Source organism: Medicago truncatula, chromosome 2, assembly GCF_003473485.1.
Source record: "Medicago truncatula cultivar Jemalong A17 chromosome 2, MtrunA17r5.0-ANR, whole genome shotgun sequence".
NCBI classification, from domain to species: domain Eukaryota; kingdom Viridiplantae; phylum Streptophyta; class Magnoliopsida; order Fabales; family Fabaceae; genus Medicago; species Medicago truncatula.
Window position 1 is genome coordinate 3,972,978 of NC_053043.1, and position 72,089 is coordinate 4,045,066.

The 72,089-nt window shown below is 33.7% G+C and overlaps 8 protein-coding genes and 1 long non-coding RNA gene across 9 annotated transcripts in view; 5 read left to right on the forward strand and 4 right to left on the reverse strand.

Annotated features, from left to right (window-relative positions):
* Window positions 1–10,392: 10,392 nt before the first annotated feature.
* LOC11438830 (squamosa promoter-binding protein 1) lies at window positions 10,393–13,341 on the forward strand. Its single transcript, XM_003593569.3, has 2 exons — window positions 10,393–10,895; window positions 12,848–13,341. The coding sequence occupies exons 1-2, from the start codon at window positions 10,567–10,569 to the stop codon at window positions 12,948–12,950; spliced, it is 432 nt and encodes a 143-aa protein (XP_003593617.1). The 5' UTR covers window positions 10,393–10,566; the 3' UTR covers window positions 12,951–13,341.
* A 2,615-nt stretch (window positions 13,342–15,956) lies between these two features.
* On the reverse strand, window positions 15,957–25,237 carry LOC11441265 (glyoxysomal processing protease, glyoxysomal). The gene is made up of 13 exons (XM_003593570.4): window positions 25,050–25,237; window positions 24,927–24,973; window positions 24,654–24,828; window positions 24,113–24,223; window positions 23,600–23,743; window positions 20,398–20,490; window positions 20,147–20,250; window positions 19,761–19,849; window positions 19,586–19,680; window positions 18,498–19,251; window positions 17,372–17,576; window positions 16,949–17,040; window positions 15,957–16,484 (listed from the first exon to the last, which is right to left on the reverse strand). Exons 1-13 carry the CDS (start codon window positions 25,113–25,115, stop codon window positions 16,222–16,224), a joined length of 2,238 nt encoding a protein of 745 aa, XP_003593618.2. The 5' UTR covers window positions 25,116–25,237; the 3' UTR covers window positions 15,957–16,221.
* Window positions 25,238–25,635: 398 nt separating this feature from the next.
* Window positions 25,636–26,770, forward strand: LOC11441811 (60S ribosomal protein L15-1). The gene is made up of 3 exons (NM_001377988.1): window positions 25,636–25,692; window positions 25,787–25,953; window positions 26,108–26,770. The coding sequence occupies exons 1-3, from the start codon at window positions 25,689–25,691 to the stop codon at window positions 26,549–26,551; spliced, it is 615 nt and encodes a 204-aa protein (NP_001364917.1). The 5' UTR covers window positions 25,636–25,688; the 3' UTR covers window positions 26,552–26,770.
* Window positions 26,771–27,560: 790 nt separating this feature from the next.
* Window positions 27,561–28,448, reverse strand: LOC112419251 (uncharacterized). Its single transcript, XM_024776452.1, has one exon. It carries the CDS (start codon window positions 28,446–28,448, stop codon window positions 27,561–27,563), a length of 888 nt encoding a protein of 295 aa, XP_024632220.1.
* A 1,537-nt stretch (window positions 28,449–29,985) lies between these two features.
* Window positions 29,986–30,741, forward strand: LOC25485941 (uncharacterized). The gene is made up of 2 exons (XR_003009656.2): window positions 29,986–30,235; window positions 30,400–30,741. It is a non-coding gene; the product is annotated as an uncharacterized lncRNA (long non-coding RNA).
* A 1,978-nt stretch (window positions 30,742–32,719) lies between these two features.
* LOC11445594 (dormancy-associated protein 1) lies at window positions 32,720–34,219 on the reverse strand. Its single transcript, XM_003593572.4, has 3 exons — window positions 34,052–34,219; window positions 33,737–33,944; window positions 32,720–33,000 (listed from the first exon to the last, which is right to left on the reverse strand). The coding sequence occupies exons 1-3, from the start codon at window positions 34,143–34,145 to the stop codon at window positions 32,964–32,966; spliced, it is 339 nt and encodes a 112-aa protein (XP_003593620.1). The 5' UTR covers window positions 34,146–34,219; the 3' UTR covers window positions 32,720–32,963.
* Window positions 34,220–41,236: 7,017 nt separating this feature from the next.
* Window positions 41,237–42,699, forward strand: LOC11443823 (uncharacterized). Its single transcript, XM_003593574.4, has one exon. It carries the CDS (start codon window positions 41,510–41,512, stop codon window positions 42,122–42,124), a length of 615 nt encoding a protein of 204 aa, XP_003593622.1. The 5' UTR covers window positions 41,237–41,509; the 3' UTR covers window positions 42,125–42,699.
* A 1,791-nt stretch (window positions 42,700–44,490) lies between these two features.
* LOC11446813 (uncharacterized protein DDB_G0290301) lies at window positions 44,491–51,792 on the reverse strand. Its single transcript, XM_003593575.4, has 7 exons — window positions 51,132–51,792; window positions 49,859–50,098; window positions 48,554–48,700; window positions 46,927–47,452; window positions 46,551–46,756; window positions 45,325–46,469; window positions 44,491–45,209 (listed from the first exon to the last, which is right to left on the reverse strand). The coding sequence occupies exons 1-7, from the start codon at window positions 51,511–51,513 to the stop codon at window positions 45,180–45,182; spliced, it is 2,676 nt and encodes an 891-aa protein (XP_003593623.2). The 5' UTR covers window positions 51,514–51,792; the 3' UTR covers window positions 44,491–45,179.
* A 19,860-nt stretch (window positions 51,793–71,652) lies between these two features.
* Window positions 71,653–72,089, forward strand: part of LOC11443831 (receptor-like protein 4) — a 6,226-nt gene continuing 5,789 nt past the window's right edge. Inside the window, exon 1 of the mRNA XM_003593577.4 lies at window positions 71,653–71,908. Coding sequence (XP_003593625.1) covers window positions 71,836–71,908 — 73 coding nt within the window. The 5' untranslated portion in view covers window positions 71,653–71,835. The remainder of the gene's footprint in view (window positions 71,909–72,089) is intronic.

A 72,089-nucleotide genomic window follows, 5' to 3' on the forward strand; every position in this document is an offset into this window, starting at 1 on the left:
ATTTTTAAGTTTTTTTTTTTCTTCTAATTCCTTAATCAGTGCCCCGGAACACTGGTTAACATTTTCCAATTTTTTATAAGCTCCTCTCACTCACAACTCAAAAATCTCTTACCTTTATCGAATTGTAACTCTCGGATAATTTTTTTTAAGAAATAGTACAATCCAAGCAGTATCCAAACTGACACACACAGGCACACGTTGGCAATACCACTGCCGATATTTGTGCTCTAACTCCCAACAAATTATTACAAATGTTAAACAATTTGAGAAGTTTATAAAACAGGGGTCTTGTTAAAGATTTTAAAATAGAAATAATTAATAACTTTCATGTGTAAAAAATTACTTTTTAATATTTCAATGAGTTGAATTCACAAATCCTAAGATAAAATTTCTATTTTAAATTTTTTATCAAGAACCCTAGAAACACTTATTAACATTCTCCATAAAACAATTGCTGCATAATTGCTGGTATCAAGTTCGGGACAATTTTAGAGATTGGCTTCTCAATCATCCACCAACTTTTGTATTTAATATGCACGATTGTTGACAATTGTTCCGTCACGATAATGATAGTGAACATGTTTTTTGTTTTCATTCGTATTCTAATGAGGAAACCTAGTTGCCCTATTGAAATCCCACTTGATAGTTAGCAGGTAGCGTCCCACAATTTGAAAAATAGGGCAAACAGCAAAATGACATTTCTACGACAAATAAAATAAGCAATGCTCAAGAGGTTGGGAAGATCAAGGAACTAATTTCTCTGCTTGGCTTTTTTGGAGATGTGAGAGAAGTAAATTTTTCTACGCACGTTAAAGGAAACATTTTAATGTTTATATTTAGGTCACAAGTTTGTATCATCAAGCTCCGCATGTGAGAAGTAATGTTGGACAATTAATATATGAGCTGTTGTTGTACTTTTTTTTTTTTTTTGTCAAGTAACCTAATAGATAGAAATTCAACTTTAATGTGAATAAAGTGGGATGATCGGGGGTTCGACCCCCGACCTTTGTAAATATTATGCATTGTCTCTATCAATTTAGTTAAACTCACGGGGACGCTGTATTATTTTATTTATTGGTAGCTACTTATTGCAAACAAAAATAAAATATAGGACACACGCATATTAAACTAGAGGGCCATTAATCAATTGGTTTGAGGTAAGATAAAAGAGTTGGAAGGTTCAAATCTTGACAAGGAGGAAAAAACTAGCATAGTCATTAAAAAAAGAGCCAGTTTTCAATCAAACCGTAGCTCTATTTCATAATATTTTATGAGTGGATCATTATTATTTTTAGTCAATTGAATTACAAAATTTACATTAAAAAACAAAATTAGTGTCCCTCTTTAAGTCCTATATGGGGGATCCATATTAGATAAACTTATATTTTATATTGTCATACTTGTAACTTGCAAGTAAGAAGGATCAAGATTCTCTCCATTTTTCAAAGAAATTGAGAACTCTGTTTATGAAAGAAATATACGTTAAAGGTCAGGTGAATCCACAAAACAAAAGTATAAGTTTCACTAAACATGGAACCCTTTAATTTGGGTTTCTCTTTCATAAATTGAGCCCTTTATTTTTTTTTCAACGAACAATGGTGAAGAATTTGATCCAAGAATCCCTTGATCAAACATATCCTACCTCGTAGAAAAGTCGGAGACTCGAGAAGGAATGAAATAAATATATGTCTATGGTACCACAAGAATGATGGTAGTTTTTTTTTTTTTTAAAGAAAAGAATGATGGTAGTTAAAATTAAAAGTCATGTCCCCGTGAGTTTATTTCAGTTGGCAAGGACAATACATTGTTACATGTAGAGGCCGGAATTCGAACTCCGGATATCCCACTTATTCACTGGTGAATTCTATTCACCAGGCTACTTAACAAAAAACAAGAAAAAAAAAAGTCATAAAAAATCCAACATGTTATATGTCTCTTTCTCTATTTATATCTGTCGGCCTTGACATCAGCATTTTGGGGATAGTTGATGAGGTTGTGGCTGCGACAAGTTTAAATTAAAAGAATTTGTTTCCACCCTAAGAGGTATTGCAGAAGTTCAAAAACTCGCCAAACCCCTCCACTATTTTAATTTTAGAATAAAAAAAAGGGTGTGCGAAAAGGTCGGAGGGTGGGAAAAGATGCATTGTGGTCTTTTCAAAATTTGCATTTGAGCCAAGAGAAAGTCACCAGGCTAGGCCCAAATAAGCCCAAAGAAGCATTTAAGAGAAGAATTTTGTTTTCTTTTCCAAAAACGATTCGGTTTGTAACCCGATTTTTGTGTCTTTATAATTCACTCGAGAGATATATCCCTAACGGCACTTGTTACTGTTTCCCAAAAATTAAATCATCCTCGAGCAAAATAGGAGAGGAACTGCATGACTAGTCAGTGGCGGAGCCAGGATTATTGTAAAGCCCGGGCAAAAAAAAATTGCAACACATTTATAGAGGTTTACATTTGAAATTGCAAGCAAATAATAAAAAATTTTAAAGAAATTGTCCAATTTACAGGGGTTTATATAATAAATTCATAGGGATTTACATAAAAAATTGAAAATTTTTTGGGCCGGAGCCCGGGCGAGTGCCCGGGGTCACCGGGCCATAGAACCGCCCATGTGACTAGTATTCCCTTCCACAATCGACACCAAGAGAACCATCGTTACTATGTCTTCGATAATGTGAGCCATCACAGTCCAGGATTGTTGCACTTTCAAAAGATTGCAGGGGCTTCCGTACTCAAATAGACTTATCGCCCGAATCCAATGGAAGATTGAATGTGAAAAGTGAATTTTGTAGGAGATACTGCCCAACAACAATCTTATTCAAATGTTGCACTATGAACTCAATTTGACTTGTAAGTTGATACATAATATGATGCTCAATAGAGAAAACATACAGACCGATAGATAATCTAATCTTGTAGCTAAGTGTTAGATACACCAAATTTGATGCCAATTTATCATCAACCCATAAATCCCCAAATATAAAATGTATAACTCGTAATATACGATGTTACAAATGCTGGCAAAAATGAAAATGGACTCTAACCCATGTTTGTCCACGACCCCATTCTAGTCCATATATCCAGCTCTATTCACAGGTCAAGGGAAATAGCTACGTGCAAATTTAATGGAGGGAAATCACGTGGTTTCTACTTTCAATTTACTCTCGTATAATACATGCATGATGAACAAATACACATTCCACTGGTTTGTGAATCCGTATTATCTTTGGTGAGGACCATATTCCATGTCAATTTCATTGATCATCCAGCAAAACAGACAAAGAAAAATGTGAATCGTAAAATGGTTCTTGCTTGGCACACTTCTCAAGAGGTCGAGTTTTGCTCTTCAACCTTGAGGAACTCGGTTTTTGACTTGGACACCGACAAAAAAAATATTTCGCGAGATAGACACAATTTTTACAACAACAGATTCACATTCATTTATCATATATTCAGTTTCGTCAAGTATGAAAAGAGAAACTACTATATTTTTTCGTATCAAAATTTAACCTCGCTGCCTAACTATTATACCAATAAATTTAATAATGGAATTAATAATGGGAGAGCACCGTAGTCATAACTATTAGAGCTGTCAAAATGGGCGGGGTTAATGGACCGGGCCTAAAAGACTACTCCAAAAATGCATTCAGGCTTTTTTGGCCCATACAAAAGTGGGGTCGGGGCTGGGCTGGCCCATCAGGCTTTGTGCCGGCCCATTAGCCCATATTTCATTTGATTAATATGGTCCTTAAAGTGACTATCAATGTTACGAACATGCTTAAAATTTATGCTAATATAGTTCGGATTATATAATTTGAACTATTTTTTCTATAACTAAGGATGTTTATGGGTGTTCGATTCTATAATCCGAAAAAAAAAAACAAGGAACACGCCCTACTTTTTGGGGTGTTCGAATTATAAAATTTTAATTGGTGAAAAACTCATTTTTCCACTCCAAAACCTCAATTCGAATTATAAAATCTAAAAATCACATAGACGTTTTCATAATAAAAAAATAAAAAAAAAGGGAGAGGAGGGAGGGGTCGCACGAGAAATTGATAGGATAGAAAAAGTAATGGTTAAAAATAATGAGTGGCTGATTTTATAGCCATATTTATTCAAACAAGCCCAACTGAAAGTTTGGGCTTAACTTAGTTTTTTTTACTTAAACAAATATGGTTATTACTTTTTCCACCCTACCCATTTCTCGCTCGTACTGTAAATTTTACAAAAATGCTCATGAGGAATTCGGATTTTAAAATCCGAAATAATTTTTCACTAATTCGGATTTTATAATCTGAAATGTGCTTATATATTTTAGCAATCAAAATCTCTCTCATTTCAGCAGTTTTGAATTTTCCTTTTAAAAACAACCAAAAATCAAAGTAAAAAAAATGCTAAAAACCTATCAAATAACATCGTAAAATATAAAAATACCACAAAATTCTAAAAATCAAATAAAATAAATGCAATTTTTTCGAATTTTTCTGAGAATATGAAAAAAAAAAAAAAAAAAAGGTCTAAACAATGGAATTTTGGATTTTGATGAGCCGAGTCCCATAATTCAACTATATCAAATTTAAATTTAAGGTTAATGAAGTTAAATTGACGATTAATGATTTTTTTTTTTTACGACTATCATACTATGGATAGATAGGATGTTTCATTCTAAAAAAATATGAGTAATGCTATTTAACGGGAGAGATAACATCCCGAATTTATCCTGACACATCACTAACCAATTAAAAGTCTTCCTGTGCGGCAAAAAAGGAGGTGGTGGGGTATGATTTTTGGAATATATTAAGTGAAAAGTAATTCAGGAACCTCTCGGGATGACATCCATTAGAACGTTTAGGAATTTCCAAAAAATATATACGAAATTTTTACCATCTTTTAACAATGATTAATTTTTATCAAAAAATATGTTTGACTCATAAAGGTAAGTTCTCTTTCTCTATACTAAATGTAATTAATCTCATATTTGAAGTGCATTAATCATTTAAAAACTTGTCAGCAAGTTTTCAAATTTTACCATGAGTATAATAAAAGAACACAACCAAGTAAGTAATGGGCAAAGTATGAAGATCTAAATGAATTAAATTTGCTGCAAAACAGTGTTAGTATTATATTTCAACATCCATTAATTTGCATATAGAAGTAACCTTGATGAGTAGGAGATCATGACAAAAGCTACTTTAGAGAGCTTTTCGAAACAACGGAATTAAAAGCTGCTCAGATTTTGCATATCATATCTCTGCTTTCAGTCCAATCTACACTAGCTCTATAGGGTATACAATTTTGGTGTTCAAAATCTAAATAGTTAACTACTCCACTCCAAGTCCACTGTATGAACTTTGAAAATTCAAAAACTCATTGGCATTGAATTGAATCAAACAAAATTAACTCACTTTTCAAATAGTGTTTCCCTCGTACAACTGGGGACCAATACAAATAAAACACGATAATCTTGAATAAAAGTGGTCCACTCCAATCCATCGCGTAGTACTCAGATCAGAAGAGTGTTTTGGATCTATTCTTGTTATTTGATTCAGATATAAGTTTGTGTAATGTACACAAGTAATATTGCCCCACGTATAAATTTGTTTCATATCATTTAATCAATAAGCGACATTTTGTTTTATGATAAATGATATTTCTACAATAGTTTTTGATAATTTGTGTGATAACTTTCTATCATATTTACATTACACTTCTACTTTCTCTTTATTTTTTTGATTTTTATGTTAATATACAGAGAAATGATATTTGTACAACCTTTTTTTGACAACTTTTACACAATTTTCTCTCTCATACTCACATTATATTCTTATTTTCTCTCTCTTCCTTTTTCTCTCTCCATTGTTTTTGATCAATGAAAAGAGAGAAAAATGAAATTGTCATAAAAGTTGTTCGCAAATGGTTGTTCAAATATCATTGCTGTAATATATACTTTTCTTTTAAAATGTATGGTTGTCTTATAAATTGTTATGTAAATGTTCAAATAACACACTTCTTATCATATACTCAATACTAATATAAAATGTGAGTATGAGAGAGAAAGTTGTGTAAAATAAAAAGAGAAAGTAGAAGTGTAATGTAAATATGATAGAAAGTTATCACACAAATTATCAAAAACTATTGTAGAAATATCATTTATCATAAAACAAAATGTCGCTTATTGATTAAATGATATGAAACAAATTTATACGTGGGGCAATATTACTTGTGTACATTACACAAATTTATATCTGAATTAAATAACAAGAATAGATCCAAAACTATAGTAATGGACATTGTCATTTAAATGGAGTATAATCTAATAATAAAATAGATTGATCCAGTAAAGTATTTTTTTGACAAATAAAAAAAACTAACTAATATAAAATGTAAGATTTACCTCAATACTTTTTACACCATAGAACTAGCATCACATATAACCTTTGTCCACAACGATGTTATAATTATGACGTATCAAATAGAAAGAAACAACATTGCTATTTGTCATGAAGTCATTATTTATGAACATCACCAAGTACGAAACCACAAAATAATTGGCCTACATAACCTTAGAGACCGTATATTTGTTGAAAAGTCAAACCAATTAGATGAAAACGAGTTGAAATCCTCTCTATTTCCTACAATAAATGATAAAGTCCAACATTACTATATTTTTGGTGTATAAATATTCAATTAATGTCACATATTATAGAAATGTGTGCATTTATATCATGTATTTACCACAAAACTATAGTAATGGACATTATCATTTATCGTAGAAAATGGAGAGGATCTCAATTCGATGAGAACATGTAGTTTCGTGATAACCGATAAGGTATATCATGACATTTAAAAGAATTCAAAATGATTCCATCAACAAAAAAAAAAATATCAAAATGAAATTTGGATCATCTGTCAGCGTGGTAAAATGGAAAGAATAGGATGGATTAAAATAATGTTGAGAATCATGGAATCGAAGGGAGAAAACTGATAGATCTAAGCAAGACAAAGAACATATGTGTATTTATGATAATAATACTCAAAAAATCATAGTTGAATGGATAAACTAATAAAAGAATGAGAAATGAGTACATATATGGTCTTATTTATAGACCTCAATTATACTAACTAATGTGATTAATTAAACTAGCTTGAGTAACTAACTCTAACCATCTTAACTAACAAAAATTTAGGTATCAAGAATTAATCTTGTTTTTTAATATACTAAGGAAAGACATGTTGGTGAATCAGTTTCTATTCCATATTTTGTGGATTTCTCCATCATTTGACGTTGAGTTTTTCTTCCCACTGCTTTATAACCTCAATCTAACATTTGTCAACCACGGTATTTAATAGCTCGGTAATAGAGTGCACAATATAACAGATACAAAGGATCTAAAACACAATGAATGTGGTCCAATATAGCAAATAATGGATTGAAGGAATGGAGCTAGCTGGCTACTTTGCTGGATTGAATTTGGCTCTACATCAAAATGCATATAATAACAACATGCAATAGTAGATATTCGATCGTACGTAAACAGATATGCCAAAACTTGTTAAATCAACATTTCACCGTATCTTTCTCTTTTTCTATCAATAATTCAACATGAGAAGCCACGCTAGCTACCTTTGGTTGAACATCAAGAATCGTCCCCCACACCCTCATACCCCTTAATGAAAAGGACTATCATGCATCTAATGTTGCAGTTGAAAGAGAAAGAGAGAAAGAAGAGGGGGCTCCACTTTCTTTCCACAAAAATTTCATCACAGATTTATGTTGCTTTCTAATTATTACCATTGCTTTGTAGCTATATGACAAAATTGTCGACAAATACGACAAAGATGCTTAAACCATACCTTGATATATGTGCTTTTATTATTTTTATATTGTGTTTTGTTTTATGTGTTGAACGTGATTGGTAAATTCTTACACAACTTGATTGGTTTATCCTTTACCAAACAAAAAACGTGATTGGTTAATCTATCTAATGTTGAGATACTTTCTTCTTTGAGTGTTTTTCCAAATCGAATATTTGCGGCAAGAGCCGCCATAAATGGAAATTTACTAAGTCTTTAAACTCGTAATAAAAATATGGTGAGGGGTAAAAACAAAAGTAATCTACATAGTGGAACACAATTTGCAGATATCGAATCTTTTATGTAAGTGGGTATTTTGCGTATAGAAGATCAATATGTTGAAATATGTTAGTTATTTATGTTTGTCTAAATATAAAAATTTATATTAAGGATACTTCAACTAGGGTTAAGTATCAGACGGTTTTGAGCAAAAAATTTCAATCAAATGAAAAATGTGAACACTAAATCTAAGTCTTATTCTGATCGTTTGTGTCTTCGGGTTTTTTCGGGTGATTGGTAGAATTGTGGGTTGTTGCGGGTTAGAGCTTGAAGCTTGTTACATCCAAAATTTCAATAATCTAGACATTTTCTCATTCTAAAACAATGTAACCTCGTAAAATTATACATAGCACTAATGAGTTGAAGAAATAAATTAACAATAGATTTAATTAAAAAAACTCAACAAGTGATATACGTCATGTAACTAGTTAATAAAACATAACATTGATACACTTCTAAAAAAACTCCACAATACTTTTTTTATTGCTAAATTGATATATAGATAAACGAGGAAAGGGGTATTCCAACTCAATACACAAAAGACCAGTTGTGACGAAGAAAGTCTCAACAAGATGCAAAACAAAAGTCCGTAGACAAAAAACAAGATGAAAGAAACAAGAAAAATACACCAAAGCAAAATAACATAAGAGGAACAAGAGCAATAAGTATAACAAAGAGAAGCAACACCCCAATGAAAACAGCAGCCAAAATACGTGGTTTTAGATTATTTTTTGAATTCAAATCACCTACGTGTATCTTTTACCTCTTTTAATTTAAGGTTTAAATGTGTCATTGGTCCCTGCATTTTCATCAAATTTTGACATTGGTCCCTGCACTTTTTTTTGTTTGGCATTGGTCCCTGCACTTTGTAAAAATATTGGTATTGGTCCCTCTGCTAACTTTCTCTTAAAAAAAAAACACAAAACTAACGGAGTGCCACGTGGCCCAATCATTTCACGCCACGTGGCATCAATATCAATATTTTTACAAAGTGCAGGGATCAATACCAATAGTTTTGTGTTTTTTTTTAACAGAAGGTTAACAGAGGGATCAATACCAATATTTTTACAAAGTGCAGGGACCAATTCCAAACAAAAAAAAGTGTAGGGACCAATGCCAAAATCTGATGAAAGTGCAGGGACTAAAGACATATTTAAGCCTTAATTTAAATAGGTGATCTTTAAATAAATTAAGTCCCTTTTTAATGTCTTTTCTAGGATTTCTTCATCGTAGTGCGGTGTTGTTATTTTCTTTGTCTTATGTGGGTCTTTGTTTTTTTTTTTTTATCTTGCTGCGGTGTTCATTTTGTTCTGACGAACCAACTTCAATCAATTACTAATTTAACTAATTACTTGGTCATCCAACGTTGCATATCCAAAAACATGAAAATTTCAATCAATTTGAATTTATCACGTACTTGTAAGTATTTTGTCATTCTATTCTATTAATTTGGATGTTGTCGGTTTCTTTGCATATTCACTGTTCTTCCTTTTTAGCAATATTAAATTTGTGTTTGTGTTGTATCCGATATACTATACCAATTTGAATCAATGAATATATTTTTCTAGTAAAAAAAAATGTCTATGCTAAACAAAACCTTAATTAAAAAACTCTATTTTGTTTTGTTCTTTCAAGTTTTTGGTATCTTAAATTGTGTTGTAATAAATTGCAAGCCTGACATGGAAAGGAAACTCTTTTTTTTTTTTTTTTTGAAATAATGGAAAGGAAAATCTGTAAAGCAATTCCTTCCAAATTAATGCTTGGCTCGTAGCCTCCGATTGTTAAGAGCCACTAAATATGGAAACATATTTTTACCAAATTAAAAGGAATCAGGGTGATATATATACTCTCTAATCTTTTTTTCTTTTTTGAGCATATACTCTCTAATCTATAGCTTTTTTATTTATATAAACGTGTATGATTGTAAGCATTTATATAAACTTGTATGATTGTAAGAAATGTTTTCAACTTACAATAAATTTTTGGTTTAAATTCAGCTATGAGAATACAATACTATTAAATATATTGAGAGTTTTGTCACTTACTGCGGAGACATTAATCTCTACAATTACGTGCGGAAAATATCCAATTTACTCCCAAAAGAAATGATGCAAGCCAACTTAGGTTAGCCTACTTGTTAGTGCTCTTTGAGACGGTCTTTGCTAGGTCTTCTTGTACTGTTCATAAACATTGGCGCTATAGCTAGTGCTCTATATAGTTTGCAACCTATCACTGTTACCCTCAAGTTGGCAACCAATAAATGAGCACCCTTTTGTGGTCCACACCCTCTTTTTCCATTCTATATATTTACCCTTCCTTATGTTTTTTCTATTTCTATACCAAGGTTGTTGTGGTCTTCCCCTTGACTTCACCATAGCCTTCTCCTAAATCATTAATAATCTCTTATATTTCATTCTTTACCTTAACTTATGGATGGAAGTTGGGGTGAAGGAAAGAGAATCTATGAGTACAGAGAAGAAAATGAGTATGAAGTAGAAGTAGAAATAGAAGAAGAGGAAGATGTGAGTTATGGAGATGATGAGAAAAGGAAAAGGGTGGTGACTGATCATCTTTACAACAAGAAAGGGTCAAAAGCTGGAGGATCAGTGACACCTTCTTGCCAAGTTGATAACTGTAATGCTGATCTAAGTGCTGCTAAGCAGTACCATAAGCGCCATAAGGTTTGTGAAAACCATTCTAAGGCTCATTCCGTACTCATTTCAGAGCTTCAACAAAGGTTTTGCCAGCAATGTAGCAGGTTGACAAACCCTAATTTCACCTCTTTTTTTCCTTGAATATCTTAATATTAGTATTCGCATGTCCTTATATTGAACCTCAATATTTGATGTGAAATGGCTGAGGGAAGATTAAGATCAGTTTTGATTTGATTTGTACGTCATTTTCAATTTTTTATAGATAAATACCTTGCTCTTTCTAATAACTAAGCCCTAGCAAGAGACAACTCATGGGATGATCTTGATTGAAGTGTTTTTTTTCTTCTATCAACTAACGACCTCTAAAAGATGTTCAAAAGTGAACACTTACCATTTCTAGTAAATATTAATATTACATCTTTTTCTCTTTGTGCATTATTATAAAATGGGTCATGCTAACAATTGTTAAGGATTTAAAAAAGAAAACAATTGCTAAATTTTATGTAGAAAAAATTGTTTTTTAATATTCCAGGTTGATTACAATTTTGAAGGTAAATTTTTTACTTTAAGTTTCTTAACAAATGTCATAAGGGTTAGGGCACTTATTATCATTTCCCTTGTAAAAATCTACCATTTTACTAAAAATAGCAAGGGTCTACCTTTGTCTCCTTTTTTAGAAGTCCATATTAGACAAGTTTTTTTTAATATGGACTTAAAAAAATGTTCAAATGTGGACCATTACCTCTTTTAGTAAAATATGGTGAATTTTGTAAAAATAAAATTAAGAGTAAAATATGGTGAATTTTGTAAAATAAAATAAAGGGAGTTCATATTAGATGCACTTTTTTTGGATAGGAAAATGTCTGTAAGTTACTGGTTTAAGTGTTTTTTTTACTCATTTGATTTGAAGTGTGTATCAGAAAATGAGAGATGTGTCTAAATTTGTACATTGTTTACAATTTTTGTTTTTTTTCACTTTTTAATTTTCACTCCTACAAAGGATATAGTTAGCTAGCTATACAGTGCTAAACTTTTCTACTAATAGTGAATAATTATATTGTTTTAGTTCTTGAAAGATTTAGCAACTTGCCCAATTGGAAAAATTTGTTGGTACAGGATTCTTGACACTATATTCCCTGAATATGTATTGATGTTCATTGTTCATCGATTTATACAACTCACAATCACAGGGTACTTAATTATTCTAAAAAACTGATAAATTTAATCCTTTTAATTACCCCAACATGCTAAGATAGGGACATACTCATATGTGCCCTCAACTTCAAGATCATATATATAGCATAGAGTTACAGTGATTGGTATTTATTCATACGCCAGCATTTCCACTTTAGTCATCACTTAATTTTGGAGTCATGTTTTTAATCCCCACGAAGTTGACAACACAAAAGGTGTTATCGGTTCCATTTTTTAAAGGATACTTCATGGAGGCAAGACAGGGAAAAAAAAAATAGGGCAACATATTACTACAAAATTTTCATTGAAAAAAGTTAAAAAATTTGAGAAAAAAATATATAAAATCTATCTAAAAAAAGGTCCACATAGTAAATTTTGTTTGCTAGCATATTGTCATAATTTTTAATTTTGTTTTTGTTATTAAGACAAAAAAAAGTAAAAAAATACTATGTTGAAATGTTAATATATAACTTCTTTTTGAAGGAGAGATGTTAATATGTTATAGCGAGTAAAATTCAAGGGGTCCATTAGTAGACATTTTTAAGTGCATATTAGAGGCGTCCCCTAATCTGTTCCATATCAAAACCTAACTCTCTAAAATTTTGAAGCCATAATTGGTGAATCTATGATCATCATTAACTTTACATCTAATAATTTCAATTTTTTTCTTCAGGTGAAAGGTAGATTTAGATTTAAACGTTGGATAAACCAAATCAGTTTTCACCTGTGTTCTTGTGCATACTAAATTAACCAAAACACATATGCAATGTTCTTCATATATAGGAGCAATAGTCAAGAGTACATTCCCATGATTTACAACTAATTAATTAACTTATAGCTTTGGAATATGGTTTTTCTATAGGTTTCATGAGGTATCAGAATTTGATGACTTAAAAAGGAGTTGTAGAAGGCGTTTAGCTGGACATAACGAGAGGCGTCGCAAAAGTGCATCCGAATATCACTGAGAAGGAATTCATTGATGATGATCAAACATATTGAGCAGCATATATAGTTGAAATAAAGACACCATCCTTGAGTTCTTCATATTCAAATTGATGTTATTTGTGGAAGCTCTCTCTCTTCTGTCATCAAACTTTATCTCCCTCTTTATGCTAAGTTTGCTGCTCCATTAGATCGAGTATAATTTTAGCTGAAAACTAAAAATAACTTGCTTGACTTCATGCCTTTGCAATTGTATTGTATGTGTTTCTTTCATGTCCTCATACCATTAATTTATTATCATGGCTTTCTCACCAATAATATATTTGAGGGATATATGCTTTGAAGAGTAGTGATCAAATGTCCCAAAATTAGTACTAACTTTTTTGTCCATGAAAGATGTCACATTTCAAATTAGCATGTTGCGTCACCATCAATTCATTTTTCTTCATTTTTTTTTTTATTTTTTTTTTATAGACGAAGCATCAAACCCCACTATAAACTCATACACATAAAGTAAAAGACGTCAAATTCAAACTCAGGACGACACAAAAGATATTCAACATAACAATGTCAATATTACTTATTATGTTAATATATTAAAAGAAAATGAGTCGAACATAATTTTAAACGGTAGTTGCATCGACTACATTTTTTAGTAATATATATCAAGGAACATACTATAAAATTAGCAACGAAGCTTTAGGAACGGAGGAAAACATTAAACTCCTCATTATAATTAGCAATGAAAAATTAGTGATCGATTTAATTTTTTTATTTCTCTAAATTTAGTCCCTAATTTTATTTTATTTTTCTATTAGTGATGCAACCGTAACTATAACTTCAATTTTGAACCAGATATATATTGATCTCTCCTTGTTTTACCTTCACTGTATCAAAAAAGGGGAAAATTATAATGTGGCCTACATTGATCACTTGGGAAATAATTCTCATAGCAAGTTTTTGGTGGTATCTTTCATATCCATGGCTGAAGTTCTGAATTATACTCTCATTTTCACACTAGGGACCACGTTTCCATTCTGGCACCTTCCATTCTAGTTTAATCCAATACTGTCTTGCTCACACACTTGTTCTTTAAGTTTGAGTATCCACCATAAGTAAAAAGCATAATTGGAGGAATAAATTAAGCTCGTGGGTGAGTGATGCATATAAAACAAGATTGCCAATGTCACCAGAAACATCTGTTAATTATTCCATGTTAACTTTTTTTTCATCTCAATATCCCATGTTTGGGTAAAGCTCGTTTTCAAGAGTTAGAGAATCAATTAGGACGGTTTTTTTTTTTACTATGGGGCAGGTGGCCTTCAAGGCCGCTTCAAGCAAAGTGGTCAAATATGAGAAAACATGTTTTGACAATCAATATGCTTTTATACAATTTGCGTTTGACATTTTTGACTTCATAGTATCTGAGTTTGTTAACCTTCTATAAAAAGTTCAAAGGATCACGCATAACAATGTTGAGTCACCTAGATCTATGATTTTGGAATTAAAAGGATTGATTTTGTCATTCAAAAAGGATTAGCAGCAGCTCAACCCAAAATTTGAATCTTACCAATTATGAGTTTGTATGTTGTTTAGCGCCAACACCTTTAATCACATGAAATTATATTCATTTTTTTTATCATGTATATGTTGATGCTTCATAGTTTGTACGAGACTATTTAAAAATACAAATTATTAAAAAAATCAAATCATCACCAAGGTAGAAATACTTCTAACATGCATTATTTTTATCAATTCTTCCCTAAACAATGATTGATGACTCATTAGCAACCAAAAAAAAATATTGATAACTCAAGTGTTTTTGCCATTTCACTATGAACATGAGGGTAGGCTCCAGTCTGAAAAAACGTGTCACGGTAAAAATAGAACATATATAAATGTCGTTGAGGCCGACATAAGGTGGAAAATGAAAATGCAATGTCATTGAGCCAGATATAATATATAGCCGAAATTCAAGTAACTTTCTTTCTCCATCACACATGCATTATAGTAGACTGACTCAGTCCTTACCTGAGTTAAAAGTATATATATATATATATATGCAGAGGTCATAAAAGTGGGGTTTTCAGAATTAGCAGTAGTACTTCCAATATACATTGAATTACTGGTTATGGAGTTCATCTTATGACAATTGCTAATGGTTATGATTTATGACATTTATTTTATAGCAATTGTTTGGGTGGAGAAGTGTCTAACATATACGGTCTACAATTGATCGATATTTGAAAACCATTTAAAATTTGGACAAAGATTGATGTCACCATTTTTAAGTAGAAATTTAGGGTTTGTTCTAAAAAGTAGAAATTTAGGGTCTTCCATTGGCTCAAACGCTGACATGACCAATGTTGATTCTAGTACAAACACGAGAAAACGACCATAAGTTGAATTTTTGATAAACTTTTCTTGCTTTTTGATAAACTATTATCTCAATCGCAAAGACGAGTAATTGTACTACGAGCTACTACTTATGAGTGACATCAATTGTTGTTGGAATTTTAAATGATTTTCAAACATTAATCCACCGTAAATCATGAGACACTTCTCTACCCTAGGTGTCGCATATTTTGTACAAACTACCTAAAGTTATTTTACGTGGATAAGGCTAGACTTTAGAAAAAGTTCATTCTGTGCTTGTGGGGATATTTTTTTCCTTATAAAAGGATAACAGCCCCACCTTAAAAAAGAAAAAAGGTTTTGTCATATCTTAACAGCATCCTTCTCTTTATTCAGTTTTAATCTAGTTCGAAACATTGGAATGATGTAACCATGCTTGAGTTTTGGTGCTGTATTATCTCCAACAAGAATTTTCAGGATACTATGCATGCATATATATATATATATGAAATACTACAGCAAACACCATTTGATGAGTACTGATCATGATAAAATTCATCACATCGCAGTTGAAAGAAATTAGACACCAACCTCAGCCAAGCTTAATGCCTAAGATGAAGTAACATATAATATAAAATAATGCAAAAATAAATTATTTCAATTATACATATTAGTTATTTATTTGAATGTAATCTAAAAATGCAATCAAGTCAGATATACAAAAATTGTGTAAAATCGGTTGAGTTTTAGCAAGGTACAGACAATCATTTAGAGATTTACAAAAATTTATTTCCTGGATTTTCTTTTCACTATTAATAATAATCCAGAACAGAATATTCAAGTCCAAGAAATATAGATCACAAGGAAATGCATAAGTCATTGTATTCTGGCCATGCTTTCTCATCCAACAGAAGTAAATTCAATGATATTCATCAGACATCATAACTTACTAGGAATAACATCTTTAGAAAGCACTCCACTCTTTCCAATATGGGAAGGGTCATTGAAAATACCCTTTCTTTCCTTAATAAACTTAGCAAACTGAGAACCCTTCTCTTCTTTGCTTTTATAGTTTAAAGGAGATGGCGGTTGATCAGGCATTGGATTGAGCTTGGGAGATGATGGCCGCATCAATGCCCAAACAGATGAAATGTATTCGTTTGGTTCGTCTAGAATCTGCAAAAGTGATAAATCCTGCATATCTGCGGTAGGAGAGGAGAACCATATCATAACATGTCAATCTACCATGTGGGAACAAAGTAAGCAAAAAAATAAATTGTATCTGAAATGATATTGTGACACAAATTTGACGATAAAAATCAACGGCAATTTGGCGGGTTAACACAGTTCAAATATGTAGTTAATTATGTTCAGTATATGGTTAATGAAAATTGTGATTAGTGACATTCAAGATTGGGATTAATTGTGTTCTGTAAGTGGCTAATGAGTTGTAACATCGTGCAGTATTCATTAACCATCTAGAAAATGTAACTAACGCATGTATTTGAACACTGACCAGTGACCATCAAAACTGAGAACTAATTTTTCTAAAAAAATTCAGCTCAAATAGGCCACTAATAGTTTTCACTCACAGTGTTGAGTTCTTTTTTATACTAGGTAGGAAATGAGAGGAAAGGTGGGAACTGAACATGCTTTGAAAGTATACCTTTTGCGAAGTTGAAGATAGGTGCCAAAGCAGCAGATGGAATGCTAAAATTAAGATGAGGTATAATCGATCCACCGCCATGCCTTGCATTGCTGTGTCAAAAACATTATCTCATTAAATATGGAAGCTTAGTCCACAAAGATTTAGAGGAACAATCACTAAAGAAAATGAAAATCACAGGAGCTTATATTATGCAGAAAAACAATTGGACCAAGCTGACCATCGAGTAAGTAAGCACGACAAAATACAGACTTGTGCAGCAGAGACAATAAATCAAAGACAGAATTACATCCAAAATCATCTATGTTTTCTACAAAATCGTCTACCTCATATCTTGCACTTCAGTGCATGATGGACATAAATTTTTCTTGATGCAGAAATAGGATAAAATGCTAACATTATATTTAAAGTTGCTGGTATTACCTTGTAACCAGACCAATCATGTGACCATCTGAATTGATAACAGCACCACCACTAGCCCCAGGATGAACAGCAGCTGTTGTTTCAAGCATTGCTGGGAAATTGCCTTGGGTATGCATGTGCTCGGGTTGAATGGACTGATAAGATTGAGGAGTCTTTGCTTCAACAACCTTCGCTACCACACCAGAGCAAACAGATGGGAGGAATCCTTTTGAAAATTGATGACATCCAACGTTTAAACAAAGGAAATAAAAAGAAAAGTCACAGTGATTAAATCATTTCTAGATGAAATTGGGTATAAACCATTACATGTCTCACCAATCACCGCATCAATTAATTATTTTCATAAATAATAACATATATATATAAACAAATGTCATAACCACAAAATTCAAGAGTAGCATGGAATATATCTTTTTGAACAAATATCACTTCCATTGATAAATATGCCCCTTGAAAGTTTCGAACACAATAGCTCATTTCACTTTGTTTTTTATGTGAGCATGATGTATATAACAACGGAATAGAAAAGGCATAAGCCTAAAGTTTACAATATCTAAGCATTTTTGTCCATTTTTCGTGCATTGGGTTGATCTTAATGTTCTATTAGACCTTATCATGTCAAAACTAAAGCTATTAAGTGCTGACTCTAGAATCAGAATGGTTTTATATCTCTAACAACGTTAAAGTTAAACGGCATGTGAGGATGTAAAGCTTTCTCTCCATTATGAAAATTAACTGAATGTTTTATTCTGCGAATAGGTTTTCTTCATGGTTGTTTGAACCTTTGTTTGACATATCTGCTCCATGATGTGAAAGAAAGAACCAGTAGCGTTAGAAGAGTATAAAATTTGATTAGTCATGTCAATTCCTAAACAATTCTGAAAAAACTATAATCATGTCAATCAAAGGTGGACAAATTAGTCATTCACACAACACTTCCTTATTACTGAAGAATCAACTTAGTTATATACATCATGTCTATAAATATCATTGGAATGCGAAACTGAAACTCCAAAAATGAAGGAAATCAAATAAAACATGACGATTAGAGAAATAGGATGTTGGAACTTAAAATTCATTCATGGCATCAGACCTAGAAAAAAAAGGAATTAATTAGGTTACATACCACACTTAGGGCCAAATAATCCATGGCCAATAACATATGCCTTTGATCCTGTGGATGGCCTGGAAAAATTTGTTAGAATAGGCAAAAGATTATCTGGAACTGGTTCAAGCTGCAGTAATGCAACATCCCACGGTCCTTTACAAACATACACTACTTTAGCATCGCACCAAACCCAAGGCTTGATATGATCAAGGCGTATACGTATATTTCTATGGCTGTCATAAGGTTTGTTCAATTTATATCTCCCCTGCTCACCAGCCACAAAAGGGTAAAGATTTGTCATCTTTGAAGGTAGTGTTTGCCTAGTTTGAATGCTTTCACCTCTATTATCAAGAGATGTAGTTCCCTCCAACATGGAAGGAAATTTTTCTGGGTTGGTTCCATTTCCATATCCTCTGCCAGTTATATGAGTTTTCCCAAATCTCCACGGTTCTAACAGATGAGCATTCGTAAGTATGAGACCTTGACTGTTTAACAAAATCCCAGATGCCCATACTCCATCACCAATAGTAACAAGACAAACAGAAGCCATTGCCTTCTCAATTGGTAACGGTGAAGAGTTACCAAAATTTAAATGCTCGTGATTATTACTAGAGAGTACATAAGCTTCTGATTTATTGTAGTCAATAAAAGGTCCCTTTCCTGGACCACAAGAGTTTCCCTCCTGATAACATGACCCTTCTACTGTATTCTGAGGCCACTTCCGCAGCAAGCCACTAGCAGCATTCACAATGGCTTCCCATGGAATCACCAGCTGTTACCAAAGACTACAGTCTTGCATGATGAGTTAAATTTGAGAAGGTTTATATAATGTAAACATAGGCCCTGTTTGGAGTAACAGTTCAATTAAGTGTTTATAGCATAGGTGCTTATGTATATGCTATTTATTTGACAACATAAATATTTTCATATAAGCTATCCTAGGGAGTTTATGGAAATAAGCTGAAAACAGGTTATGGACACGTCAATCGTCATAAGTTGTTTCCATATGCTCTCTCAAACAGTCTTATAAGTGCTTATATCAGTGGATAAGCTCAAATAAGTGAATCCAAACAGGGCCCAAGAGGAGAACACATTCAAGGAACTACCTGAATTTCCGCTCCACTTGTCTGCTGCCTCAGTGGTCTGATCAGGACACCAGTAAGACATGCATGCTCACTGAAAACTGGACTGCCTTCCATTCCTGGCAGATAAAGTGTCAAAATAGAGCCAATCAATTACATGAATGACCAACAAATTATGCAACAGAGAAACGGTTCGCACCAGGAAGACTGCGTATGTCAGCCATCATCAGCAATGATCCATCAGATGAATTAGGAGGATAACAATTTGCAATGCATCCAACTGATAAACTGATTCAAGCAAGCAACCAAATCAAAGGACTGAATGATACAAAAGTTTCAAGCATCGATATCCACTTCTTCATCACAGCATTATATATTAGATAAAATAGAAGTCTGTACAACTCAGCTCAAAACATAGGTGATGCCAACAGCTCACCGAAAAAGTTGACAAATAATGACAAAGAGCATGTTACATCAAGGTGATTATGAAAATTTACCATGGGAAGTTACCATTTTGTGAGTAACAACCAGATTAGGTTATTCTAACTATTTTTTTCTTCTTTTAGCCAAACTAGAAAATAATACCTGTTAAAGAAATGTGTAGGTGAGAGGATTCCAAAAGGAGATCCAACTGCCAGAAGAAAATCACCCCTTTTATTCGTGGAAGATTTATCATAGTTCAGCGAGTCCTGTGTTACAAGCATCGACTGTTACTATAATGAGTCTAGACAGTAGACTATCAAAGAAAGACAAGTAGAAAAAAAAATTACATGTGCATATGTTATAATTGTTTGCAAACTTTGCATAAGGAATCCGAATGGAAGAAATATTAATACCTTGAAAGATGAAGAAATACTAAGAATGGCCATTCTAGTCAGTGATTTGCACATAAGACTTGCACTGCCAGATTCTCCCAATGCCAACCTCCGCTACATTTCAAAGAAGATTTATCATTCTCCATCCAAAATAATGAGTCGCTTTTATGCATTTCTTAAAAATCGTGGTTGGGTCATACACAACCCCGCAAAACTTTCATTTGGAAGAATGGCGCCGGCATGATCAAACTATAGACTGCTTGGTAATGTAGGATATGATACCATGTTGGCAAAGACAAGGACATATATATATATATATATAGCGAGAGAGAGAGAGAGAGAGAAGAATGAGAAGAGAAGCGATATTTAAATGATTGGGGAAAACCTTCACACTCCAAGAATTAGCCCACACCCCTAAAGATCTTCGATAGATCACACATGAGCAGTTGAGCACACCGCAAAGAACGCAAAGGACCACAGAACATTTGATGGTTCGACAGCTCTGGCCTACTTTCAGAGAAACGCCTCAATACAATGTACTTATTCATTATATCAACTAAGATTACATGATTGTAACTCACTCATTATATTGAAAGCGGCCGTAATATTGCTGATGCGGTAAACACCGCAACCAACCGCATCAGACACAATTGTGGTGTGATCTTCGATCACGTGTATGGTCGCATTGTAACCGCATCAGACAATTTTGACGAAGTTCGTTCAAATTTTCTCGCCAAAAATTAAAATTTCGGAACCCAAAATTCCAATATGCTTTAGATATAATGAAAAGGCATACCTTTAACAATCTCTCAATCAGTATTTATGGAGCAAACGGAGACTCTGCTATGGTTGATAAATAGTGTAGTAGTATGGTGGTGTCACTTTATATAGTTTGTGAAAATTTAAAATCATTTCACGCTGCAACAATGCATTGTGCGTCGCAGCAGCCACAAAGACCGCAATCACAACGGCCGCAACCGCAATTTAAAACCATGCTCGAGAGTTAAAAGGAATAATAAACGCACTCATCTCACTACAAGTGATCACCCACTCATTTGGGGATGCTTCAACTCTTCACAAGTCCTCATATTTATTGAAGATGACATTACTTTCATTCATGTGAATATTTCACTAATATTTTTCATTCATTTCTTTTGTAGTTAACTTTGGAGTTATCAAGAGATGTTGAATCTATTGTTGAGAAGTAATTTTTTTGACTACTTTATCTTTTATCAATGAAGTATATGTTTTTGTGACTTTTAACTAATGTGGTTATTTGTTATTATTGGTCAATGTTGTGTAATGGAACTAAAGTAGACCAATAGTATGTCGTTGGTTGACATTTTGATTTGTAACAAGATACTCATTTAAATTATCTATACATTACATTATATAGCATTTTGCATTATGTTTGAGAGTCAACATTTGCAATATTACAAAAACAACAACTCATTTTGCCTGTGCGTTGCACGGTTCTAAGACTAGTCCTGGACATTCATTATTCCATTCCACCTATCCAAGTATCAAGTTACATTCACCCGCCTGTTAGACACTAGACACTAACATTTCAATACAAGTTTCTAACAAAGGTGAATTTAGAATTTGGATGTGATACAGAAACTACATGATAAGTTTAACTTAATATTCATCCTTACAAAACCGGCTTGTAAGGTGAGAGGAGTGTCTCCTCCTTATAAACTCTTCTCAAGAGTACTATCTATCCGATGTGGGACTAAATCCACCCCCTCAAAGCCAACATAATGAAGGTGTTGGAGGCTGCAATTAAGGCTAACTGAAGGTCGCAATTTAGGCGACTAGGGGCGGACCACAATTAAGGTGAAATTTCCAACACACCCCCTAACACTTCAGCCCGGCCCAACGGGCCTGAAGCGTGGACGATGTGGGAAGCCCAACGATAGATCTAGGATAGGCTCTGATACCATGTTGTAATTTGGGGCCTAACTCATCCTTACAAAACCGGCTTGTAAGGTGAGGAGTGCCTCCTCTTTATAAACTCTTCTCAAGAATATTATCTATCCGATGTGGGACTAAATCCACCCCCTCAAAGCCAACACAATGAAGGTGTTGGAGGCTGCAATTAAGGCTAATGAAGGTCGCAATTTAGGCGATTAGGGGTGGACCGCGATTAAGGTGGAATTTCCAACACACCCCTCACGCTTCGGCCCGGCCCAACGGGCCTGAAGCGTGGACGATGCGGGAAGCCCAACGATAGATCTAGGATAGGCTCTGATGCCATGTTGTAATTTGGGGCCTAACTCATCCTTACAAAACTGGCTTGTAATTAAGGATGCAATTAAGGCTAACCGAAGGTCGCAATGTAGGCGACTAGGGGCGGATCGCAATTAAAGCGGAATTTCCAACACACACCCTCACGCTTCAGCCCGGCCCAATGGGCCTGAAGCGTGGACAATGCAGGAAGCCCAACGATAGATCTAGGATAGGCTCTGATACCATGTTGTAATTTGGGGCCTAACTCATCCTTACAAAACCGGCTTGTAATTTGAGGAGTGCCTCCTCTTTATAAACTCTTCTCAAGAGTACTATCTATCCGATGTGGGACTAAATCCACCCCCTCAGAGCCAACACAATGAAGGTGTTAGAGGCTGCAATTAAGGCTAACCGAAGGATGCAATTTAGGCGACTAGGGGCGGACCGCAATTAAGGCGGAATTTCCAACAAAAGTAATATTAAATTCATTAAGCACTTCATATGAAGGAGAAAAATAAAGAGAAATAAGTGCAAGTGAGCAAGAACTGCAACAAGGGCCCAAGCTGTGCTTGAGTTCATAAGTACATGCCTTACACCTTTCCCAATTTCATCTTTTGAAAAATATATTGAAACTATTTCACTAAACCAAAAAGCTAAATTTATGGAAGGATTGTCATCGATATCATAGCCTAACCAACAAACAAAACTTAGCGGGAGTTTAAATTCAGTGTTTTCTTCCTGAAGCAATATTGTACACATGCTATAATCTAGTTTCAGAGTTCAACTGCTTCATTTAGGCTTGGCCAAACATAATATAAAGTGACACATAAGTCATACCATCACATTTATAAATGCACTTTTCTGACAGCATTGGTATCATGCTTCCGGTGTTTTTATTGAACAGGGATATCTCTCATCCGTTTATAAATTTATAAAGTAAACTAGTTCATGGCTAAAAAAGAAAGCGCACTAATGAAGAAGAAATAGGGATAACCTGAGTTTGAAAGTTATCTTTAGAGGATTGAGAATCGTTATTGTGAGATGCCAAAGACCAACCAACATCCCATTCATGCTCTGACAAGCCTAGAGATGCTTCAACGAGTGACTGGACACAAAGGGCTGAAGCAGGAATATCAACCTGAAAATAGTAAATAATCAAATTTTAGTTCAGATGTAAATAATATGAGCCATAAAATCCCTGTCTTAAAACATGAGCTAATGGAATGAAAATGCATTCTTATCTTTCTAAGAAAATGAAATCCCACACACTTCCGAAATCATGAACAATATCCGTATACAAATCCATAAACTATTAAATGACAACAAACTAAGCTATGCATTTACCTAAATGAGTCTCACCAACTAAACACATACCATTCAAAGGGATGAGATTTTATAAAACTGAATAAGTCATGATTAAAACTATAAACTATCAGGTGCACCACGTTATTAATTTGCAACAAAACCACATAGTAAGGAAGAACATAAAGAGATTCAAAATGCCTACTAATGACAAAAGTTGCCCCTCAAGCCAACAAGGAGTTCCTTGATCAGATTCTTCGTTGGTTTTCTCAGTCATAATATCAATCCGAACACCAGAAATCAAATCAGGCCTACTCTGAAAATAATAAAATAGAAATTCAAAACACATAAAACAAAATAAATATAATAACCATGAAAGCAAATTAAGTCCCTGTTTGACTCAACAGCTTATTTGCAGCTCATAACACAAGCAGAATATAACCTATTTCTATAGCAAAAGATAGCATAAATTTAAATTGTTTTCGTTTAACAACCACCAAGCCTTAACACTATGCGTATTTGGTCCATGTCATAGAGATTCGACAAAGTTTTTTTGTAAACTATCTTGGACAACGTATGAAAATAAGCTGAAAACTGCTTATAAACAATATCTTAAAACTGTTTTCATATGTTCTCTGAAACAGTCTCATAAAACTTATATCATTACATAAACTGAAATAAGTTAATCCAAACAGGATCAAAGTTCGCATTTTTCATCTATAATAATTGAATCAATAAGCACCAACCTGAGGAATATTCTGTCTATGTTGAGGAGATAAAAAAGGCTCAACAACCGAAGCAACAGTCACAACCAATACCCTACCCTCAAAGTTATCACCATATAGACCCTTAGCTACTTGAGCATCACAAAAAGCTTCAGGTACAAGCAACCCAGAAGCTGAAAGAGTTGTTTCACCAGAACTACACAATACCCAGAAAAAGAAAAGAAAACCCACGTAGTCAAAAATGCTAAAAAAAAAAAAACGAAAGTTTGATTGAAAAAAAGGGGAAATTATTACCGGTAATGATGAAAAGCGTGTTTTCTCATCTTCATTCCTTTTGGGTCCTGAAAATGGAAATTGTAAGGTGAGTGAGTGATCATGATTATGCATAATTGGGATTGTTCGGAGAGAGAGACTTACAGGACCACGAATTTTGACCATAACGGAGAAGTTTCGAGCAAAATTGAAGATTTCTGAATGATCCATTTTGTGGTGTGGTGGATGAAATGAATAGATGTTGGGATGAGTTTCAATTTGAAGTAGGAGGAGAATCTATGCAACAGTTGCAACTTGCAAACACTGGGAAAATGGTATTTTATTGAGGACATTAACGAATCATTTTCTCATAATCAACTATTTTGATTAATAATATACTAGATCAAATACTATTTTGTAATTTAAATACATTAAAATATTGTTTTAATTATTATTATCCCTAATAAAACCATAATTATTCAACCAAATTATAGAGGTTTTATCATTTGTTAGCAAAATGGTTTAAATTGATAAGAGATTTGCAAAATGCCCCTATAAAAAATCACATAATTTTGATATTATTTTTATTTTTGACCTTTTGTTGTTATGGGTTGAATTTATTTAACGTTAAAATATGAGGAGTACAAAAAAACATAGAAAATGGGTCGACCCGAAATGAAAGCCCAATGGGCCAAAAGCAAGTCATATATAAATCTCTTTCTTCCACTCCGAAACCCTAAAACCTTGTTTGGGTTCCTCCTCCAGCCAGCCAGCCAGCCAGCCAGCGTGAGACAAACCGAGAAAATGGGTATGCTGTTTCGATTCATTCATTAATCTTGTTTAGAATTAATAATCATCGAAATGTGATGTAATTGTTGTTGTTATTTGTGAATTGTGAATAGGTGCATACAAATACATTTCTGAGCTATGGAGGAAGAAGCAATCGGATGTGATGAGATTCATGCAGCGTGTGAGGTGTTGGGAGTATCGTCAACAATCTTCCATTGTTCGTCTCACCAGACCCACTCGTCCTGACAAAGCTCGCCGTTTGGGTTACAAGGCCAAGCAGGTATCTATTCTTCATCTTATGATTAATAGTACATTAAAGTTTGTTCCTATTTGTTTTGTATAAGCTTAAAAATAAGTCAATCCAAATGGGCACATTATGCTATGTAGGTTTTTTGTTTATATAATTGTTAAGATGTGAACTTCATTGATTTTAGGGTTATGTTGTGTACCGAGTGAGGGTACGTAGGGGTGGAAGAAAGAGGCCTGTTTCCAAGGGTATTGTATACGGTAAGCCCACTAACCAGGGAGTTACCCAACTCAAGTTTCAAAGGAGCAAGAGGTCTGTCGCCGAGGAGCGTGCTGGGAGGAAGCTCGGTGGCCTTAGGGTTCTCAATTCCTACTGGGTCAATGAGGATTCTACCTTCAAGTATTTTGAGGTCATTTTGGTTGATGTTGCTCATAGTGCTATAAGAAATGATCCAAGAATCAACTGGCTCACTAATCCTGTCCACAAGCATAGAGAACTTCGTGGACTCACTTCTGCTGGCAAAGAAAACAGAGGTTTGAGTGGTAAAGGGCATCGTTACCACAAAGCCCGTCCTTCCCGCAGGGCAAACTGGAAGAGAAACAACACCTTGTCTCTCCGTCGCTACCGTTGATTTTACTGCAGTTGTTTTGTGTTGCTTCATTTTCTGGATATCGAGTGCATTATATTTAGACTTTGGATAATTTAATTATCAAGTTTTTGTGTTTCCAATCTGTGTCTTTGCCTAGAAACTCATTTTTGTTGTTAATGAAGAGTGATTATTGGCAATTTTCCCTTGTTTGATCACTTGTTCTTTAATTTGATCAAATTATTAATATCATGTTCTAGTTTATCTATGTTTTGCTTTGTTGTTTGGATTGACACTGTATCATCCACTAGGACTGCAAGTTTCTGGATTTTCAAACGAAGGTTTTATGCATACAACAATGCTGCAGTAACACCTGCTCTCATCTGGCTGTCTAAACAAAATTCCCGATCCTAATTGACATGTTTTTAATTGTATCATCTGTTACAATATCAAAGATATTATTATTTTGCTGTCATGTAGCTATCATGTGATGGTTTTCTTGTAGCTTCAAAACAGTAAACTATCCTCAAGGCACATTGATGGATGATTACGTTCTTATCTCTGGTGTCTGGTTTTCATTTCTTTTATGTTTCTACTGTTAAAGTTGAGTTTTCCTTGATTTTGTGATGATGGGTAGATTTATTTTTTTTATTAGAAGTGATGGATGAATAGTCCGGGGATTCTTTAGGGATCACGTAAGTTGAATCTTTGATTACTACAAATGAATACAATGGTAGCTGATGCAAAAATTGCCCAGTACGGTTTGGAATTATTGTTGTGACAAATCTTCTACAAAAAGGTCTCTCATAATTGAAGCAATCTTTGTTAAAACTAGTCTTCAGATATTTAGGATACTATTCCATGTTTGTGTTGTGTCCATTTTTTTAATTGATGTCCATGTGAATATTTTTAATAATATGTTGTTGCTGTGGTATCATTTCATCTCCAGACATGTTTAGCTGAGGCAAATAACTGCTTCACAAAAAGAACTGCTTCAGTTGATGAAGCAATTCTCTAACAAAATGAATTGGTTCATTTTTTTAGAGAAATAAGCTTATAGCATTTCATTAATCAAAATGTGTTCAATACATTCTGGTATATTAACCAGAATCTGGAAACTAGCTGATGATGAGGCCGCCTTAGCTAATTCATGGGCAACCTCATTCGCTTGTCTCCGAATAAACTCCACACTAGAGTTTTCATAAAATAAATTGAAAAGAGTTTTACATCTGTGTATAATGCTACCAAACTCTGTAGCATCATGTTGTGCAGATAAGAAGCTGTCAACAACTCTTTTCGCGTCAAGCTCGAAATCAATTGGTCCAAGTTGAAGAAGATGAACCCATTCTAAAGCAGATAGTAAACCAAGAGCTTCTCCCACATGAACATCACAAAGAGGACTAATCCATTCGGTTCTAGCCAACACAAAGGAACCTGAGTCATCCCTAATACAAATTCTGATTCCCACCCTGTTTAAATGCTTGGAGAAGGATGCATCAATATTGCATTTGAATCTACCTTCCAAGGGTTTCTGCCATCTTGGATATTGAACAGGTCTTTGCATATTAGAAGTTGGTTGGCAAAAATCCTTAGCTGTCTTCCAGTCATCTAGTAAAGTCTTTGCGCGGTCAAAAACGAATCTTTGTGCGTCAGTCAATTCATTCCAAACCTTATTATTCCTTTGTTTCCAAATGCTCCACAAAGTACAACAAAACAAGGCTGCATCACCAGCATTCAGCACCTGCAGCATGTTAAAAATATTTCCAGCACTGTCCTGGCCTTGATTTATCACCCCACTCATAGATTGAAAAGCATCAAACATAGTCCAGATGTTAGAACTGCTAGGGCATTTAAAAAAGAGATGGTAACTGTCCTCGTCATCATCCGAGTTACATAAAACACAACGAGTTGGACAATTTACGCCTTTGTCTCTGAGCCTCATCCTTGTTGGGAGACAGTTTCTACAAACCCTCCAAATAAAATTCTTAACTTTAGGAGGTATTCTAAGATTCCATAGCAAATTCTAGGAGCCTTGCACCTTGAAATGATTGACATCAAATAATTCTTGGATACAAAGACGATATGCACTGCGCACAGAATACTCACCATTCTCCATATTTTTAACTACGAAGGCACATTTTCCGGCAATGCATTCCTTTATTGATATTTTGAAAGGGGTTGATTTGATCAAATTTAGGTTTAGATTACTTCAGTTGTATGTGCTATTGTCTCTGGCAAATTTGTCTTAAAAGGGGTTGATTTGAGCAAATTTAGGTTTAGATTACTTCAGTTGTATGTGCTACTGTCTTTGGCAAATTTGTCTTAGTTTTGATAACATTTATTCTGACATGGATTTTTCTATCCAGGGCATTAATAAAGAATTTGAATTGGGTTTCTCTGTCTCAGTGCATTTGTTTTTGCAAGTTCTGCACTTGAATAAGCAATCACATGGGTTGTTGGATATGTTAAAATCATTTAAGTAAATGATGATGACAACTAGAAAAATTGTGAAACTGCCATAGAAAAATTGAATTGTGAAATGTATATAGATGTTAAGTTCTGCCAAAAAATTGCGGAGAGATGAAATTTCTTCAAGTGGAACAACATAGTTATAACAGATGAAGGGGAAAAAAATATAAACTGTTGAGTGTATAGAAGGGTTGGTGTTTTTCTGATTGTGTGACTGCGTAATTCCCTTTGACTACAGAAAATCCGAATTATTTAAGGTATCAATCGAAACTTTGATAGTTATTAGCTGGTATACTTAAATGGGCTAAAAACATATTTAAATTTATTATAAACCTGGTTTTTCTCAAGTTAGAAATTATTAATGAAGGCCGACTCCATTGTTGAGAAGTTGATACATTGTGGTGCAATAACTTCCGGAAACCAACTCATCCAAACTTTTTATTAGAAAAAAAAGTAGAATTTAAACAATTTTAAAAAATGTTGAGTTTAAGCAACCAATATGCACCCTCCTTTCTTTAAAGTAGCAAGCTATTCCATTTCTCTCTACGAAAGTTTGTAGTCTGAATTCAGTCAATACACAATAGATGGAATGATCAATAGCAATATCAATAATCTTAACCACAGTGTTAATAAAATCCAATTGTTCAAACGCGAATAAATTATATTATCTTCGCCTTTATATAGAAAATTATATAGTAGGCTTCCCGCATTGGGCATATTTCAAGCGTGCGGTTGCTTGGTGAGGTTAAACATAGTAGGTTTTGGGGTCTATAGGGATGTTGCGTGCAATAGGTTTGGGATGGAGATTGTGGTATCCCATTGATTTTTTTTGCACCGTTGGATAGTTGATATTCTTTTGACATGTTGATGTACAAGCCTTTAATTGTACTTGGGTTGTATAGTTTTTATTTGCATTTGGTACTATTGTTTTGTCCTTATACGGCTTGAGTTATTTTTAATACGTTATTTAATAGCTATTGCATTTATGAGACACTGTTGCATGTACAAGCGGTTCTTCTTGTTCGTTTACTATAAAAGCCACACACCTTCTGCTTTGTTGCTCATCGTTTTGGGCTCTCTTTGCTTTGTTTGTTGAGTGGTTAAAGTTGTATTTGTTTTGTGTTGGTCGCGATGGTTATGGATAACTCATTTGTTAAGTCGTCTGTTGTTGTTTCTGGTATTCCTGGAAATTTGTTGTTCTGGTGGTTAGGATGTGGAAATTTGTTAAGCTCGGTGGAGTTGGTGTTGGTTGATCAGAATGTAAGTGTTTATCTGTACAGGGCTATATATATTGTATGATTGTGTTTGTTTCTCTGACGAAGTGTGCTTACTAGCTAATATTTGTGGATGTTGATATTTTATGATATATGTTTTTTATCCTGATAATTTAATTAATTTTGTTTTTTGATTATTTTCTTGAATAGGTCTGAAGTATTTGGATGCGTTACGGAATAAGGTTTTTGTCGAAGACCTGTGAATGTTTGATCTTTGAGAGTTTCTCGTGTTAGCTTAGGATAAAGGCATTGGTGAGATGTGGTTGGTTGGGTGATGAAGACCGGGTTATTTTGTCGACGAATTTAGTTTAATTCTACATGTTTGTGTAGCGTGAATGGTTGATTATTTTGTTCCCTAAAAAAAATGATTATTTTGCATATGTTTCTTGTGGTAGCCTGTTTATTGTTTTGATTTGCCCTTTTTGGGTTATCAATTATGTGTAGTTCTCTTTTATTCGATCATCGATCGATCTTGATTGAAGTTTTGTGTAAGCCTTGTATTTGTATATTTTGTTGGAATGGTCAGGCAAGGTATCTATTGAAATAATCATAAATTTTAACAATTATTATTTACACCCGTGCGTCACGCTCGGGTTCTTGACTAGTTTCTTTATACAGAGTATTTTTTGTAAAAGAATAATGCCTCTAATAATTTTAAAATAAAACTTATATTTAGAGAGACATCTTTTTCTTCAAATAAAACTTTAAGAGAAAAAGGTTTACAAATTATAGTTCAACTAATAAAAATATTAAAATTGTTAAACCAAACACCGTGAACAAAATTTGAATACCAATTTTTTAACTTGTACATGTTAATTTTCAAATGTAAATTATTTCTTCTAACTGCCAAAAAAAAACTTTTGGAGACAAAGGCCGTGTACATTTTTCTTTATAGTAGTATAAAGAACCTTTTAACTAAACTTCATCGATTAAGTTGTCGTAGGGATTTCAATGGGTCAATCGTTTTTTATTCGATATTGGGAGTTAGTGTGTAGCTTCAGATTTTTGGGATGGTCATGGTGCCTTTTTCGATGGACCGAGAGTTGAGGAGTGCCTTAGTGATTTGCTTATGGAGTTTGATGGGGCGATCACTTTTGCTTTGAGATTGAGAATCAAGTTCTAGACTAAAGTCAATTGGGCTTGTTTGGTGTCTTCTCCGGCAGACCGGGGGTCAATCGGTGGTGGAATCTGAATGAGTGTGAAAAAAATGCTTTTATGGTGTTTTTTTTTTTGTGAAGAGACGTTTTTATGGTGTTTATTGGAGCTCAAGGGTGGGAAGAGAATGTAAGATGTTATTTTAGGGGTTTTGGTCGGTTCTTATGGTTTTTTTGAAGGGTTTTTGGTACGATTAGCGGACGATTGGTGTTTGAAACTTGTGTTTGCAGTCATCCATGATGAAGTTTGAGGTTCTGTCTTTACTTTTGATTTATGCAGTTATGTGGGGATTTGGTTGACTTTGGTGGTTAGTTTCTATTGATTTTTATGGTAGCAATTAGTTTGGTGGTGTTTTTATTGGAGTTTTGATGTGCGGAGTATAAGGTTTTCTTTTAGGTGTTATGTCTATATAATGTGCCTTTTGTTATATCATTTATGTCTTATCGGTTTCTGTTCATCTTGTGCAATTATTAGTTTTTAATAAATTTTGTCGTTAAAAAAACTAAACTTCAACGATTCATAACTGGTGGGTTCTATTTATAAATTAGGATCATGTTAACCATTGCCTATGAGGCACTAGTTAAAAAAGTTATAAAAAAAAAAAAAAAAAATTAAAAAACAACAATTTTTTAACTTTCATAAAGTAAAAATTCCCACTTTTTATTATTTTCTAATACAAAATTTATACATTAGTCCCCTTAACTAATGCCCGGAATCACTAGTTAACATTTTCTTATAAATTATCACTCCTAAACAATTTACATTCCTGTACACGAAAATGAAGAGATACATTAAAAATTACAGGAAAAAAATTGAAGTAGCAAAACATAATAAAAGTCAAGGATCCGATAATATCTGTGACAGGCCTTTTGTTGTCGATATTCAAACAATGGATAAGATCAATCCCTCGATTTCTCTTATCACGCTTCATCATATCTTATTTTATTTGTCACTTAGAAGAGAACTTGGTGTTGGTGGTCCCCAAAACTTATTCAATTATTTCCAAGTATTATTATTAATCAGGATGATTAGGACATCCATTAATTTAGTGTAGGATGTAAGCATCGCAGCTGAATTATTACGATAGACTGTGCCAATCCATAGAGATAAAACTTGCATCACCTCATTATGAATATTAATCAATTATAAGTCACTTTGTAATATCCAATTATTATCAATCCAAGCTATTTACCAAGATGGAATTGCACACTTACATGGTTACGTTATCACACTAGAAGGAGAAAGAAAAAAAAAAAAGGCTCACAGACTCTTATTTTAATACTAGTAGATTAATTAACACTTATGGAAGGAGAAAAAACAAAGAAGAGAGATAAACCTGTTAAGGCAAAGCTAGATAACAAAACTCGAATTAATACAAGGAAATTAAAGCATACTAAGCATTTTACATTCGGATTCAGATTAGATGCTTATATGTAAAAACAAACATGGTACACCAGACCGATCAGATCACGACACGTGATGATGATACAGACACGTGGCAGACGATCAACAAAACAGGAAAATATTTACATGCAACCAAGGAAGATTTGGTGGCCACATCAACGGTGCTTGCTCCTTGTGTCCCCACTGTACATCCTGCAATCACATACAATCCAATTAATTTTTATATGTTTGTGATGAGATAGATTTAATTAAATCTATGTAAATATAAATTACGAACAGTAATACTCCCTCCGTCCCTTAATAAATGACTTAGTTGACAATATGCATTATTAACTTGATATACTTTGACCATATTTTTCTACTAATTCACAAAGATAAATAATATCATGTAAGATGTTGTTGGATTCGTCTCGATGAGTATTTTTAAAATATTAAATTTTTATAATTTTTTTTAGTAGAGAATTGAAGATATCAAAGATAAAACATATGTATTGGTATGTGTGTCAGAGTCAACTAGATCATTTATTTAGGGACGGAGGGAGTACAGCTTTTAAAAGAAAAAATCACAACTAAAATCAAGTTATTTCCTCTAAAAATAAATCAAATTATTTGAGTGACAAGTAACAGTTAGATCTACCATATAATATATATGGTTCTTCTAACAAAAGGAATTAAGTATAATAAGTCATTTTTGTTCGATAAAACCAAAAATAAAATATATAATGAAAGAAACACTAGCTAAGTAGCATAATTTTACAAACCTTATAAATACAATAAAAAAGAACAAGACTTTTTTTTATTGAAAGAAAATATCATAACAAGACTTATAAATATCATAATTATACGCATGCATGTGTCTTAAAAAAAAAAAAAAAAAAAAAAATATTGTATGCATGCAAATTATAAGGGTGGTTGGATAATAACATACCAATCATAGACAGTGGGGGTGTTGGGGAGTGGTTTGTCAAACTTATCAGCACCAATTGTCTTGGTAGCAGAGTTACTCCCAGGATTGAACACGCTCCTCCAAACGTTGTCAACTTTCCGTGCCGATTGAGGTGTCGTCGGAGTCACAGGTGTTGTCGGTGTCGAAGGCAACGACGTATTTCTCATTAACTGACCACTTCCTCCTTCATCTACACCCAAATTCAAATTAAAATGAATTATACAACGTCAAGACATAGATCTAATTAATTCATTACACTATGAATTAATGTTTTTTTTATTATTATTATTATTATACCTTTGATGATGCTGGTAGTTAGCTTCCTAAGCTTCTCAAGGCCACGCTCAGGTTGAGGGCCAGCAACAGTATCATCCCAAAGTTTGTCTAACATTTTGGAACTAAAATAAATATTGATTGATAATATCTAATATTAATATGAGGGTTCTTCTTATATTAAGCTTGTGTATGCACTCTATCTATATATAGAGAGAGTGATGCTTAAAATATCTACGGCTAAAATTGGATCAAGTGTTTTCCTGCTTCCAAGTGTAACTAACGAGATATTTGTGAGTGGCAATGTGGTAAAAACACCAAGGAGTGGAAATAGTGAGACTAAAATGGATAAGAATGAAGACTAGGTGAATGTGGGACAGACAGAGGTTGTAGTGGGTCGGGTCACCTCACAAGTGTCCAAATTAAAATTTACACTTGGCTTACCCTTTGTCCTATTCTTTAGAGTAATGTGGGGTCTACCTCTACCAAGATTCGAGTATGAGCTAGTGGATATGGATCTACCGGTGGGATTTAGTCATAGTTTTAAAACTCGGCTCGGTCATTGACTCGGCAGGGATACTGGGTCATTGGGTCAATGGTCGAATCATTGGGTCATTGGTTGAACCGCATGACTGAACCGGATCAACTCGGATGACTCGGTCTAAAGATTCAATTTGCATAGATATTTAACCGGATTAAATCAAATTAAATTAGTGATTCGGTCACTTTTAAAAACTAAAATTATGACATCTATAAAATAAATAAAAATATCCAATAATAATGTGATGAATAATAATGAATAAAAATGTAAAAACCTCTATTGACCAAAAAAAAGAAGTAAAACCTCAATTAACTTTTTCCGTTTTCGTTTATTGCAAATACTAAAAAAAAAAAAAAAAAAAAAAAAAAGTGTATTTAAAATGAGCAATGCTATATATCAAGAAAATTTTAAGAATGACATGGCAGAATAATCACCCTTAGATTTTATCAAGAAATAGTCTTGAAATTAATGTTAGCCAATAAAATCTCAGTCTGGCCGGAAATCATGGGGTGGTGGGTGTTATGTATTTTTTTTTTATGAAAGATTAATAAATGAGACTGAAATCTAAAGGTTATTATTGTGTCATGTCATTCTTGGATCTTTCTTATAAAATCATTCTTGATATCTAGCATTATTATATAAAAAAAACTTTACTAAACCTAATTACTACTAGTGCAACACTCATTTCTTCAAACAACTACAGCGCCTCCTTCTTCTTCTTTTTCTTATTTTCTCTCTAACCCAAAGAAACACTACACCTTCTCTCTACCTCTCCAACAAATATAATACACATATGCAAAAACAAAGAACAGATCTAAACTTCTCTCATCATCCTCTTCAATTCTATGTAATTGAGACAACAAAGTGGTGTATTTGAAAAAATGGGTCATCCTCTTCAATTCGTCCATCCCTTCTGTTTTTTTTTTTTTTTCTTCTTTCACTTTTCAGTTTATTGAACCGGTCCGGTTCAAAAAACGGTCGAGTCACCGGTTTTTACCGGTTTTCGCCGATCCATTAAGCTGCTCGAACCGGACATACCACCGGTTCCCGGTCTGACCGGTCCGACCGGCCGGTCCGGTCCGGTTTTTAAAACTATGGGTTTAGTATGGGAATGGATAGTTTTTTCCTATGATGGAAAAGTTGTACTTTTAATTATTGATTTAATAATTTTTTATTTGATTGGCCAAGATTAATTACATGGTAATTGTTGATACTTTTTGTTGAGTATTGTGTGACCTACATATGTGGACCCCACGAAAATCATTCAATAACCATAAATCGTTCTTAATTGTTTAAAATAAAAATTCTTCTTAATTAATTTACCCTTGGTCATATATTAGAAGAAAATAACTTCATCTCCTTTACGACAAATCACAAACTCAGAAGAGTTTGTTCCCATTCAACCTAAATTGTTCCAATCCCTTCTCTTCATTCTTCGATATGAAATTCACAAAACTATGCGTGAAATCCATTTAATTCATTCTTCTCTTCCTTCTTCAACATGACTCAGAGATCTGTGAAACCTATTTCTCAATTGTGTGATTTACAACACTAACATCTCTTTTTAATGAAATTACATTACCTATGCTGCGAAATTACAAAATTCATTTGCAAAATATGGACTTAATTGAGAAATTTCACCAAAATAAATAATTTAAAAGATCAAATCAGTGTAAGATCAGATCGGTGGTGAATCCATGGATGACAGAGAGGACGAAGAATGGAAAATTATGTTTGTTGTTTGAATATATGTCTTTCAACAATGAAGATGGCTTTTCAATGGCTTTGTTCAGTTTCTTATTTACCTGTTGGAGAGAAGGAGGAAAGGAACGAGGAACAAGCTCTCTTCTGAAATAAATAAGTGTTGTAGTTAGTAAACAGGGTGGGGTACTAGAAAAAGCAAACAACATAAAAAACTGTTTTTTTTTTCTAGCAGGTTCATCCACTGCCACAAAAAAGACACTTTCCCATGGTGGAAAAAAAATGTCGGTTCGCAGGTTAAACGCCACCCTACATTCTACTCCTTGTTGTTGATATGTTTTCCTTTACGGGGGATGTATACATTCTACTAAGCAGCAATAATATCCAATTTACATCTCTCTGGATTGATAAAAATGACCTGAAATCCTTAAAAAAAAAATTAGCTGAAATTAAATAAATTTTGAAGTGATGCAAGAGTGCATTCCTCTATTGAGGATGCAAGTGATTCGGATAAAAACTATAAATCCAAAAAATTAAGTGAAATCAAAGATTATCTAATTTATTTTTGTGGAGCCGATTGAAACCAAACCGAAAAACAATTAAACTGGATTGATTCGATTTTCAATTTTGAAATCAAATAAAGCAATGAACCAAACTTAAAGGTTTATTAAACTTATTAAACCTACTTTAACTTAGTTAAGGTACAACATTTTACTAACATCATCATTCAAAAGAAAGAAATACATAGAAAAGAAAGAAAAATTAAAATTTATCTTCTCTTACTTGAATGAGCAAAAAAAGAAGTTCATTCTTCAATGGAAAATTTAAATGTTTAAGTAGATGATAATTGTCACATATTACTTAAGTTGCTAAAAACAATTTACTATCTTTATGTGTGATCAGTTAAACATTTATATTTTTTTATACTGAAACTTCTTATATTATACTTTTAATATTTAAATAAATATAAGTATTTTAAAAAAGTATCTTTTTAATTGTATTTTCTGACAAACTAATCTACCGAACCAACTCATGTATAATCAATTTAATTTATCTCGGTTCAACTTCTGAATAACGTGGAAAATCAAACCAAACTAACCAATGCAAGTTTGAACATTTTTTTTTAGTGAAAACTAAACAAACAAAAAAATGTCAAATGAAATTTACTTTAGAGATAATCAATGAAAATTTTAAAGTTTTTTAAATATGACTAGACTTTTTATAGACAGAGAAAAATCTTGATTGAGTATATATCGTGTTTAAAAAAGAAAACTTAATTGTCCTAATTGAATCATTCACAAAACTTATGTAGAGTGCATGAAAGTCGTGATCACTGTTCTACAAATCGAGTGTTAACTCGTTCGAGTTTACGTTTTTAGGTGGCAAAAACGTGTTAACTCGGAGGTAAACTCGGTTTTTGGTGAAATCGAAAAGTTTGACGAGTTTGACCGAGTTAACACGTGTTAAACTCGGTAAACTTGTGTAAACTCGGAGTAAACTCGTTCGAATTTACCTTTGATTTTTTTAATTTCTTTTTTTGGTTTTTTTTTTTTTTTTTGTCTCATTTTCTTTCAAAATCCAATTCTTTTTCAATCGCAAAGTGCTGAAATGTTGCCTTTACGGTTAACATAACTCGTTTTTTCCAACTTGTTATGTACAGAAGCTACGCCAATGCGTGACAATGACATACATTGAATTTTAGGGAATGCATTCAGAAACTTGTTATTATTGATTGATTTGAAATCATTCAATTATATTACTTGCTCAAGTATTTAAATGAGAAAATGGAATAATTGAAGTTAAAGTTACAACTGAAGATGAAACAGAGTTTGAATGTACGATTCAAGTTTACATAACTAAAACGAGTTGAGGTAAAACCTTGGTCGTGATTGTATCATTTTAAAATCTTTTAAAATCAACATCAATACACCCCACTTAGTAATGCAGACATTAATCATGCAATGGTGTGGATTATCATAATCACCCTCGAAGGAAAATCTAGAGTGGAGAAAAGTGGCCATTGTAAATCTCGCACCACCATCAACTTGATTAGAATTTGATAAATGAATTATTGCTTCTTTTTTTTCTTTACTAACGAATCTTCTGTTGAATTAGCAAGCTATGTTTGATTTAAATTGACAAGTTAGTTTAGATCGATTACAGATTTAGTCAATGATTTTGACATTAAATATTATTATAAATTCAAAAACATTGATATCCCTAATCATATTGATTTTGAGTTGTAGGTACTTTACATCTTATTAACTTAAATGATGTAAATTTCCTTGCAGATTCATCCTCAATTTTAATGACGTTGAATAAATGTTTTTTTGTTGAAATAGTAAATTATGGATATGTTTTTAACAAAGCGAACTGCAAATTTAAACACTTGAAATTGGAATGCACAGTTGAGGAGGATTTCGCGTGATTTTTTTGTTCAATATATCATTTTCCATATTAAAGTATGTCGAGACAGCAGTGCTAAATGGTGCGAAAGTTTTTTTTTGCACATAGCACACGAACAAAGAAGCTTAGGTGAAAACTCATCAATTAAGGATACATTTTGTTAAAAGAAGTAAATAAAATTGGTCAAACATATAATATTTCCATTATGGGATTGCTAGTAACGACCCATATTTTCCCGATAACCTCCTCTTTGCATGACTGTTTTCTTCTGCAACCTTTTTGTTTGGTCACCGCCATCGGTCACCGTCAACGCCGTTAATAGTCGTATTTGCTTCCATCGTTGTGCTTATGGGGGTAGGTCGTTGCAACAATGTTCCGTATGTTAATTGCGGCTATCCGTCACCATGGTTGCTACCACCGCAATGCAGAGACAGTCAACACCTCTACTATATATGTTTGCTTTTGTCTGACTTCGCAACACTGTTTTCAATTAGTGGAGAATCAAAATTTGTTGGTGAAAAGTGAGGCGGTGACAATAACACAGTGCAGCACTATTCGGACATTTACACTTGGGTGTGAGTGTGATCAAGTCCACTGTCATCATGTGCATTATTTTATTTGAAATAGTATTAAGTCAATATCGCTTATTTCAACAAAAAAAAAAAAAGTAGTAAGTCAATATCGCTAATTGAATGTATACAGTATTACTATCCGTGGGCATTTAGATTATGCATATTTGCAATCCATAACTATGCTGACATGAAAAATTTATAAAGATGTGGGGAATGTCACTTTTGGTGCTACTATTGCTTCCACTTTGACCATTGACAATACCAAGAGGACTCCTACACTTGCGGTGCTGCAAAGGCAACTAACTACAACCCCCCACCCACCATCAAATGCCCATAAAAAGTAGCCTGGTTTTAGGCCACCACCAATTATGTTTAGACAATGAGCGATGCTATTTATCACAAGGATTTCTGATCACGATCTCCCATCCATGAATAAAATCTCGTTCTAATGGAAAATCATGAGAGTCATAGTATAATTTGATTCAAACTTTCAAATAAGTAGTACTTAATTTGCTTTCATGAAACCGTCGTGAATTATTTTTTTAGCTATATTAAGCATTTTCGTTAGACAATACACTACACCTTTAAGTACTTTTTTTTAGTTTTAAAAAAAAGGCTTATGATCCACTACATAAATATTAAACACCAAGATGTGAGTTTCTTTTTTTAAAAAGATTTATGATCTTCTTTCCTTCAAAAAGAAAACTATGATCTTATTAAGTAATGAGGGGGAAAGTGGTCGCGTGATTAAATTGATTTAAAAAGATATCATGGATTTTACAATTTTTCCATGGATTAAAATATCAATTATTATTATTTTTAAAAAATACTATATTAAAAAGGACTTGATGCTGCTAAAGAATAACAAGTGACCGCAAATTTTAAGGGTGTTATGATTTATGATGATTAATTATCATCAAGAAACTGCATCTCAAAGGCAAAAGATAGAATTCTTAATAAAAAATGCTAGTGCTAGCAAAGTTGATGGTAGGTAGAAAGTCACCTCTCTAGTTCATGAAGCCAACTGTCAGTGTTGGCTTACATGTGTTATAAATGTAAAAATTCCTATGTAGCACTCAAGAATCAACACCTGTTAAATATTTGACCAATAATGATCATCTCTATTTGTAAAAAACAAAAATTAAAAATTGACTCAGATGATTTTTGTAGAATGATCTCATTGTAAAATATTGTTAGTATTATGCTAGAAATGAATATCGAGCTCTCAACTTCTTTTTATCACTTCACTCCTTATCCCTCTCAACCTAGCAACAAAACCAACATTCAATTTCCTAATTGACTAAACAGATGATTGATTGGACATTCCACTTATACAAGTTTTGGCTTAAGTTTGAATGATATTCTTCAATTTATAAACCATACACAAATTCGTTAAGCAGAACCATAGAGTAGGCAAGCAGAAACTATACACAAATTCAATAGTAAGCTATCATTGAGATTATCAGATTTTCATTAATCTTACATAGAGATGTGCCTCCTTGATCTAAATTTGTTTATTTTTATTTAAAAAATTGTACAATTGCAAAATTTGGGTAATTTCTAAATTCAAGGAAGGGTCACAGTTGGACTTATATCTCTTCATGAAAGCAAGTATACACTTCTTAACAAATGGAAATCAACCTACCCTTAAACGACTGCCAGGGCCTGTTCCCAGCCACAACTGTCGCCGGACGGTGATGTAACAAGGTTAATAAAAAACCTTAATAGAAGAAGTCAATGAAACTTGCAACAATAATAGTTAAACAACAAAGAGGAATAAACAAAACACACTGCACTCTTCAGCTAGCAAGACTAGTCATCCTCGTAGGATCAGCCATTTGAGTAAGCTATGGGTGGGAATGCCTCACATAAGCCCAAAAGACACTTGCAATAAAGACAAAAATTTACTATATAACTGTGTCATATAGGCTTATTAAGAATGCAAGTTTTACCTTAAGAAAGCGATAATTATACTATAATATACCACTATACTTTGGTAATATCCACCAACATGTAGACACCTCTATGTATATATATGGACCAAATCTTTGATGTGACAACCCCAATGATAGATGATGACAAACTTCATTCACAAACTCAGTTCAATTGGTTACTTAAAATTAGAGGCCGGAATGTCCTCAAGTTGTCGGCATCGAAGAGAATCGGCAATGTAAATTGATAAATGATGGCCATGAGTTTACCCCTCCTCTTTCTCAAAAGGGCCAACAAAAATAAAACAATTTGAAAGAGGCAAATTTCAGCATGTATAAGATTTCAACCCACATAGACATTTTGGATCATGAATCAATGGATACCAAGAAAGGAAACAAGCCTCCCTCAAAAGTTGTGACTGATAGCCTTTCAATGGACTCACTCTCTTTTAGTGGCTATGTTTCTATTCAAGACCAACAACAAAACTTCCCTTCTCCTCCTAACCAGGCTAAACACTTCCAGGTAAGCAAACTTGACCTAGATTTCGAATTTACGAACCCTAAAGCAAACTTGAATTCAGCTGTCAATCCAATCAAGATCACACCTGCTGATCAGCTTATTTCCAATGGTCAACTTCAACCAAAAGCATTTGCATTTCAAACAACTCCTCAGTCTGTGATCATAAATCCAACCAGTTCATCAAGATCATTACTAGCAACTCATATCAGTAGTGAAATGTCAAGTGGGAAAAAGGGCAGCACTGTGAAATATCATGAACTTGGCAAAGCAAGCAAACATGCAACAAACAAGCAAAGCACTGTGAAAAGGAAAGGATTTGGCCAGAAAGTGAAATCTTTTCTGTCACCGTGCCGTGAATGCAAAATCGTTAAGCCATGTGCTGTTAAAGCACAGACTGTTCAAAGAGAAAATTTCAAAATATATTGATACAAGACTTATCCTTTATGCAAATATTTCTTGCAAGACCAGAAAATGTCATCAGGAATCTGCCTTTTTCTAGTTTACTGTCAGAAAAAAGTATAGGTGATGTGCTTCATTTCAGCATCAGTTACTGCAGTACTAGGTTATATTAGCATCAACTGATCAAAATAATAAACCTTTATGCTATGGATATTTTCTCTCATTTTTACTTTATTTGGTTTAGTCGAAGCTATAAACTTTCTATTTGATATAAACTTGCCGATCACTAGTTATATGGCTTGATATAGATTTTTAGTCAGCTTCATATCTACAGAGTTATAAGCGCATATAACCTAGAGGCCTAATTATTTTACATGCTAGATAATAGGTATTACTGAGTAAAGCTCTAGTGCTTGTCAAAGAAAAAAAAATTGCATCCTTTTTCTTCCTTGTGTTTCTTGAAAATATGCAGAACTACACTCAGTTTGCGTGTATCGCATCTGCTATTAGGGGTTGCGACTGAAATCCCTGAATTATCCTTTATTGCAATGATCTGTTTCTATTTTAAAGGTATATTGGTCTTTTCGATCTATTTTAAGTAACTTATTTCTTCTTCTCAAGCAAACAACGGTTCCTCGCATTTCTTCTTCTTTTTGCTCTGTTTCTTTTTCTTCTGCGAACATTTTTCGCAATGTTGTCAATCATGGATCGCGAAAAATTGCGGTTTGTTCAAATTCCACTATTTTATAGTGCTAAAGCACCGCAATTTGGCAACACTTTGCAGTAAATAGCATAACACAGAACAATAGTGGTGTGTTCAAAATCCACTGCACTATAGCGCCGCTATTTGACAATACTGATTTCTCACCAGTTAGCGTGTTTTCTTCTGTTCGTCTCCTTCTGCGCGAACCCAGGCCCTCTGTTCTTCTCCTTCTGTGTGAACCAAGAAGAACTCTGTCCTCTTTCTTCCGCGTAAACCCAAAAGATTTATGTTCTTTACACCAGCGTAACTAATTATTGTAACTAACTGTTACATCTAATATTTTTCTCCTTGCAAACCCGGACCCTTAGTTCTTTTTCCGATTCTCCTTCTGTGAAACCATTTGCCCTCTGCAAAGTACTCTACAATGGCATCATCATATTAAACACGAACTCTTTTTATGTATTCTGTTATGTGGAACTTTTTAGTTTTTATATTTTTTTTAAGTGTTTGCAATAGCAGTATTGGGGTCTGGTGATTTGCGCAGTTATCCAAGATTAACATAGCTTGCCAGTAGTACACAAACTCTGGCCTCCATTCTCTCCCTAGTTTTCTTTGGTCATGTTCAGAACTTCTCTACGATTTCATCCTGCCAACGTGTTCAACATCCCTCCTTAGCTGTGCCATCTTCCCCATGCGTTCTAATTCTTTACATCGTTTTCATGTCTTTCTATCGTATTCAAAATCTAACTTATCTTATGCTATTTCATATTTCCGATCTATTCAAATTATCTTGTTGGATTGTTTCCATTGTATCTTAGATTACATCTTCAGATCAGTTTCTATATTTCTTATATATTATCATAATATATTCTCTATTTAATTATGATTTGGAGTCTTTTGTTAGTACAAGTAAGGACTAATGCATAGTTTACATTAAATCATAGCAAACTATAGTCATTATTCATAGTATTTATTCTTCCTTTCCTATAAAACTCTAACTTCAACAATTATAATCAAGAATAAATAAAAGAAAGATCCACCACCAAAAATTAACTGAATGGATAGATTTGATTGTTTATTTACCTCATCATGTTTTGATCTAATGGAATCAAGTCATTTCCTACAAAATAACATAAAATGATCACATTCCAAAAACGTTTAATGGAATTGATCATTTAAATTCACCCTAAATTAATTTAAATAACAGATAGCATGAGATGGCCAAATATTAAAACAATATTGGGCAAAGTAAAAGATGCAAAAAAAAATGTATGGCTGAATTGTACCTTGATTAATAATTAAAGACAAAGCCATTTCATTGGAAAACGTAACTGTACTACATTGGGACAAAATGAATCTTTTAGAAATTCACAAATTGGAAGCAATTTTTTGAACATATTGCATCACACAAACTAGCAAGAAATTGTGCAGTTGTATATATACTAGAAGACTAGATACTTTTAACATAAAATGGCATTGCCAATGACAAAAACCTTGATGCATGCCAATGCCATATACCAAATAAAAAATTACCAAACTACGTTTTAAGAGAAAATGATATCTACATGGGCATGTCTGTAAACGATGAAGCAAATTAGTAATTATGAATAAGCGCAATGAAAGAAGTACCTTGGTGCATAAAGTTGAGTTTTTATATTATTAGGCATCAACTTAGTGCAGGGTTCAAAAATAACAGAAATATGTCCTCCATAAATATAGGAAGCCGAATTCCACAACTATAAATTATGATTAGAGAAGAACGGGACTACAATTTATATTTTCAGATGATAAATACTATGAGTTTAGTAACTTGCTGCAACTTGACAAAATTTACTCCGGCCAACAAGAGGCATAACAAGAAACATAGATGAAACAGGGAAAAACATAAATGCTAAGATTGACAATTGGGACATTGGAAACCTGTCCAACATATTGCAACTTCTGAAACCCTAGTCTCTAGCTATGTCAGCTAATTGCTAAACTCTACAGCACGGTCCACCACTGTATTTACAAAAAAATCCAGATTTTTCATATGCATGAAAGTAAAGAACAGTATGAGCCCTACCAGTCTTTCCAAGTTGCTGCCCAATACTAGCAGGAGCTTGAAAGTTACACCAAATATTGCTAAACAAGTAACATAATTATGCAAATTAATGAAATAAGATATCCTTATAAACCATGCAATTCAAGCCAGTTTACTTCAGAATGGAACAAGAGAAAACGCGGAAAAAAAAAAATGAAGCAGACATCTTTGAAAGAGAATTCAAAATATTCCAAATCAACCTTGACTTTGAAACAGATAGCCTCAGACGGAAGCTGTCCTGAATTGGAATCAGCCAAACAGAAACTGTACAAAAAAGAGGTGTTTGAGCTGGCATATCAAGATTTGCCATGTTTATTGACATATCCCTGCACACAAAAAATAAATAAATATCTATTATGTCAAATCAAACGGAGGACAAACAAGAAAGTCCATTTACTTCCATTGACAAATAACAAAAACTGTGCAAAAAAGGACACTTACATGGACTAACTTTGCAATTTTTGGCCGACATAAAGAAACATATTGCTTAGCAGTATCTTCAGTGGTCGGAATTTGGCGTGGTTCTAAAGTGCTAATAACCTTGTCAACTGATTTTTTAACTATCAATATATGTGCATCCTTGCTGAGACGACCCTCATGCCAAAATGGTTTTAGCAACTCTTTCACAAGATCGACAAGGACTGCATGGAAAATTTTCAGTGTCTTTGTTTCTTTGAGTACACTGCCATCTGTCTGAAAGTCAACCTCCATTTCATGAAATTTATTATCCTTTGCTACTCTATTTTTTTTGTGCTCTGATTCATCACTATGATGCCTAGCATCATGCTCAGTTCGTTTTTTCAGTGTTTCTATCCTATCTTCAACACCAAAGGCATATTGTCCCACACCTATGTCACCATTTTGGTAGTTTGCACAAGTTCCTGATGTTATCTCTGCTTTGGTTGCAAGACAATCTTTTCCACGAGGAACAGAACTTCTGTTTGGCTCATTTTCATAAAACTTATGATGGGAAGATACAGAACTTTTATCATCATTAACATCAGACATTTGTTTCCCAACTGCAGCAGAATCATCATATGTCCGAACTTGTGATGAAGCCTGAACAGATGACCCTCGAATTAGAAGGGAAGCTTTCAGAGACCCATCTCCAATATTTGGTATCTCAATGCTATTACGAAGAGGGTCATAAAGATCTCTGGGGGATGATACATTCATAGAAGTGATAAAAAAGGATGGTCGAAATGGAACAGAAGGTTCCCAATTAGAACGGGTTTTCAGTGTATATCCATTAGCATGTGGTGCAACCCTAGATGAACCAACTAGATGAAAATCTTCCCGATCTGAAGAGAAAGAGGATTTATGGGCGTGAGAGTCCAAAGCACTTGCACCTAAAGGTGAACTAAAATCTTTTGTCGATGTATATCCTCTGTACATATGTTGGTTTCGAATAGCAATCATTTCCTCTGCACGGGATGAATATGAGGAAAGATTTGAGCTGAAATAATTGTTTGATGTATTAAATGCAGATTTATTCTCTGGAAACAAGCTGTCCCTCATCAGAAACTTCTCTTTTTCATGAGATGGATGCCAACTTGGACTTGCTTCTTCCTCATTTTCCTTAACACCTGTTACAGGGAATGCCTTTATTAGAAACATGTACAAAGGGGATACCTGAAGAGGTTGACCAAACAAGTTATTTGATATACCTTTTTCCAATTTCAATTCTCTCTTCTGATGTGCAGTGACTACGTCTCCTTCAGCCCCCTGGTCGGTATTATTCACGCTATCTTTTACATGAAGGAAGCTACAAGAACTACCTCGGATGCACCAACCTTTAGCAAAAAAAGCACATATAATTGCAGGTCTTTTGTTTCCATCTTTAATCTCAGCACTGGGAGAGTGGATTCTAGTCCTGCTTTCAGGAGTTAATCAGAAAATCATAATGATAGAGACTGTATGGACTAATTTACGTCGTTAGAGGACAAGAAGCTACTTCTGAAAGAGAAAGCATGCAGTGTAAATTAAATTTTGGTCATCTTTTAAATAAACTTAAAAGAACATACTGAACTACCATGACCAGACCTTGATGGCTTTTGTTTCACATCAACCGTTGACTCCATCTCTGACTGCATAACTTTCTCCTTAGAGTTCTGATCACCATCAGCATCCTCGACAAAATTATCTCTCAGTATGATTCCAGTAACCACATCTTTTCCCGTATCACTAGATGGCTTGGTGGCCCTAGAATCAATGTCCATAACATCAGATAAAGAAGCTTTGCTATTGCAATCTGGTTCACTGCATCCTTCAGAGGCTTTCCTCTGAAGATGTCCAGGATTTTCAACATCAACGTTTAGACCTTGATTTTTCCCATCTTCGGCAGAAATCAAGTTTTCACTTGGTTTTGGAGGACTTTCTACTTTTTGTTTCAGGGGATAATCTTCATTTTTCAATGTCAATTCCTCATGCAACGAAACAGATGCTTTACTCATGGCATCATTCTCTTCCATATAATGTGATGGCCGTATTACTTCAGGGTTATCGGGCACATGAGAAACTGACCCCAAGTTCTCCTCTTTCACATCAAGTTCCATATGTTGGCTTGAATCTACAATAGAAGATAAGAAATAAATTATGAATTTAGAAAAAGAATACTCTTCTTTAAATCATTTCATACAGACAATAGACAGAAGTGGATTACTTCTCACAAGATAAACTATAAAAATATTGGTTTCAAAGAAACAAAGTTGTCAAACTCAAAAGTCCAAGTAAACTCATAAAATCTCCATAGACTTCACTCATAAATTTTTGGGTTTACAAGTTTACTCAATCCAAAAAGTGGTGTTTAAAACACATATCACAGTATGTAAACACAATTTATGATGTCAGCAGCAAGTATTCAACATTCAAACTTCGTAATAGAGTAAATCACGGTAATAAAATAATAAAATTCAGACCAGACCAACATCACAATTCAAAAATGATGGAAAAAATCACAAAGCACAAGATAGGTTCACAACTAAGCATGTAAAAAGAGCATGACAAGTTTAGTACTGATGAACAATTGACAATCACAACATTCAAAATTACTAAAGATTGAGGGATTGGATTCAACTGAATAAAGCTAGGTTTCAACTCATCAGAGTTGGGTTCTTTCACCGCATTGACCTATCAGGTTCATTTCAAACTTGCAACGATGAATTTATACGTGTCTTCTGGTCTATGATTTCGTTTATTATGAGAACTATGTGGTTGAGCTTCAATGCAGGGTTGTTCCCCCTCCTTTACAAAGTTGAATGCTAGATACATCTATGGAGTCGGACGATACAGAAGTTTGGCATTGGCAGCCTCTTAGACTCTTTGGGTTCAATCCCTTCTATATGAGCTGCAAAAGAGTTATATTCCCTTTCTGTGAGCCACTACAAGGTTGAATTTTCCTGGTTCAAGGGTTGAGTTGCTGCAATTAGGAGAAACTACACATGCTGATCCAAAGGCATAACCAGGATATATTCAATACCTATCAATATTCAATACTATGAACAAATAAAGGGGTTTGAAGGGAAACCATGGTGCAACTGTTGCAGCTGTTGCGACTCTCAATACCGAGTCAACCAGGTCACAAAATTTATTAAGGAAAACAAATGTGCAAGTAAAGGATCAAATCAAGAATAAAAAGCATAACTAATAATTAATTAATGAAATGGAAAACCTTTGCTACGTTTATCTGCATCGGGCAGAGAATCTGGAACCTCATCTTTCTCTTTATCTTTCTCTACAACTGTTTCTTGCTCTTCCTCTACTTCCATGTCTATTGCTTCTTCGTTTTCTTCTTTCTCCTCCTCCTCTTCCACCTCTACTGTCTCAACAAAAATAAAATTTAAAAATTCAGACCAGACCAACATCATAATTCAAAAAAGAAGGAAAAGTTCATAATGCACAAGATAGGTTCACAACTGAACATGAAAAAAGAGCATGACAAGTTAAAACTAATGGACAACTGACAATCAGAACATTCAAAATTAGTACAGATCGAGGGATTGGATTCAACTCATTGGAGCTGGATTCAAATGAATAATGCTAGGTTTCAGCTCATCAGAGTTGGGTTCTTTCACCACATTGACCTATCGGGTTCATTTCAAACTTGCAACGATGAATTTATTTTTGTTTTCTAGTCAATAATTTCGTCAATGATGAGAACTAAGCGGTTGAGCCTCGATGCAGCGTTGTTCACCTCCTTTACAGATGGGTTCAAGTTGACTATTAGATACATCTATGAAGTCAGAAGCTACAGAAGTTTGGCATTGGCAGCCTCTTAGGCTTTGTTTGTGAGTTTGGAGTGGAAGGGAGGGGAGGGCTTTGGAAAAAAGGAATGAGCAAGTGGAAGAAATAGAGGAAAATGGGAGGGGAGGGCTTTGGGGGGTTAATTTTTCTTCATAATACAAAACTCTCCTCATTTGGGGGAACTCAAAAATTGTATTGGAGGAGGGTTTATGTGAATTCTTCAAATTTAATTTATGTTGTAATAATATTTTAAAAATTAAAAATATAGTAATCATAAGCATTGATGTATCCTTCTCTAAAAAACTACTCTTTTAAGAAATGTGAAATATTCTCTCATTTTCTCCCATATTTTCCAACCCCCAAAGCTCCCTTCCCCTCCCCTCGAGACTCCCAAACAAAGCCTTAGTCTATCTGGGTTCAATCCCTTCTATATGAGCTGTCAAAGAGTTGTATCACCTTTCTTTGAGCCACTACAATGTTGAATTTGCCTAGTTTAAAGGGTTGAGTTGTTGCAATTAGCGAGAAACTCCACATGCTGATCCTAAGACAAAACGAGGATAAATTCAATACCTATCAATATTGATGAAAGCACGGTGCAGCTGTTGCAGCTATTACGACTCAAAAAACAGTATCAAAACTAGGTCACGAAATTCATTTAGGAAAACAAATGTGCAAGTAGTGGATTAAGTAGAATAAAAAGCATGACTGATAATTAATTAGTGAATAGAAAAACCTTTGCTATGTTTATCCGCATCAGGAAGAGAATTTGGAACCTCATCTTTGTCTTTATCTTTCTCCTCTACTACTATTTTTTCTTGTTTTTCCTCATCCTCCATCTCTTCTTCCTCTTCCTCTTCCTCTTCCTCTTCCTCTTCCTCTTCTTCTTCTTTTTCTTCTTCTTCTTCTTCTTCTTCTTCTTCCTCCTCCTCCTCCTCCTCCTCCTCCTTTTCCTCCTCTTCCACCTTTATTGTTTCTACAAAAATAAAATTTTAAAAAAATCAGACCTGACCAACATCACAATTCAAAAATGATGAAAAATTCATAAAGCACGAGATAGGTTCATAGATAAACATGTAAAAAGAGCATGATGAGTTTAGAACTGAAGGACAGATTGACAATCACAACATTCAAAATTACTAATGATTGAAGGATTGACCTTTTAGGTTCACTGCAAACTTGCAATGATGAATTTATCTATGTTTTCTAGTCTATAACTTTGTTAATAATGAGAACTATGTGGTTGAGCCTCGATGCAGCGTTGTTCATCTCTTTTACAGATGGATTTAAGTTGGACGTTAGATGCAGATACGAGTCAGACACTACAGAAGTTTGGAATTTGCAGCCTCTGAGGTTCTTCGAATTCAGTCCCTACTATATGAGCTGCAAAAGAATTGTATCGCCTTATTTCGAGCTACTACAGGGTTGGCTTTACCTAGTTAAAGGACGAAGTATAGTGATAGCAACACCTAGAGTTGGTGCAATTAGGAGAAACTAAACAAGTTGATCCTTACGCAAAACCAGGATATAGGGTCTGTTTAGATTGCCTTATTTTTGAACTTATGCAAATAAATAATCTTTTATGTACTATTCATAAGCTTTTTAAAGTAGTTTATGAAAATACAACTTATGAAGCTACAATTTTCGTTAGTGAGAACTTATGAATTACTATAAAAGCTTTTTTATCTGCATAAGCTATTTTTCATAAACTCAAAAATAAGCAGATCCAAACGAACCGATATTCAACACGGCTATTTCCTATCCTATAAGGGATACCTGATCATTTCGCAAAGTTACTCGGGAGTTTTCATTTCATCATGTTGCTATATAATAATACCTATCAATATTCAATACCATTAAGGAAAACATTGGTGCAACAGTTGGAGAGACTAATCCCTCGAGCCAGTGTCAAACAAAACCAGATTGCGAAATTTATTAAGGAAAACAAATGTGCAAGAATTGGATTAAACCAATCTGGAAAACATAATTAATTAATGATTATATAAAACCTTTGATATGTTCACTCTCTATTGCTTCTTCCTCCTCCTCCTCCTCCTCTTCCTCTTCTTCTTCTTCTTCCTCCTCCTCCTCCTCCTCTTCCTCCTCCACCACTACTGTTTCTACTTCCTCCTTCTCAACTTCTTCTTCTTCTTCTTCCACTTCATCCTCCTCTTCCTCTTCAATTTCTTCCTCCTCCTCTTCTTCTTCAACTTCTTCCTGCTCCTCTTCTTCTTGTTCAACTTCTTCTATTTCCTCTTCTTCTTCCTGATCCTCTTCTTCCTCTTCTACTTCTACTTCTTCAAATTCTTCTTCTTCGTCATCATCAACTTCATCTTCTTCTTCTTCTTGAAGTGATGGATCATCTTCTACCGAAGAATCTGAATTTGGCATTGCAATTGTAGAAATCGAAAGAGATGATTGCGGAAAACAAGCCCCAAATAGAAGAAATTGAATAACCCCAAATCGAAAGAAAGAAAGGAAGGGTTGAAGAAGTTATAACAGAACAGAATAGAACCCTGTTTTGTTTCGCCCCAAACCCAACACACAACAACACAATGAATCAAATCAATCAATTCGAGGACACTACTCAGCTGCCTGACATCAGAATCCTTGTTGGACATGTGGACCCCACCCACAACTACGTGTTTCTCCAACCTGTCACTTCCAAGCCCATTTCCACCTTTCTATCTTTCAACTTTCAGGCAATTGCTATTCTCACCGTATTTAATATCAATTTTGCACCTCCCTTCATAAATCTTGACCAAAATACCCTTCTAACTTTTTGTTTTTTAGTTACCATATATTATTATAGGTATGAAGTTTCCCATGTTGTTAGTTGTGATTAATCTTTGTTGAAAAATGGCGAGACGCTTAAATAAGTTCACTTCTTCCAATTGAATTTTCTTTATACGTAAAAGTCAAACATCAATCGCTTTATGACTTTCTTAAGGAGTTCAAATATCTTGAGAAATGATAAGTAAACACCAAAATATTGACACAAATACGACATCAAGGATAGTTATGTAAATTCGTTCAAAGTCCAATGGCATATTTGAAATTTTAGCTTAAAATTAAGGGTGTGCTTGTTAATTGTTTGCTATCTTTCTCTCTCACTGCATCCACTATACGACCACCATCCTTCTACTACCACCCTCCCACCATTGTCCCTCACCACCATATCTCATGTAATCAGATTAATTGCAAATTCCTTACAAACAGTGAAAAAATCATAGTCTAAAAGACTTATAACCATGAAGTCAATAACGTTTCAGTAACTAACTTCAATCTTCAAAACCTTCGAATTCCATCACAAAAAATTTCAAAGTAGAGAGAAGAGTGAGTGAACATAAATGACGTGGAAAGGATTGAGATGGAGGAGATAGGTCGTGATGGTGGACGTGGAGTTGCAGTAGGCGGCAAGGAGGGAGGAGATCGCTGGTGGTGGTCAGATCTGATGAGAGACCACAGTGAGAGAGAGAGAGAGAGAGAGAGAGAGAGAGAGAGAGAGATAGAGAGAGAGAGAGAGAGAGACTGTGAATTGTAGACAATGGGAGCTGGACAGACGGTGGTGAGAGAGAGACTTTGACTTATGGACGATGGTGGCTGGACGGCCAATGGTAAGAGAGGTGGAGGTGAGAAAGAGAAAGTTGGACAGAAGAAGGAAATAAAAATAAAAATAAAAGGAAAATTGGTATATAAATAACGTATAAATATATTGTGAATAGTGTTTGATGTCTAATTTTTGTATTTTGATGTTAAGTTATCATTTCTCAAATATCTTACTACTTGAACTAATGCATTGTTGGTAATATCATAGACTTAGTGTATGGTTGGCTCAGCTTTTACTGTAATTGATTTTAAGTGGATTGATTTTGTAAAATTGATTATGGATAAAAGTGAGTTGAATGAAAAGTAATTTATGTTTGATGTATTTATGTAAAAGTGGATTTATCAATGAATTTAAGGCTAAAATCAATTGCAGAAGGCAAAAACTACAAATTGTAACTTAAAGTAGAATCAATTCTAAGGGCAAAATGAATTCTACTTTAAATCTTTCAAACAACATAAATCAATTCTACAACATCTAGAATCATTTTTGCTCTCTAGAATCGAAACCAAACACATGCTTAGCCTGGTACTAAAACTTCATATTTTGGTCGGTGGATATGATAGGGGAGGAAGAAAATAAAAGCAGTATATGTGTGGGTGGGGATAAGATGTATAAAACATGGTACGCTTGTTATTTAAAAAACTTATAAACATTTAGGTCTTTTTGCTATGCAAGTGATGATGATACTAAAATCAATAAAAAAAAAAATCTTAAATCGTAACATGAACCTATAATAATTATGAGTGCAGATATTTGAATATAAAATTACTTGCATATGCATTTGACAATGAGTCTATGAGCAGTTGCAATTCTTCCAATGTGTGTGTGAGAGAAAAGAAACTATCCATATTCTACTAGAGATTAAAATGTACGTAGTCCATATGAGAAAACTAATATATAATGTAAGCGATACGAGACTCTTCTTTAATCATGTTATATGAAGGGACTGACTCACCCACCGTATCAAGCTCCATAAAAATAAAAATAAAATAAAATAACTCCACATACGCCCACTATCATGGGTGCTTCATAATAGTCTCAACTGAATCCAATAGCCTTATAATTAAGACTAATAAAAATAAATATTTTATATAAAATATATAGTTGACAATTATATTTTAACATATGACAACATTATATTTTGTTGGTATATTTTTCAATGAATCGCATGAATGAAAAACAAAGTGAAAATAAAAATGATGTAAAATGAAGTTATGTGTGCCTCCGCATTTTATATGTCGGTGTGAGATTGGAGAAATATGCATAAATCATCTTTTAATCTGATTTCTACGATTTAGGTCATTATGACCTGGTTTCGAACCCAAATTTCAGGCGGCCATTAAAATGCAATGTTTGCACGATTTTTTTGGATTTTCATCCCTTTCAAATAAGAATAAAAATAAAAAAGACATTAAATATGTTAAGTTTATCTATCATCGAAAAAATTCCATGGGTAACAACTTTGAGAGTAACATATAAAATAAAAGAAGCAAACAAAACAATAATGTAAATCTCATTATGCCTTAGAAAAAAATTGATTTTGTTTAATGAAAATAAAGGAAAGAAATTTGAGAAATCAAAATTGAAAACACATTTCATCATTGAACCAATGTCGTGTAATCAGAAGCGTAACCAGAAAATAACAATACAAGCAAAATCAAATTAACACTTATATTAATCAAATGTGTGTATGAATACGTTAACAATTACAAATAGAAAAAAACAATCACAATAGGGTTATGATCTCGATTCGATACTAATTGATAATATAAAAATCGATACAATAAGATATAATATTAAATTATAACATAAACTTGTAATGATTATGACTATATAAATATCATAGTTTAGAATTACCTGAATACGTAGATGACTATGAGTCCACCATCAGCAGTATCTAGCACTTTCAATGCGTGCACACGAGAGGAGATAAATTGTCTATGTTACACTTCAATTGGTGATAGTATAATATATAGTCTTGATCAAACAATTACTAGAACTCTGACCCGTGCTTCGCACATGTCATATCGATCGTTAAAATTAACAAAAATATGTAAATTTGTAATAGACCACTCAACACTAAGGAAAAAGTTTAAAATTAAAGATATAATATTACATAAGTCATACCAAGAGATGGACTATAACATAGTTAATTCAAACACATTCCACAATTTAGGATATATTACGAAAAACTTCTCTATAGACCACATTAGACGTTACATTCGTCTCTTCACCATCATCGTTGGATACTAAAATCTTCAAACCATGGTAAGACTAAAAGAGGCCTACATCATGGTAAGACTAAAATTAGCAAGCCAATCAACACTTATGTTGACTTTTTGGAAAGTATGATGAACGAGAACGTGCCAACTATGATCAGTGGCGGAGCCACTTGGGGACAGGGGATGGCCATGGCCTGCCCATTATTTTTGTGAAATTACTATTATACCCTTGACCTTATTTAAAAACTACAGACATGCCACTCAATTTCTTTTCTGAAACATGAAACGCGATATCATTTTCTCCTTCTCGAGCGATTGCAGTACTACCTCCGTCCATCTCCTACCGTCAGCCAGGCCGCGACCGTTGCCTTCTCTAACTCTCCATCGAACTCGAAACCCACACTCATCTCACTCGTCTTCTTCTCTTTTCTCTCTGTATTGATCTCAGATTCCTCTTCATTTGTCTCCATCTCTCCCACAAATCCAAGCTGAGTAAGTGTAAATTTTGTTTTTGTTTGGTAATTATACTGTTAGAATTTCTTCTAATATTTTGTGGGCTACAATCAATTGTTGGTTTTGGTTTTAATAAAAACGGACTGATGTTGTGATCCATTTGATGAGTGCATAAAAATATATCAATTGACAAGATATAGCTCAAAATAAACAAGTTATCACAATGAGGCCTATATAATTGTACAATCACCTTTGGGCAGAATGCACAAACTAAGGAAAAGCCTAAGTCAAAACCTCAAATAAGTTAATCAATGAGCATGTATTGAATTTGGGAATTTGTCACCTTTGGGCAGACAAGTTTCTTAGTTCAAAACATTCTCTTATAACTTTATCCCAAATCAATTTTTAATTGTAAAATGCAATAACCACCTTTGGGCAGGAAACTACGTGTTACGATTAAAAAAATTCCTCAAGCTACAAAAAGAAATTTCATCAATCAATCAATAGAGGCGGTCCCACTTTGATGGTAACGGCCTATATCGACGCATGAAATTCTTTTTGCATAGGAATCAATAACTCTTGTCGAAATACGACACATGAAAAATATGCATAATTTAAATGCATCTAGACTGGTCAATATCGTTTCAATTTGCATTCATCATAATTTTGTTTAATACAATGCGGTAGAATAGTACGTTAGAAGCACATAAAAGAAAATCAACAAATAATTATGTGCTATCTTCTGGAAGAGTACTATTACCGCTAAAATCATAATCTCATTAACAAGTAGTAATTTAAATCAATTACCTACGCAACGGAAATATATGAGACTTGAATTTCACCATCATTCAGGACAAAGACAAAAGGGTCACAAAATTATATTTGAGAAAAGACTATGATATCCTCAATGTAAGTCCCCATAATAAACAAAAGAGTATTCATCAACAAATGATATTTGTTTCTCATTTCAAGATATTTGACATGTAAAATTCTCCCACATAATAGAGAATGATAGTTGGATTATCACTCCAAGACTTTTAAAATATAAATAAATATTCAACTATATTCTCTATAAATAAATATTACACCAATAGGATATGTCCATCCCTTTTATACTAAGTTAATCCAAAATTACAACACTTTAATAGAAGAACTCACTTCTATAAAAGAGATTTTCACATATAGGGCTTTAGACTCACATCTTTGGGAATATATGTTTCTCATTTCTAATCAACAAAAAATCTTTACATATTTCACAAAATAAAATTTCATTCCCATAAATAGGAAAAAAAAAAAATGAAATCGATGTATAGAAATATTCCAATGAAATAACTTAATTTTCAAAACAAATCAATCCACCAAAAGGAGTAGCACAAGTTTCCTGAATATGCAAAGTTTGATCCTTAAAATATTAATAATAGCATTTCCTTCAGGATTTGAGATAAAATAAATTTATGCTTGATGGAATATTCATATAGTGATGATGCCAACTTTTACACATATTAGATGCACAAACACAATGAATCACAATCATGATGTAAAATTTGTTTCAAAACTGCAAACCTTATGGCAACAGACACAGAGATAAAATCAATTTGCAATGACAACTATAAAATCAAACATAACATCAAAAGGAGTAGCACAAAAGATATATGATATTAATTTGAACATCACAACTCAAAATTGTATTTCGATCCACACATGCAATTACAATTCACTCACAATAAACATTGTCTTAAAATCAATTCAACATTTCGATGGAAGCAGAACAATTGTTCATAGAAAAATTCACTGTAGAGACAAAACATGAATGCATTATAAATAAATAAATCATATGATAAGATATAGCTCAAAATTAACAATCTATCGCAATGAGGCCAATACAATAGTATAATCACCTTTGGGCAGAATGTACAAACTAAGGTTAAAACCCCAGTCAAAACCTCAGGTAAGTTAATCAATGAGCATGTATTGAATTCAGAAATTTGTCACCTTTGGGCAGGCAAATTCCTTAGTTCAAAACATTCTCCAATAACTTATCCCAAATAATTTTTTTTTTTTAATTGTAAAATGCAATAACCACCTTTGGGCAGGAAACTACATGTTACAATTAAAAACATTCCTCAAACTACAAAAGAAAATTTCATCAATCAATCAATAGAGACGGTCCCAGTAACGACCAATATCAACGCAAGAAATTCTTTTGCATAGGAATCAATAACTCTTGTCAAAATACGACACAGAAAAATATGCATTATTTAAATGCATCTAAACTGGTCAGTATCATTTCACTTCACATTCATCTTTTGTTTCCTACAGGATTGCTGAACAATTTAATAGTAGTGTATGGGAAACAAAAAATTAACTCATAATCATGAGTCATTAATTAAAGAGAGTGAACAGTGTTGTTGAACACAAAATATTAAATTCCAATTTTCCAATATACTTTTCTATTTTATGAAGATTATAAAACTGATTAAATAAACATATTAATGTCAAATAATTTACGGAAAATAATTACGCAGCGGAAAAAATTATGAAAAGTATATAGAAAAATCAGAAATTTAATTTCGAGAACAACACAAAAAACGGAATCGAATTCGAACCAACACAGAGGCCACACGCGCCTGCACTCTCTCTGGCTGAGAGCAACCCGCGACCAGAAACCGGGTCGGGACGGGTCTGAGTTTTGAAAATGGGTTTTCACTCAAAACTCAATGGTTTTATGCAATTTTTGATGGGTTTCGACCGGAATTCAATTTCCAATTCACCACACACAAGAATCGCAAGGAAAAACATCATAATCTAGTTATTGAACACAAAAGAGAACCAGATGTATTTCATGAAAAAACAACATGAATTCATGAATCGATTTTCAAAAGAAAATTATGGTTTTCAATGATAATCGTATTTTTGATCGTTTGGTAACAAAATCCCCAATTAATTTGAATCGAAATCATGAATTCAATTTTCACATAAACCCTAAAGATTTTAATTGATTTTATTCGAAATTATCTCTCTACAGAATACGAAAATTAACGATTTTTATCTAGTTGGATTCGTATGATCATATTCAACAAAAAACTTTCAAATTTCATAAACCAATTTTCAACGAATCATGAGATAAAAATTGCAGAGATCATAAAATCGAATAAAATCAATTAGCAAATTCAAACAAGTGATAATCAGGGTTCTAAATCGTGGCTCTGATAACACAAGAGAGTATTCATTTTGTTTGTTGATTTGGTTTTTAATCGTGGCTCCCATATAATAGTGGCTCTGATACCACATGAAAGAAAATTATGTGGCTCATGAAACAATTTCCTATTGTTTGTTGATTAATTTCGTTTTTTGATTTGGTTTTTAATTTCAACTTTTTTATAACCCTAGGCAAAACAGAAGGGGGAAAATGAAAACGTAAATCACAAACTGTAGTGTTGATTTAAATCGATCTTGATTCTCAATTATAATGTTTCAATTGTAATATTGATTTATAATAGTTGAACTGTTTGCTTGCTTATTCTTCCCATTTATTAGGTGCCTTGCCGAAATTGCTGATTGATACAAAATAAATGTAATAATATATTTGGTTGAAACAATTAAGATAACGTGCCATGTAGACCTGTAGAATGTTGATATATACATCTTTTAATCAAAAGCCTTCCTAGGTACTTAGGTTGAAATCTTTCTTCTTCAATTGCAATTTTGATTTATAATAGTTTTGAAGTGCTCGATTGCTTATTCATACCATACCAAAACAGATAAAGAGTCGATTTTGGAATTGAAATGCACTTCATTAAGAGTCTTTAACACATTATATCATTTTGATAAGTGCATTTATTAGTTCGGAGTCAATTATTGATGATTTAGTATAAACGCTATGAAGATGGAGAGTTGACAATAGATTTTTGGGACTGTTATGTTGTTGTTGCGGCTGCTAGGTGTTGTCTATACTCTATAGCTTGTGTTTTGTTTCCTACTCTCTGGATTTTATAGGAGCATGCTTATATTGGATTTTTTTCTTCTATTTTTAGGCTTTGGTTTTGGAGTTTTTTAGTGTATTATGTGAGCAATTGGCATCAGTCTAATCCTCTAGTTTCCTTGTGTACCTCTAATTACCCTCTTCTGTTTTGGAGTTTTTTAGGCTAGTGTATTATGTGTATTAAGTGGGTATGCTGGTGCCTTTGTCTGGCTTTCTAGTTTCCTTGTGTACCAGTAGACTTAGTTTGGCTTCTTTAAGTATTTGTACAATTGGCATCAGTCCAATCCTCTACCTGCTACGTCTTGTTCAGGTGGGATGAATTAATAAATTCGTTGTTTAAAAGAAATATATTATTTATATATTTTAATTTATTTGATAGCGGCCATCCCATTTTTTTTTTTGTCTGGCTCCGCCATTGACTACGATCTAATGAAAGGGTCGTCCCATGTCAATAAACCTTCATGCAAATGTAACCATGTCAATAAGCAATTTAAAATTAATTTCTACACAAAGATGTGAAATTTCATCATGTTGAGTTAGCTCTAAACTCAAATACAGACCTCATATTTCTTCACGGAGAGCATCCAATCTCCCACACAAGTTCTTTGAACCATCTGACATTAATATCCCAAATAAGACTGCCACAACTCGTATGTTGATATTAAGTTGAGAATTGTTGTTGACACATTGTATAAGGTTGTGTCACACTAGTAATTTATCGAAATGCCCTTCACCAGTTAACTGCCGAATTAAGAAATCGACTGCAGTTAACTACCGAGGAAAACTTCGGCAGTAAGCTACCGAGGAAAACTGAAAACTTCGGCAGTTAACTGCCGAGGAAACCACAAACCTATTATTTTATTTTTTTTTGACAAAAACCATAAATTGTCATTAATAATATTTATTGATTTTGAATGTTTCAATCATTATTTTGGTACGTTTCAAACAATTGCAGTATTATACTTATGTGTATATAGCTTAATAAGAATAACATTTAAATCAGTGTAAAAATTAAGCATTTGAATATTGTTTTGCACATTACTTAAATACAAATAATAATAAAAAAATCGTTAAAATAATTGTGCACAACGATTTTTTTTAAGGTATAATATGTTGTTATATTTTCTACATTAAGATAATTGTGCACAAAGATTTTTTTTATTTAAGTAATTTGCAAAACAATATTCAAATGCTTAATTTTTACACTTATTGAAATATTTTTTGAGGACTTAAATGCTCTTTATTTTTTTGTCAAGATTTAAATTATATTTTTTTTTTGGTAGATAGACGAAATGGCAAAGCCATTATAAACTCACACACACAAGTGGAGGTACCGGGGTTCGAACCCCGGTCATGAGATCCGGCCTAACAATTTCGGCATTTTGTCAGTTGAGCTAGGACTTGTGGATATATGCATAAGTATAATACTGCAATTGTTTGAAACGTACAAAATAATGATTGAAACATTCAAAATCAATAAATATTATTAATGACAATTTATAGTTTTTGTCAAAAAAAAAAATCAGGTTTGAGGTTTCCTCGGCAGTTAACTGCCGAAGTTTTCAGTTTTCCTCGGTAGTTTACTGCCGAAGTTTTTCTCGGTAGTTAACTGCAGCCGATTTCATAATTCGACAGTTAACTGCCGATGAGTATTTTGATAAATTACTAGTGTGACACAGCCAATGCATATGTGTCAACAACAATTCTCTATTAAGTTTGTATTTAATGTGGAGCTTTTATCTTTTGATGCAAAAATACTAGCACTAACCTCTATTTTTTTTCTTTGGGACGCATGCATGCCCTTCAATAATATAAAGCAACTCTCGTGTGAGTGTGTGTGTATATATATAGAGAGGGAGAGTTTTAGTAGTTAAACAAAGTTTAAAAAAAATTGGGGTCTTCAAGGCTCATGACTTATTTAACTTTGCATTAGACATGGCCTACTATTTATTTGTATAGCTATAACAATTATAATCTGGTTATAGATGTATTTTACAAGCAACTGACTTTTTGAACTAACATTCTAAAACTAACTAACATTTTGAACTTGAATTAACTACAATGCCACCATCCGAAATTAGAGGTTGGTTCCTTGACATATTACGAGGGGGTCCTTGATCTAGGTGTAGCCTTTTATTATAATAAACAATTTTGGTGGAATCGCGGGGATTCAACCATATGAGAGGAGACTTATAAATTAGTCCTTTTTTTTTTTCACTCCCTCCAAATGTAATCATTAATTAGTCTAACTTTTTGAATAATTATATAAATATACCCTCGTTAAAAATTATGAAACATTAAATGCACCTACTAATATTACAAAGACAAACATTAACTAAGGGGTAGAAAAGTCTTTTAAACATTAACTATATCTTAGAGTTGTGACTTTTTCTTATAAATATGCCCAATTTTTTTTTGTTGAAAATTTCCTTATATATAGGACCGGAGGGAGTAAAATCTAGTGGATGTAGTACTAGTAGAGGACGAAAATGGAGTGAATATAGGCCCGTTTGGATTGGCTTATTTTGAGCTTATGTGAGTTTATCTACTCCCATAAGCCTTTTTAAAGGTGTTTGGGTGAATAAATAAAAATAACGTATCATAGTTTCATAAGCTGCTTATGCCATATTTTAACAAGCCTAAATTTTCAGCTTACCCTTCGGCTTAACAAGGAGCTTATGAATTTATGTAACCTCCTTCGATTCTCTCTGGATCCACTTTTTCAAAACATATATTTTACTTTTTATTTTTGTTTTTAGAAAAAAAACATATATTTTAATTATAATGTTAGTTATCTTTGGCGGTGCATGGATAACAAAATTGTTATATACTTATCTTTACTAAAGTAACACATAACTAAGATTTTTTTTAAGGAATATTTTTATTATTTTTTTGTTACGTAACAAAATGAAACTGAATAAAAAAACAAACTTAACTTGTCTTTTTTTGGTGACAAACTGTACACTAATATCTATATATATGGTAAGTTTATTTACACCTCTAATGTTAATTTTGTCTTTTTTGATGAAGTAATGTTAATTTTGTCTTATATAAATATTGATATTTTTTTTAAGGATGAATATTAATTATAATATATATATATATAATTATAATTATAATTAATATATTATAATATTGTTTTTAAATCTTGATTAATTTTATCAAAAAAAATCATGATAATTGTGGTTCGATTATTTGATTTTTTTGTTAAATTAAAATATTTAAAATTTCAATAATTGCTTATGTAATGTCAAATCCAAACACTTCAATTTATGTAAGTATTTTTTAGTGTACATATTCAAACATAAATAACTTATCAAGTACAAGAACTTATGATGTAAGCTCTAATGTTATAAGCTCTAATGATGTAAGCTTTAATGTTATAAGCTCTAATGTTATAGTCTCTTGCATATAATGCATACATAGGGTGTCTCTTGTGCTGGATCTTTTGTTTTGGTGATGGCTTGCATGATTATGCTTAATGAGACATATTCCGGTGTTTTTTTTTTTTTGAGCAAAGGCAAGCTTAGGCCATTTCATTAGATATCAAAGAGTACAAATGAGAAGATACATCATAGAAAACATGGGGGCTAGGGTTAGATAAGGATGCTCTTGCTATGGAATGAGCAACCTCATTTGCTTGCCTCCTAACAAAGTTCACAATAAAGCTAGCATGAATGGATAATAAGTCCTTACAAGTAGATAGAATGTCTCCCAGCTCGTTTTGTGGGAAATGAGAGGAGTTTACAATGTCAACAATGGCCTTGCAGTCAGACTCAAAGATCACATGGGACATGTCGTTAGCAACAACAAATTTAATAGCCTCTAGAAGACCCCATGCTTCAGCTTCGACTGGCATGAGGGAGCAGTGTGAAAAGTTTGACATACCGGCTATAAATTGGTCTGTTGAGTTACGGATGCACAACCCGTAGCCTGCCACTGAGTTGTTGTTGAATAGCGCACAATCGACATTGCATTTCAAGAATGGAGGCGGTGGCTTTGTCCACAGAACCGTGTTATGTACCTGCTGTCCCGGATTCTTATGATGTTGCATATAACGCCATTCATTAAGAGAATCATTCGCATTTTGCACAATGAAGGCGGGGGCTGAATCTGAATTCTCCCACAACTTAGAATTACGATTTTTCCACAAGCTCCATAAGACCATTGACGCCATAGATTGTTGTTCGGTTGTCAACCTGTCAAAGAGATTAAATAAAAGAGTGGAAAAATCATACGAAGTAGGAAGCAAGTCACGGATGACTGCGTCAAGTTGCAGCAGCTCCCAACAAGTAACAACCTTAGGACACACAAAGAAGAGATGTGTATGCGTTTCTGCGAGAACATCACAATGCACACAGGTATCGGAACAAGGGACTCCTTTTTGGATTAACTCGGAGCGGGTAGGAAGACAAGTATGAGCTGCACGCCAAAGAAAGGAGCGCACCCTTGGGGGGACTTTTTGCTTCCAAATAATGTTCCAGTTCTGGTCCGGATCAGCAGCGTTCGACATATTGGCTGCAAGTGTCATACAGTGCGTGTAAGCTGATTTAACGGAGTAGGAACCATCGACCGTGTGCTGCCAAACATAAGTATCCACCATAGTTCTGTTCCTAAGAGGGATAGAAAGAATTGCTGTAGCATCTTGGTAGTTAAAAATAGAATGGATGAGATCATTATTCCAAGAGGACAGATCCGGATTAAGCAGATTGTTGACAAACAACTCAGCCATAGTAGGAGAAGGAATAGTGGAGGGTTTAAGTGTAGGGAGTGAACGTATCCAACGAGCGTTCCAAACATTGATGCGGGAACCATCACCGATCTTCCATCGATAGCCCGATTTTATAAGGTCTCGGGAACTCCAAATGCTCCTCCAAGTATAACTTGGATTGTGACCAATATTGGTATCCAAGAAGTCCCGTCGAGGGAAATATTTGGCTTTGAGAATGCGAGTGAGTAAGGAGCTAGGTTCTGTAAGGAGTTTCCAACCTTGCTTACCGAGCATGGATAGATTAAAGGCTTCCATATCCCTAAATCCGAGTCCACCATGACTTTTGTGAAGAGATAGTTTGTTCCATCTCATCCAATTTATACCCCTACTGCCATCTTTTTTAGAACCCCAATAGAAAGAATTCATGGTTCTTTCAATTTCTTCACATAAAGAGGTTGGAATGAGAAAAGCTCCCATACAATATGAAGGAATTGCTTGAGCAACCGATTTGATGAGCATCTCTTTACCTGCTCTCGACAGAGATTTAGCACTCCAAGATTGACACTTTTTCCAAATACGGTCTTTGAGATAGTTAAAGACAGATTTCTTACTACGTCCGACCATGGAAGGGAGTCCTAAGTAAGTACCACTGCCTATGCTTCTCGTCACCCCAAGGCAGGTTGTAATGTGATTAATCATGTCAGGTGCCGTGTTTTTGCTGAAGGCTATGGCGGACTTACCGAAGTTTAGAGCTTGGCCTGAAGCATTCTCATAACACATGAGAATATCTTTTAGACAATTTACTTCGGTTGGGGTTGCTTGGCAAAAGAGGAAGCTGTCGTCTGCAAAAAGGAGATGACTAACCGGAGGGGCTGCACGACACACGCGTATTCCATGTAAATTCCCTGCGAGCTCATTATGACGGATTAGAGCAGAGAGGCCTTCCGCACAAATTATGTAGAGATAAGGTGAGAGTGGGCAGCCTTGACGAAGGCCTCTAGCGGGAGTGAGTGGTCCAATACGGTCCCCATTGAAAAGGATGTGGTAATCGACCGAAGTAATACACATCATCATCCAAGAAATCCATTGATCACAAAAACCCATCTTGCGCATAACCCCTTGCAAGTAGCTCCAACTAACACTGTCAAAGGCCTTGGAAATATCAAGTTTCAATGCTACTTCACCCGTATTACCTTTTTGCTTGCAACGCATATGATGAAGGATTTCAAAGGCAGAGAGGGCGTTATCCATGATGGAACGCGAGGGAACAAAGGCTGCTTGCTCCGGTGAGATCAAGTTTCCAATTAAGGGGCGAAGACGGTTAGCAAGGACTTTAGAGATAATTTTGTAGAGGACGTTGCACAAAGAGATAGGGCGGAGGTCTTTAATTGTTTCCGGGTGATCACCTTTGGGTGCAAGAACAATGTTTGTGTCATTGAGATGAGTCGGGAAAGCACCAGATTGGAGCCAAGAGCAAGCTGAACTGAAAATCTCAGCACCAATATCATCCCAAAAAAAAATTGATAAAAACCCGGATTGAGTCCGTCGGGTCCTGGAGATTTGTCGGAATGCATACTAAAAACAGCTTCTTTGAACTCATCAATAGAGAATGGTTTAGTGAGAGTTGCATTATCATTCTCTGTTACACGTGCTTGGATACGTGTAATAACTGGCTGCTGGTCGCCGTTGATGGCTTGGAAGAGGCCCGAAAAATAATCATGGATGTGAGCACTCATGTCGTCTTGTGAAGTAAGCCAGAATCCATTTGGGTGTCGGAGTTTAGAGATAGTATTTTTCCGACGACGAGATGAAGCAGTCAAATGGAAGAATTTACTATTTTTATCACCATCCTTTAGCCAGAATATTTTTGAGCGTTGCCGCCAATAAACATCCTCTTGGAGTATGAGATTTGCGAGACTATTTTGGAGTTCAATAAGGCGTGGATCAACTGAAGCATCAGAGGTGTTGCGCATGACATCTATTTGATTTTTTAACTGCTGTTTGCGTTGGTTGAAATGAGGGTGATTGGCCTTGCTCCAATATTTCATGTCCTCAATGCAGTAACTAAGCTTAGTAACAATGTTGCTGGAAGGGTAATAGCTCCAATTATCCTTGACGAGATGAGCAAGTTCAGGTTCAATCAACCAAGAGTTATTGAAACGGAAGCTGTTGTGGGGGGCACGCCATGGAGGCGGATCAAGCTGCAGAAGAAGCGGTGTGTGGTCAGACATAGGAGCAACTAAAGTTTGCAGCGAGGCATGAGGGAACAACTCCAGCCAGGGGGCGGTACAGAGGGCTCTATCAATACGGGCTTCTTTGGCATGACTTGTACCTATGCTTTTGAACCAAGTGAATTGATATCCATTGAGAGGAAGATCGATAAGGTTACAATCAGATACTGCTTCTTGAAAACCTCTAATTAGCCAATGGGGTCGGTCGGGTCCCCCCCGTTTGTCAGAAGGAGATAAATGATCATTGAAGTCTCCTATAATACACCAGGGATCATCTGACTGACTATGAAGAGAGCGAAGTAGTTCCCAAGAATCACGTCTCCTACCATGATCCGGATAACCGTAAAAAGCGGTGAGACGCCAAGGGCCTTTGACAGGGTCTTGAATGGACATATTTATAAAATGTTGTGAATAATTGAGAATGGAGCAGTGTGCAGAATTACGCCAAAGGACAGCAATGCCGCCACTACGACCAATACAATCAACAGAGAAATGATAATCAAAGCCAATCGCATACTTCAAACCAGAAATTTTATTATTATTGCATAAAGTCTCAATAAGGATAACAATGTCCGGTTTATAGACACGGACGAGGTCTTTGATACAGGGAACTGCCTTGACATTGCCTAGGCCACGACAGTTCCAAGCTATAACATTCATGACTCCCGGCAGGCCTGGGAGCCAGGCGCTGCCGATAAAAAAGGCACACTAGTTGAGGATGATTTAGTGTTCACAACCTCCATTGGTGTTGACTGAGAATTATTATGCGCAGGTGTTGAAGGGATGCTGAGTGATGTGGGGCGCGCATTAGATGAGTCAGCAGACAAAGATCCTCCATTCAAGTCTGCACGGGACCGTTTTGTGTTACTGTGAATAATTGTTGCATTGTCCTCTTCCAATAATGTCTCATTATGGGGAGATAAATGAGATTCCTGCTGTTTATTGCTTCCTGATGGGCGAATTAAATTAGGATTCCTCAGTAGGTCAGCCAAAGCGACCGTTTTAGCAGGTGAGGTAACAACAGTTAATGCACGACCGTTACCGTTTGCTGGACCAACTGAAACGTCTCCGGCAGCCTTTGGTGCTGAGTTTGATGGCGGTGACCACTCCTGGCCTTCCTCCCGGAGCCAACGAGAACCTCTGCCTTCATTCTTCTGTCTGTCGACACGTAATTCGGGACCCCAGAGCATATTCCGGTGTTTATTATCTATAATAATTCAGATTAACATTTTATCTACTTATGTTGATACTTGATATTGTATTTTTAGACTAAACTTTTCTTCTGCTAGTGTGTGCTTGTTGTCTCGTTAATATCTTATTACATTTAAAACAAAATGAAAACTCAAAAGGCTTGCATTACACATAGATGATAGATCACATTAATTTTACAAGTTAGATGAAAAACTCAATCTTGTATAATATAAGATAAATTCATATGATTTGTATTTTCTTTCTTCCTTGAAATAATTTAAAAAACGAGATCTACTGGAGAAAAACAAAAGTGTTCGCAAGATCAGATGATTTATTTTACTTTCGTTAAAAAAATCAGATTTATCCTTTATTCTCCAATCAAATAACAACGTTTTAAAATATATATACTTGGAGATATCAAATTTTAATGTGGTAATTTTTTCTCTTCAAATGTTACTTACTATTTTACTTTTAATTTTATTATTCTTTACCTAATCAAATAAGTAATTTTAAAAAAATATATCATTTTTTCAAGAAGAAAACAATAATATCATAAAATTTAATAGTTCCACTTTTTTATCAAGAAAAACATGTAAACAAAAATCACTTTTAAGATTAATTAAATAACTAAAAAATAGGTGAGATGCATTATCTATAGAGTAAACTTAAGTTTTTTTCCTCTTATAATAGTGATTGAAAAATGTACATATATTACACATAGTACACTAGTTTAATATAACAGGCATATTAATCATAAATTTTATATAATTTTTAAACTTCTTTATGTTTTTCCCATAAAATAATTATTTAAAAGGTCCTGCTAACCGGTGCCCCCGGGACACTGGTTAAACATATCATAAAAGGAAATTATTATCATAAAAGGAAACTGTTTCTGACTTTATTATAAATTAATTACAGAATTTCAATACATTAACTACTATTAATTTCTTTTTTCATATTCTTAATCAGTATCCCGTGGGCACCAGTTAGCATTTCCCTTATTTAAATTTGATCTTTTAGACGAGAGAAATAGAGAGGGTTTTAAATGTAGATGATTCTAATTCAAAAAAGAAAGGTAATCAATGTTGAAAAATCCTTTAAAAATAAATGTTGAAAAAGGGTGACTAAAAAATTCCTTAGAATTTTGACCTTTTACTCCATATATGTGCTGCTTACGCGGATGACGCCCTCCGATGATTGCGGCGCACTAAACCAAATCCGTCTCGTTGTCAAAAACACACCAGCTGACTCACGACCATTCTCCACCGTCAGATCAATAAATAACATTACATAATCCCATTTATCATTATTTTCTAAAGGTTAATTTTGTAATTAGATCAATTTTGGGGGAATACTTCCCCATCCCCGTGAACTTATATCCTTTTCACATTGCTTTTGTCGTCTCACACCCCCAAAAGCAAATCCACCTCGACCACCACCAATTACCTCCTTGGAACTACAAATTCAAGCATAGAATAACTAGACACAGAACTATGATACTTTTGCTACACTCATCACCTACCTCAAATCCTAGTCGTTAAAATGCACAACCCTAATAAAGCCATTTTTGTCAGGAGTGTTATTTCAACAACCATTTGGTTGACAATTTATGAGACAATCATAATTTACAAAGAAAATGTAAGTCTTTACACGAAAACCAAAGCAATAGAGAGAAAGTAAAAAATATTTATCCCCTTATTCAATGCCCCAAGGACAATGGTTAACATTCTCCATTTTTTATACACCTTACATTTTAGTTTTTTTTTTTTTTTATAAAATATAATTTAGCTTTTTTGTGATTCTTTAATGACTCAGATATTTTTTGCACACACTTTGCAAAAATTAATTTCTTGAGTCGGATAAAACCACAATAAATTTAATATTGTTGTATTTTCAGAGATATATACAAACTCATAACATTCAATTAAGTTTTAAAAGACCTTTACAATTTCATATAAATTATGAGTGTGCAAAACTCAACTAAGTCTTACAACCCGTCCGACCCTAACACAATGGGTCGGATCTGATCCAATCAAAAGAAAAAAAGGAACATAATATAGGACAAGTACATAACTGAAATAAAGACCGAATTAGGGTGTACTCTCGAGTTATCTGTTTCGTATCAATTTAATATGAGGACCAAAAGTATTTTTTTAATATTATTTTATATACTCTCTCAGACCTAGTCTCTCACACATGACTATTTTACATTCATATCTCTCACCTTTTATTTTGAACCTCGACCTAGGGTTAACTTCACAAGTTTCCTCACCTCCTCTAACTCAGTCTCATGTTGTCGCTTCTCCAACTCAACCTCATATTGTCACAAACCGTTGTTTCTTGAGTGATGATTATATTTTTTTAATCTATTCACCATTTATTTTGGTCATATAGAATCCTGCTTCAACTAGTTTGTAAGATTGGAGTACTTCTAATCAAGTTGTTTCATGCGCTACTTTTTTGTCGTTGTTTTCTATGATTATGTATTGGCAACTTGTCTTGGGACAAACTAAATTTTTTCTTCATATTGTTTCGACTTTGTAGGACCCAAATGTCATCTGGTTTGATCAGTTCAATGGTGAACCTGGGTCTAAAAATTTGTCTGATCTAACATGAGAACAAGATGGGAGTCACATACAATCTGACATAACGAGTTCTATAATATAAATGCTATTGGATAACCTTTTACGTGATCATTATAAAAATCATAATTTGCATACTCAACTTGCATTTTTTTTTTGTTGCTAATTTATGCCGTAAGACACATGTGAAATAACTAAAAAGACAAATCTACATTAGAAAAATATTATATTTTTTAGTTTTAAAAAGATAAATGTAAGACTTTTACCATATATTTTCTTACAACGAGTTTCTTACCAAGTATTTTCAGGGTAGAACTTAACATTATTATTTTCTAAATAAAGCTTAAGCTTTATTTTTAATATCAATAAAGCCGGATCTCTCATTCCTTTTGTATAGTCTATGCAATCTAGTAGTAGTTTTTTTTTTTTTTTTTTAGGAGAAATGCTAGCGACACTCTATTTTCAACATTTTATTCAACACTTACTTTTTATTTGACTTAAATCAATATGTGACCCACAACTTTAAGTGGAACCCATTTTCAAAGTGTGAGACCCACCATGATTTAAGCCAATTAGAAAATAAGTGTTGAAAAGAGAGTGTACCTAACATTTTTTTTTTTTTGGATTAATAGGCCTTTACCCCTCTGCAATATAGGTCATTTTTTGTTTTCTCCCCTGTAAATTTTTTTTGTCAGATTCCGTCCTTGTAATTTTTTTTTTTTTGAAAAACCCCCATAGGCCAGCTGACTGTGCATTTTCGCTGATGTGGCACGCTGACTGTATAATTTTTATTATTTTTTATTGTGTACACATGGCATTTGTGATTTTTTTTTTATATTTAAAAAATGAAATTTTTTTGATAAAAATGCTGAAAAAATAAAAAAAACGAAAAAAAATCTTAAAAAATAAAAAATAATTAGAAAAATGAAAAATAATGAAAAAATACCGGAAAAATAAAAAAAATCTCATAAACTGAAGAAAAAAAAAATCAATATGTATTGAAATTTTCGAAAAAAATCTTAATTAAGTTCTTGAAAAATTCTAAAAAAAATTGAATTTTTTAAAAAAAATTTCGAAATAAATTTTCTTATTATAAAAATAACACTTTTTATAAAAATTTCAAAATTTAAAAAAAAAAATTGAAATTTTTTTTAGAATTTTTCAGGAACTTAATTAAGGTTTTTTTTTATAATTTTACAAGGACGGAATCTGACAAAAAAAATTTACAGGAAGAAAACCAAAGTGACGTATATTGCAGAGGGTAAAGGTCTATTAACCCTTTTTTTTTTTAATAGATCTCTATCCACCTCAATTAATGGATAGTGTTGTCACACTCACGTGAATTGGAAGATAAATATAGCAGGATTTTTTTTAGAAGGGATAAAACATAAATATAAAAAATGAATGAGGGTGCGTAGTATGAAAAAAATGCGCAGCTGCATCCGATGTAATGAAGGTGCGTAGTACAGAGACAGCTCTACTACGTTCACGAGTCAACTAAACAAAGAAAGAAAAAGAAAATCATTAATAATCGTTAGTTAACTAATTAATACTATAATTAAATATTGTAATAAATTCTTCAACTGTGAAATCAGTGTTACTTACTTACCAGTGCTGCAAACACGTTCAAGCAATTATCTTTCTCTCTCTAGAAAAAGCAATGATGTGAGATAAAGAAAGAAGAAAGAAGAAGAAGAAGCAATTATCTCTCTCTCTCTCTCTCTCTCTACAATGCTTCGATTTCTTCTACTTCGAATGTTCTTCCTCTGTTTTGCTTCTTCTGTTGCAATTGCAGCTCAACGAGGTTAGCACCTTCATCTTCATCTGCATTGAATTCCAAAAACTGATTAATTCATTCATAATGATTTTGGATTTGAATTTTTAGTTTGTTCGCTTTCAATTCTGTTATCAACTTAAAATGTAATTGATACTTTAATTAATCTGTGTAATTTGGGGTACATTAACTTGATTCCTGATATAGTAAT

Coding starts and splice junctions, on each gene's coding strand:
- LOC11438830 (XM_003593569.3), top strand. CDS start 10,567: ATGGATGGAAGTTGGGGTGAAGGAAAGAGAATCTATGAGTACAGAGAA. Junction 10,896..12,847: donor TTTTGCCAGCAATGTAGCAG/GTTGACAAACCC, acceptor GTTTTTCTATAG/GTTTCATGAGGTATCAGAAT.
- LOC11441265 (XM_003593570.4), bottom strand. CDS start 25,115: ATGGATCATTCAGAAATCTTCAATTTTGCTCGAAACTTCTCCGTTATG. Junction 19,850..20,146: donor CCTACACATTTCTTTAACAG/GTATTATTTTCT, acceptor TGCTTGAATCAG/TTTATCAGTTGGATGCATTG. Junction 17,577..18,497: donor ATTATTTGGCCCTAAGTGTG/GTATGTAACCTA, acceptor AATTTTCAAAAG/GATTCCTCCCATCTGTTTGC.
- LOC11441811 (NM_001377988.1), top strand. Junction 25,954..26,107: donor TGGGTTACAAGGCCAAGCAG/GTATCTATTCTT, acceptor CATTGATTTTAG/GGTTATGTTGTGTACCGAGT.
- LOC112419251 (XM_024776452.1), bottom strand. CDS start 28,448: ATGAGGCTCAGAGACAAAGGCGTAAATTGTCCAACTCGTTGTGTTTTA.
- LOC11445594 (XM_003593572.4), bottom strand. CDS start 34,145: ATGTTAGACAAACTTTGGGATGATACTGTTGCTGGCCCTCAACCTGAG. Junction 33,945..34,051: donor AACTACCAGCATCATCAAAG/GTATAATAATAA, acceptor ATTTGGGTGTAG/ATGAAGGAGGAAGTGGTCAG. Junction 33,001..33,736: donor ACCCCCACTGTCTATGATTG/GTATGTTATTAT, acceptor ATGTGATTGCAG/GATGTACAGTGGGGACACAA.
- LOC11443823 (XM_003593574.4), top strand. CDS start 41,510: ATGTATAAGATTTCAACCCACATAGACATTTTGGATCATGAATCAATG.
- LOC11446813 (XM_003593575.4), bottom strand. CDS start 51,513: ATGCCAAATTCAGATTCTTCGGTAGAAGATGATCCATCACTTCAAGAA. Junction 46,757..46,926: donor GTGAAACAAAAGCCATCAAG/GTCTGGTCATGG, acceptor TCCTGAAAGCAG/GACTAGAATCCACTCTCCCA. Junction 46,470..46,550: donor AGAATTGAAATTGGAAAAAG/GTATATCAAATA, acceptor TCCCTGTAACAG/GTGTTAAGGAAAATGAGGAA.